At 34.9% G+C, this 72,089-nt stretch overlaps 5 protein-coding genes across 5 annotated transcripts; 1 reads left to right on the top strand and 4 right to left on the bottom strand.

Annotated features, from left to right (window-relative positions):
• Positions 1–10,361: 10,361 nt before the first annotated feature.
• LOC141704565 (dnaJ protein homolog) lies at positions 10,362–11,143 on the bottom strand. The gene is made up of 4 exons (XM_074507792.1): positions 10,994–11,143; positions 10,789–10,876; positions 10,577–10,718; positions 10,362–10,491 (listed from the first exon to the last, which is right to left on the bottom strand). Exons 1-4 carry the CDS (start codon positions 11,141–11,143, stop codon positions 10,362–10,364), a joined length of 510 nt encoding a protein of 169 aa, XP_074363893.1.
• Positions 11,144–30,854: 19,711 nt separating this feature from the next.
• LOC141704564 (F-box protein At5g07610-like) lies at positions 30,855–31,727 on the bottom strand. The gene has a single exon (XM_074507791.1). The coding sequence runs from the start codon at positions 31,725–31,727 to the stop codon at positions 30,855–30,857; it is 873 nt and encodes a 290-aa protein (XP_074363892.1).
• A 518-nt stretch (positions 31,728–32,245) lies between these two features.
• LOC141704563 (uncharacterized) lies at positions 32,246–33,514 on the top strand. The gene has a single exon (XM_074507790.1). The coding sequence runs from the start codon at positions 32,246–32,248 to the stop codon at positions 33,512–33,514; it is 1,269 nt and encodes a 422-aa protein (XP_074363891.1).
• Positions 33,515–43,709: 10,195 nt separating this feature from the next.
• LOC141704562 (uncharacterized) lies at positions 43,710–44,288 on the bottom strand. Its single transcript, XM_074507789.1, has one exon. The coding sequence runs from the start codon at positions 44,286–44,288 to the stop codon at positions 43,710–43,712; it is 579 nt and encodes a 192-aa protein (XP_074363890.1).
• A 17,512-nt stretch (positions 44,289–61,800) lies between these two features.
• On the bottom strand, positions 61,801–62,673 carry LOC141704561 (F-box protein At5g07610-like). The gene has a single exon (XM_074507788.1). The coding sequence runs from the start codon at positions 62,671–62,673 to the stop codon at positions 61,801–61,803; it is 873 nt and encodes a 290-aa protein (XP_074363889.1).
• Between the last annotated feature and the right edge of the window lie 9,416 nt (positions 62,674–72,089).

The following is a 72,089-nucleotide window of genomic DNA, read 5'->3' as shown; positions in this document are numbered from 1 at the left end:
ATACTTTTAAACTATGTTGGGTTCACTGGGATACCTCCTTCATCTTTTGTAATCTGTACTTTAGGATCCATTGGGTTCGAAGGGTTGCAATCAGCTATGCCTACTTTCTCCAACACTTTACGAGCATATCCAGCTAGTTTAAGTTCAATATAATTCGCCTCTTGCTTCACCTCAATTCCCAAATAATACGATAACTTTCCCATGTCACTCATATCAAACTTGCTGTTCATTTGTTCCTTAAAATTATTGAAAATCTCCATAATAATTCTTGTAACCAATAGATCATTTACTGGTGTATTTGTTGACTGATGATCACATCTAATAGATCATTTACATACACACCCACTTAACTAGATCATTTACCAGAGATTCTCCTCCCATGCGTTTAGTGTAAACAGCAGGTTCGTACAGGCATTTCACGAAACCAAGGCTTTCAAGACAACCACTTAACTTGGAATACCAGGCTCGAGGAGCCTATTTTAAACCGTACAATGCCTTAAGTAGTCTGTATACCATATTCTCATGCCCCTCTTTCACAAAGCCCTCTGGTTGCATCACTTACACCTCCTCTTTTATGTCACAATTCGAAAATGCCATTTTTACGTCTAAATGATGGACTTCCCATGATTTTTTTGATGCTAACGCCAACAGTAGGCTCATAGTCTCAAGTCTGGTGATAGGGGCATAAACTTCATCGAAGTCTACTCCCTGTTCTTGAACCACTACTAGAAAAACCGGCTAAATTCAACCGATTAAATTCAACCGGCCGTAAATTCAACCGGATCCAGTTGAATACGCAGTCAAGATGATATGAGCTTTGACCCAAACTTAATTTCAACCGGACAAATTCAACCGACACTAAATTCAACCGAATAAAATCAACCGATGTCAAATTCAACTGTATCCGGTTGATTTTGGACAAGCAATTATTTCAGAAAGCGGGAAACTTCCCACCGAAAAGATAAAATCAACCGTTTAAATTCAACCGAAATAAATTCAACAGTTTCTAGTTGAATTTGTATAAAGCTCTTTAAGTTTAAGCGGGAAACTTCCCTCCAAAAAATAGTTTCAGTCGATTAAATTTAACTGAAATAAATTCAACCGTTTCTGGTTGAATTTGTATAAGACTCTTTTCATTTAAGCGGGAAATTTCCCACCAAATTGTAAATTCAACCAATACTAAATCCGGTTGAATTTATATTTGCGAGAGTCTTATCTGTACTTTATTTTTGGGTTATAAAAACAACAGAATGTGGTTGTTTTTAATAAAAATGCTGATTTTATAAGAAATGACAAATAACTATATATTGATTTCTAAAAGTAATGTATGATAAAAAAGACATCTAAATGTACAGTTTAAAATTATATGAGCCAATACTAACAATAAAACTAGTAACCTTTATAATTATGAATTTGTATTCAACTACTCAGTCAACTCCTTTAATAAAAAAATTGCAAGTATTTAATAATTTTTATAAATTCATAAAAAATTAGTATGGAGTTAATTATGCATGTGTCCCCTAAATAGTAACAAAGACTTGATTTTATAAAAAAATAAATTTTTTTAAGGTCCGTGTTACTATTTAAATATAAAAAATTATTCTATTTATTTTTAAAGTCATCAAGAAACCAAGAAATATACTTTAAAGTTTATTCTAACTAATAATAGCAAAAGGTATAGTAATTAGCTGCTCAATGAATCAGTGACACATTTATTTACAAGCCACCTAACCCTTATTTTCAACCATTTTTGGTTGAATTTATTTCATAAATTTGTAAACCCTACTGTCAGTATCCTTTCTTTTTCGTTGTCTCCATTTTTCTTTTGCCTCTTTACAATTTTCTCTCATATCTTTGCCTCCCTCAAACTTCAATTTTGCCAATTTTCATGTCAAGTAAGTTTTGTTTCATAATTATTTTAGATCTTGTTGTGATAATTGTATCAATTTTGTTAGTTATGCCAATATTACATGCTTTTTTGTATAAATTGATGTTGACTATCTTACTTAGATTGAAAAAATTATTGTTATTATTACTTGTTATTAAATATGTTAAAATAATTGAGAAATAATGAGCTATAAATTGATACTATCAATTATATTAATTATTGAGAAATATATAAGTTATTATTTATATAAATAAATAATAATTTATATATATAATAATTAGCTTCTTGGTTTTACTACAATTACTAAATTAAATTACATGCAATATTTTTAGATGTCATCCGATCGAAGATGGATGAATGAGAGGTTCGATGCAAGAAATAATATAAAGGAGGAATACAAACTTGGTGTACAATGGTGGACACAATCTGCAAGAACTTCGGGGGTATTGCTCTTAATATTTTCATCACGACATAAGCTTCAGCTACTGCCTCTCCAAGTACACGAATGTTTGTCACCATGCCTGTGATCTTCAAACAGAAATCATCGAGAGAGTCTGAGTCCTTCATGCTTAGTGACTCGAATTCAGCCTTGAGCGTTTGTATCTTTGCATTCTTCACATGTTCCGCACCCTGACACATTACTTTAATTGCCTCCCAAACTTCTTTTGCAGTTTCTTTCTCAGCCAGTGAAAGGAAAATATCTTCTGGAATACTTTGATAAATGGTTGCCATAGCGATTTTGTCCATCTTGTCATCGATTGGTGCCTTCGAATCTTTAGGTACCACTACATCCCAGACGCCATGGGTCTGCATATATACCTTCATTTTCAGAGCCCATGCTGTATAATTACCTCTCATCAATATGGGGTAATTCAAACTAACCGCACTGTCTTTGTTTTTCCCTGGTTCCATTGTCGAAACTACTTTTGGCATGTACTTGGGCATCAACTGTTTGAACCAAGTGCTTTGATACTAGATTGTTGGTTATACTTGTTGTGTTTGTTATGAAAACTGAGAGAAAACAAAAGATGTGCTATCAAATAGCGTAGTTTTTATTAGAACTGCAGAAGAGATATTTAAATTGAGTACACAGAGAAAGAAAGCTACAAACTAGGGAAAATAACTAAACTCCTAACAAGTCTCCACTACTGAACATTATTCTTCTAATCTCCTAAAAGCAAGCAACTATCCTAAAAGCAAGCAACTACTTCACAGGTGTAGACTGAGTCTAAACACATGAAAACAAAATATAGCAAAACAAAATAAATATAAGTTTAGATTAAAAGAACCAACAAAGATGAGAAAGAGAGATACTATGATATGTTTCAGATAGTACATGTATAGAAGTAGAAATATAAAATGTGTTATTAGAAATACAAATTTTTAGCTTGTCATCAAAGGCAAAAATTGCTGCTATTAAATAAACCTAGCAAGGTACAATTACTAAACGAAGTAAACTATCATCGCAGCACAATAACTGAATCACTTATAATTATCTATCATCGGTAGTAACTAACAATAAAAAAAATAGTTAAGAAAACTAGATATCTAGATGGCTTGGTCACTGTTTGTGAAAACATGATACACTTCATGATATATGTCGATTCCCATATGCTCTCCCACTTAAAAGTATATAAACCACAATAGAATGCAGAAACCGAAAGTACTGCAAGATGTATAGCAAATTAAACATATAAATAATAAAATTGTGAAGAAATTAACTTTTAGAACTAATTAAACAATTTTCTAATGGGGAGCTTATGCTTACAATGGATATAGGGTTGCAACAAATGGATATGCAGGAACGAAAGGAAGCGGCGAAACAATATCATTTGTCCTACGTTGTGGCTTGAATCTGAGTACATCTAGCAGTACATCAACTTTCTTACTATTCAAGTTATAAGAAACCACTTTTCTATCAATCTTTATAACAAGAACTAACCCTTCTTCCTCTTCTCCTCTTAGAATACTTAATATTGAACCGGCTGAGTGATATATCTGATTCCTCCCATTCCTAACATCATGTGGGAATGAAGGTATCAGACGATTAATATGTACCCAGTGCTCAATAACCCACTTCAGAGTAACCTGGTCCAACTCGTACATATTTAAAATTTCTACTATATCATCTCGGACACAAGCAAGGTACAAGTGTCCATTGGATTCTCCTAAAATTCCGGAAGTGTGAACGATAAGCCTTTGGAGGCACATAAATTTTCGTCAAATTCTCAGCTGCAATATCAAAACGGTAGCAAGATAGCAACACAGATTCATGGTTTATCACAATCCAATAAATAGCACCATGGAAATACTCTTCCTTTCCATATCTCAGCTTAAATCCTTCCATAGTTACATTTGTATATGTCCATTGACCAGTTTCTGAACTAAATACCATAAATTTTGACGTAATCAATTGGCTAGAATATGGTGCTTTAGCACATATAACTTTGTAATGAGGCGATACCAAAGTGTCAAATGAGCACATAGAATATGGTTCTTTAACTTCTATGGTTTATACCCAGATTCTCTTTTCTTTTCTTTCACTCAAATTTATTATAGATTTTGTCTGAAACAATACACTTGGGCTCATTGGATTAATTTATTTCATTTTGGACCCCAAAAATATTCATAAAATAAATATTAGTTAGGTTAGATAAATACAACTCTTATTACCAAATTATGTTTACAGAAATGAATATAATGTATACAAGAACATAATTAATCTGGTAGAGTTTTGGGGAAATATAATGTTAAATTTAAAATTTATCAGAGGATACTCATGCTCTGACAAATAATATATAACAAATTGATGTAAAAAAGATATAATAAACAACTAATTCATGTCTCAAAAACAAGACTTTAGTTGTAAATAATTCACATTGAGAAAAAAAAGACATTTTTGTTGGTGTTCCCGCTAAAAAATTATTTATAATCAAAGAGAAGTAAACAAAAATAAATAGTGCAAATTGATGTAAATTATTAATTTGGATTGCAATGTGCCTATTTGCCTTAGGTGAGTTCCAACTCCAAAAAAGCCTAAAAGAACAAACAAATGTTGTCAATAACGACCGACTAAAACAAATAATGACTAAAAGTGATAATTTATGAGTAAAACAATCATACACTAATAGCATTCATATGAAAAACGACCGCCTCCTTTAGAAAAAATTGGTATTGATTGGTCGTTATTAGACTTAACCCGAAAAAGTTTCTGGACCAGTAACGACTAATTGGATGGTTAATTATATCGTATCGATCATAATGGCATGATAAAATAACCAGATTTCGGTGGTAATAATCGGCCGGAGTTTACGTGCTTAACTGAGGTGTAAGGCCACGTACATGTGGGACCTATAACCACATGCCACGAGCCGGGCTCCGACATGTATCAGCCGGGCCCCGACATGTATCATCAACACGTACAGTATGATGGGTCAGTAACGTAAATTTCTAGTAAAAAAGTAAATAACTACCCGTGATAATCTGACCGAGCTTATTCCAGTCGTTATTTGTGAATATCGACCAGTTTTGACCTTATAACGACCGAAAAGGCGGTCGATAAAGGCACTATTTCTTGTTGTTTCTTGTTATGATATGCATGAGAAGTCCAAAATCCCAAAACAGTAGAAGTGATATTGTAACACAACCGCACTTAACTGAAATACGAGAAGTTATAAAAATAATTAAAAATAAAGCAATATCTTGACACACTGAAAAATAGCCTAATTGTATTTCTCTCACTACAACATAAAGGCTGGAAAAATCAATCACCGGAAAAGAAAAGAAAGTTTAAAATTTACGAGAGCAGTAAAAATGTTACGACAACTTCTTGCTAGCACTTCAAGATATGAAAGACTTGAAATTGTTTAATGACCTATTATATTTCCCGACGACTTAGTTATACTTTCTCACCATGGATTGAGAAATCGGAATACCCAGGATGTTCTCTCATGGTTCATATGTTCCTTTTATTACTGCTCAATATGTGTCGTACTGGTGATAAGTCTTTTCCTTGTTAATTAACTCAAAACCTCAAAATTAATGAGTCAAATAACTTGTATCCAAATGAATCAATTATATATTAGCTTTAGTTAATTCAGTTGGATTCCCAGTAGATCCTTAAGGAACTTTACTTTAGGAACTCTTACACCAGCAACTGAAATTGCTTCAAGAAAATTTCCATCCTCAGGATGTAAGGACCATTCTATAAAATTTTCTTGTATAGCTGATTTGAGGCTTTTTTGAACAAGGTCATTTTTTTGTTTCATTAATTCCGAATAGTCTTGCCAAATGCCTAATCCTGATTCTTCTTATCTTTCGGGTAGTCAGGGTCATGATATAAGGAGGTAAAATGAATTGTTTTAAAAAATTTAAACTTTTTAGAAATTTTTTCAAAAATTCATTTTTTTTGCTTTTAAACACTGAATCTTTATGTCAATCAGCAAGATCTGATACTAATTATCAATCTCAAAGTATCATGAAAGGAGGAGTTGAATATACTACTCACAAATATTTTGATTTTTTTCGCAGATTTTATATATGAAATGAAATCGATCGGAGGCAAATGAAACAGTTTGAGAAATATATCAATTTATAAACGACCATTCCTTATTTGGTATGTTGACTCTTATTGTGTTGGTCTGTTTCATAAACGACCACATTACTGATCTGGATCATTATACATTCTCAAGAATTCCAGTTTACAAGTCTACAATAACATTGATGCATTAAAAAGATAATCACTAAAATGCTTCATATTGATAGTTGAATCTTTATTGACACTTATGAAATCATAAAATTATTTTTTCATCGCTAGGACTTGACTTATGCATGAAATTCTTTGGTGACTCTTTTTCAGACTTCAAGATTGAATTTTATTTCTTTATTATTTGAATTTATTAACTATTCTATTTTTCTAGATTCATGTGCTTAAGTTTAATATTACTATCAGTCTTGTTCATGTGTTGAGATTTAGTTAGCTCTACTACATTTATGTTATATTATATTTAATTTTTCTCTATTTGATTGTTAAAGTTTGACATGCAAATTGTTAGAGAATAACTCACCCGATAATCAAAAAATTAAACGCACAAAAATTGCAAGTAAAATATGGATCATATATACATTGTCAAATTTCAATCTAAACAAATACAATAGTTAAATTTTTCCTCTAGTATGAACAAGTTTTCATTTTATTCTAGTGCACTGCCTCTTGCTTTTCTCTTGAGCCACTTTTCTTTTCTTTCAGCTTCGGCCTTTTATGCAAGTGTAGCCTTTACTTTCTCCTTTTTGGTTCTGAGCAAATCCAAAGGCATTTCGTGAAATTGGTTTTAAGCCAATCCAAAACTTTATTATCTAAGGCATTATCTGAATTTGGTACTTCCATTATCTTAATAATGGTTTTCAAATATAGTAGAATGATATTTTTCAATACCATTGAACTCCGAAAGAAAGAAATTTACAGTGGTGAACATTGTAATCCATTTTGGATTATAAATATAACTTTTGTTATCCACTGTGACGACGCTTAGTGTGTTGGTATATTTCATAAACGACCAATACAAATCTTAATCATCATACATTCTCCAAAATTCCAATTTAAAAGTCTACAATAATATTGATGCTTCAAAAGATTATCACTAAAATGCTCTCATACTGATAGTTTAATCTTTTAACAATTATGAAATCATGAAATACTTCATTCATCACTAATACGTGACATATGCTTGAAATTCATTTTGTGACTATTCTTCGGGTTTCAAAATTGAATTTCATTTATTAAATAAATGCATTTATCATGTATTTCATTTTTTCTGGATTCATGTGCTTAAGTTAAATTTTAATATTTGACTTTTTCAGTTGTTGAGATTTAGTTATCTCTATTTCAATTTATGTTATATTATATTTATCCCTCGCAAAAAAATTTAGTGTCACACCGTCGAAGTAAAAACCTCAACATAAAATATCATTTTACTCGAAGTAAGCATATCAATATAAAATATCATTTTATTCGAGAACAGGTGAATGAGAAATTTGAGGAGTTGGCGCACTGCTAGACGAAAGAAAAATAAATTAATATATTTACGAAGTCGTTGAAGCCATGTGTGTTTCAGAAAATGAATGAGAAGCTCAGAATTCGAAGTCGGGTTTGGGGGCGAGTGTCAGAATTCAAACTCTCTTGGGTTAACATCAAATTTGGCAGCCACGAAGTATTTCCCAAAGTGTGAATATAAGAAGCAATAATGTATGCACGTACATAGGAAAAAAAAGAAACAAGTGCACTTGTATATAGTAAGTAAAATATATGCGGTCTATAATTGAACTTTTTCGCAAACTGACAAATGGAAATATGATGTGCTCAACCTATAGACCATACCTTAAAAATCGTGTTCATTTGCTACTATCACTACAACATATTTGCAATCATACAACAGTTTTGCACCGTTGTGTGACATGTATAGTTTCCGTTGTCTATCCAATACTCGTGTGATAGAATACCAGACAACGGTTGTTTTAACCCTTGTAATAAGAGAAATTAGACAACCGTTTTTAATAGTGGTTACAGTCAAGAAGACACAACGGGTACTCTATATTTACCATTGTTGGAACTTTTTTAAAACAACTGTTTCTTTATTAAACTATTGTCTATCTAACTTAACAACAATGGTTTTGTAGAAAAACCATTATTGTTACCTTATACGATATTGTCATAAACAACCGTTTATAAGCTTCTTTTATGAATGTTTTTTTAAAAGACAATGGAGTAAAAGATTTAAAACATTACAAAAAATATTAAAAGACAACAGTTTTTTAAAAAAAATATGTGCAGTGAGACATACAACGGTTTTCATCATTTCTTAAGTGGCTTTCACACAACTATTTACAAATTTAATTTCATTGTTTGAAATAAACCAATTTTAAAATTAAATTGTATTATGACAATCCAATTGTTATTTCACAATTGAAATTAAATTTACAATACAAAAATTCTCTACAAGAATTAGAAGTATAACTTAAAGATTCTCTATACATTTTAATTGGCTCAGCTATTGAAAACATCAAGTCCCATTGGATTAGTGGCTTGCAACTCAAACTGGATGCCATCGAGTTCCCTCTTGAATCTGTCAGAGCTTGCGTAAATCATTTTGCTCCGTACCTTTTACAGTATCAGGACACCTTTGCAACCATATACACATGAGAAATAAATGAACTTAATGAAATGGAATGCAAATAAAGCAAAATTAAGACCTTGTATTTTGTACTTACCATGAAATGAATAAAATTCTGCTCTTGTGCTAATTCTCTAAGGTCACAAAATCATAGTCATAAACCGCATAACCGGCACTCATCTTCAGGAAGGCTAGCTGCAAAATCTTTGTAACTCTCTGCTACCTCACCAAACATTACATATAATCTTCATAATTACTTCCATGTGAAACAATTTCTGCATTTCAAATAATACATACTTCCTAAAAGAAACTCAATGTATAATAAGCAACCACAGGAAAAACTATTTCACAAACACACATGAAATAATCACTTACAGCTGGTTTAGCTCTTCTGCTAGTCCGTGGAAACAGACAAGTTCCAGCACCTCCCCCCAGAATAACTTAAGCTACTGTTTTTGGGTCTACCTCAGGATGAACAGGTACAGGTGGCTCAAATTCCTGAAACAGAATCTCAATCATAAAGAATTAAGACTGTTCTTAAACTTAAATTTCAATCAACCATCATCAGAAAGTTGCAGTATTGGGCAAACAGTAAATATTATCACTATTCTAAACCGACATTGCTCTCCAAGCTAAAAATAATAATATAAAGGTTGCAATGTTCAACACAACCTAAAACTCAAGATCTTCTTGGCAGTAGTTTGATCAGCAGTCATGAGACCAAAATGGATGGGTGGAAAATGTGCCCACTGATGAAGTGAAATTGGTAAAAAAGAGAGATTTCTTTTTTCATATTAGCCTAATCATTGTATCAAGAAGTCCGAACCCTGATGTTCATTTATAACAAGGGGATACTTACATTTAGCCGCAGCACTAAATGCTTCTCTGTGGCTGATATCTGGATTTGCTGCTTTGATTCGTTGAATTTCATCCCTGCATATTCACACCCACATATATCATCACAGATATATATTTATGTATGCATTTATACTGACAATGTTGGTCTGATCGATACTCACTTATTAAACCGATTCTAGGCAGAGGGGACTCGATGTCTCTTCTCCAGAGCTGATACATATATAACATTAACAAAATCACATTTTTAAATTAATCAGGGGGCGTGTAAACAGGGGGCGTGTAAACAGCCAACACCATACCGCTTCATCAGCTTCACCAGCATAAGTAATCTTCTGTCCATTCTTCATACCCTTATCCACAATAACATTCATAACTTTTTTCTCTTGAACTACCTTCTCTCCCTTGCATTGGGAACAACGATCCTTGTCCCTTATCTTCTCTCCTGATCATTTGCATTCATCGCAAGGATGCTGCATTTGCTGATACATAGAAGGTCCAAGCTGTCTCATGGATACCTTCCTACCAGACCCATGGCAACCTGAACACTTCATGGATGCCCCGGATTTTGATCCCTTACTGGCATAGAAAATACACATATATCAGATGCAGACAAATAAAAATAATACATGAAAGCAAGAGAATACAGAATTAACACACTCACCATTTGCATTTGCTGCAAATCACATTGTGGGAAAGTGAAAGCTTCTTTGAGGTACCACTATACATATCTTCCAGAGAGATCTTAAGGGGATGCACAACATCCTCTCCTCTCTTTTGTCTCTGCACCCTACCGTTACCATGACCTGATAAACAACAAGGCGATTAATACTAAATCTTCAACGGAAAAATGTAACAGCAACAAAGCACTTATACAATCGGAAAACAAAACAGAAATAACAGAACATGAACATATAATTAATCTTCCATTCCAACCAAGCATATAATTGCACAAACACCCACACTGCGCATAAAAGAAGCATACATGTTTTCTGAAATGAACCTCTCTCTATATATAACACACACACACACACACACACAATACCCACTCTCTCACACAAACTCTCTCGAAACAGATTACCTTATCAGAATCGCCGCCTTTATCAGGATGATTCTTGATAGCAGCCTTGCGATAAGCCTTCTTCAACTCATCTTGTGTGACATTCTTGAAAACGCCCAAAACTTCATAATACTTGGTGTTGTTACTCTTCTTTGGGGCTCTTCCAAACATCTTAAAAACCCCGCTGATTGATTTTGATCCACCTCAAAAGTTTTGTTAAAACCCAGGGGTAGCAGTAGACTAATAGGCGGCAACCTTTCGTCTGTAAATTAAGCACAACAAATATAGAACCTAACCTTGAACTGAATCTTAATAGTTGAACTGAATTCAGAGGCAATTTTGTAAAAGAGAAACAAGATTGGGTGAGTGAGATGGTTAGGGTTTGAAAACTCAAAAACCTAAACCAGGTAGAAGGTGGAGAGAGGAGAGAGAAGAGTCGTGGGAGAGAGATGGAAGAGTAGGGAGAGAGAGAACCGATCAGATCTAAGAAAGGGGAAGGGTAGAGGTAAGGGGGGAAATGAAAATTAGAAGGGAGAGGGAAATGAAAATTAAAGGGGGGAAATAAAAAATTTTGTGAAAAATGAAAAAATCATAAATTATTTTTCTTAATTATATATTATAATTAAATACCTATTTTTTTACTCTATATTAACAGAATAATTTTTATTTTAAATAATTTCACATAATTTTATATATAAAATCATTTGAAACAAATTTGAAAATTTTAAATTATTTTTCTACATAATTTTAAATTATGATCCTAAAAATATTTTTTAAGAAATTAATTATTTAATCAAGAAAGAGTCTTGATAAATCTTAACATCCGTACGGTTGGATCGTCGAAAAAAACATTTTAAAAATTAATCTTGTAAATCGGGAACGAGTCTCGTTGTCGGGAGAGGTACTTTTCCCGGATTTTTCTAATCCTGACATGCAAGATGAAGTTCATATTTTTTAATAATTTTTTCATATGACTAAAATTGATATATCTTAACATCCGTACGGTTGGATCGTCGAAAAAATCATTTTAAAAATTAATCTTGTAAATCGGGAACGAGTCTCGTTGTCGGGATGGGTACTTTTACCGGATTTTTCTAATCCTGACATGCAAGATGAAGTTCATATTTTTTAATAATTTTTTCATATGACTAAAATTGATATATCTTAACATCCGTACGGTTGGATCGTGGAAAAAATCATTTTAAAAATTAATCTTGTAAATCGGGAACGAGTCTCGTTGTCGGGAGGGGTACTTTAACCGGATTTTTCTAATCCTGACATGCAAGATGAAGTTCATATTTTTTAATAATTTTTTCATATGACTAAAATTGATATATCTTAACATCCATACGGTTGGATCGTCGAAAAAATCATTTTAAAAATTAATCTTGTAAATCGGGAACGAGTCTCGTTGTCGGGATGGGTACTTTTACCGGATTTTTCTAATCCTGACATGCAAGATGCAGTTCATATTTTTTAATAATTTTTTCATATGACTAAAATTGATATATCTTAACATCCGTACGGTTGGATCGTTGAAAAAATCATTTTAAAAATTAATCTTGTAAATCGGGAACGAGTCTCGTTGTTGGGAGGGGTACTTTTACCGGATTTTTCTAATCCTGACATGCAAGATGAAGTTCATATTTTTTAATAATTTTTTCATATGACTAAAATTGATATATCTTAACATCCGTACGGTTGGATGGTTGAAAAAATCATTTTAAAAATTAATCTTGTAAATCGGGAACGAGTCTCGTTGTTGGGAGGGGTACTTTTACCGGATTTTTCTAATCCTGACATGCAAGATGAAGTTCATATTTTTTAATAATTTTTTCATATGACTAAAATTGATATATCTTAACATCCGTACGGTTGGATCGTCGAAAAAATCATTTTAAAAATTAATTTTTGTAAATCGGGAACGAGTCTCGTTGTCGGGAGGGGTACTTTTACCTGATTTTTCTAATCCTGACATGCAAGATGAAGTTCATATTTTTTAATAATTTTTTCATATGACTAAAATTGATATATCTTAACATCCGTACGGTTGGATCGTCGAAAAAATTATTTTAAAAATTAATCTTGTAAATCGGGAACGAGTCTCGTTGTTGGGAGCGGTACTTTTACCGGATTTTTCTAATCCTGACATGCAAGATGAAGTTCATATTTTTTAATAATTTTTTCATATGACTAAAATTGATATATCTTAACATCCGTACGGTTGGATCGTCGAAAAAATCATTTTAAAAATTAATCTTGTAAATCGGGAACGAGTCTCGTTGTCGGGAGGGGTACTTTTACCGGATTTTTCTAATCCTGACATGCAAGATGAAGTTCATATTTTTTAATAATTTTTTCATATGACTAAAATTGATATATCTTAACATCCGTACGGTTCGATCGTCGAAAAAATCATTTTAAAAATTAATCTTGTAAATCGGGAACGAGTCTCGTTGTTGGGATGGGTACTTTTACCGGATTTTTCTAATCCTGACATGCAAGATGAAGTTCATATTTTTTAATAATTTTTTCATATGACTAAAATGGATATATCTTAACATCTGTACGGTTGGATCGTCGAAAAAATCATTTTAAAAATTAATCTTGTAAATCGGGAACGAGTCTTGTTGTCGGGACAGGTACTTTTACCGGATTTTTCTAATCCTGACATGCAAGATGAAGTTCATATTTTTTAATAATTTTTTCATATGACTAAAATTGATATATCTTAACATCCGTACGGTTGGATCGTCGAAAAAAACATTTTAAAAATTAATCTTGTAAATCGGGAACGAGTCTCGTTGTCGGGAGAGGTACTTTTCCCGGATTTTTCTAATCCTGACATGCAAGATGAAGTTCATATTTTTTAATAATTTTTTCATATGACTAAAATTGATATATCTTAACATCCGTACGGTTGGATCGTCGAAAAAATCATTTTAGAAATTAATCTTGTAAACCGGAAATCTCATTTATAGAATAATACTTTTACAATGGTTTCCTTGAAACACCATTGTGTAAAGATAAAATAAGACAACGCTTTTTTTATTATAAAACCGTTGTGTGAGCATATCAGCTTTTTTCAATCTAACGGCTAATATCTAATCTCATTTCAATCAAGGGCTATCATTCAGACACTTCAGCAATCCGAGTAAAATGTTTACAACCAATCATGGGGTGCCACCTCATCAGGTGGTGCCCATCATCATATAAAATAACTATTTCAGACAACTGTTTTGTTCCGTTGTATGAAGTTTTCTAAGACAACCCTTGTAAAAACTGTTGTGTGAATTACACAACGTAATATCTAAAAGCTTGTATAAGACCAACTAAGACAACACTTTTGTTTTAACATAAAACCGTTGTATAAGAATTCGGCTATTTTTCGATCTAACGGCCAATATCAAATCTCATATCAATGAAGGGCTCTCATTTCGCCACGTCAGCAATCCTTGTGAATGATTTACCACCTATCACGTGCTGCCACCTCAATACGTGGTACCCATTGAAATTCCTCAGACAATGGTTTCATTCCGTTGTTTGATGGTTTAGAGGACAACCTTTCTAAAAAACCGTTGTCTCAATTACACAATGTAATGTCAAAACCGTTGTCTTATATCCCTATATGTTAACATAGTAACAACGGTTTATAATCGTTATGTTAAAGATCTACAACAACACTATATTTAAAAAACTGTTGTCTGACTCGATGAGAGGATACAACTTGTACAACAGTTAAAAAAAGATGAATATCCGTTGTTTGTTCTGGAGCTCACACAACTATTTTTTCTGTAAAATCAATTCACCGTTGTATGATTTTTTAGGACGACGGTTTTTTTTTTAACCGTTGTTTGTCAAGTGTTGTCTGATTGCAAATTTCTTGTAGTGTATTTAAAAATCAAGTCGAATTCATACATAACAATTTGTAAGCGTATCGCCCCATTAACGATCACGGTCATATGAAACCAATAAAATTGAATAAATACAAACATTATAAATACGGGAAGCAACAAAAAATTAGTGCAACAAAAACAGGCATTTACAACGAAAAACTTACGATAAAAAATTTGGGCGCGCCATCTTACGACGAAAAACATGAAATCGTCGTAAGCAATTACGACATGAAATTGGTGTTGGTTTGTGCTACAATTGTATGTAGATTATATGTTATCAGACAGATTAATGAATTGATTCAGAAGCCAAAAATGGCCTGGAAAAAAAAGCATATCATTAATTTAAATATTTTTGGGTTATTCATTGTTGAAATTCTGGGTTATTTACAAGGGTTGTTCATAACATATTTCGTCGTAATGTAGTAATTTTTCATATTTCTAATTTCATTTTTATATTAAATTTGACAAGCAACAGGATCACATATACTAAAATACGACATTTTTGTGTTAGAAGTTAACAACATATGATGATTGTTTCGGTCATAATTTTATAGGAGAACCCCCAAACTGAACTGAATTCTGTATCATCTGAATTGTGTTAGACTTGATTTCAAAAGTGTTAGCCGCAATGGCTGGTTTGACAATACTAGACTGAATATGATTGATCTTTGGTTGAGAATAGTCCATCAAAGCCTTTGGATTCGCTCCTGGTTCACCCATTGCAACAAGAGCTTTTTCTTCTTTCTCAGCTAAGATTTCTTCTTCAACTTTCTCCTCTACAAGAACTTCTTCGAAAACTTCCTTAGCTACTACAACTTCTTCCACAACTTTATCCAATGTTCTCTAACGAGACCGAGAACGTGTATGCATACACGCTCGCTAGAGTACCTGAAATAGGACAAGGAAATAAGTAAGTAACAATATCCGAGTCACTGAACTTTAACGAACACTGTTGATAAACACATAAACTAAAAATTAACATCGAGTCCCCGGCAGCGGCGCCAAAAACTTGTTAGGACTAAAACACGCGCTACTATTCACGTAAGTATACGTGATCGCAAGTAATATATAATTATTTCTAGTTTGTTCCCACAGAGACTGGTTTAGGTTAATTTTAATCAATGTGCTTATGCAACAATGTTATGGTTATTATTCAATGCTAAGATGATCAATAAATTGAGGTTGTTTATAACTACGATTAACTAAGATATTATACTAAATAATATTAACTAAGAGAATTGAAAATGATTGATTACTATATGACACAAACATGGGATTCTAATTTCATTACTACTTCATTCAATAGTCTTTTTGTTCTTAACCTTAGCATGCAATGGTGATAACACTAATCAGAAACACAAAACTGATAGACGCCAACTTTCGTTGTACAAATACCATACCACCAGACATCCACAAAAGAGATAGAAGCTGAATAGACACCAATTATATTGAGACCCTATATGTCTATAGAATTTGATAACATAACGGTTGAATGTGCAAGTTATCTATCATGATTACATAGGGCAAGTAAGATGGTTAAAATTACCTACGAATCATGCATAATAGTTACATGAACCTATGCTAGCATGGCAAGTTCTAAACCCCTAAATTTTACTATCGCTTCATTAGAGATTAACACGCTATCTTATAATTTCGCGATGCGCATAAGACGAATAAGCACAACCAATACTAGGATATCATATAATCACCACATACTAAGGTATCGAAACAAATTAACTAAATAAATCCATAAGTAAATCCGCTAGAACCCCATAATAACGATTAGCCCATAATCGGACTCATCATCAACGTGGGTTCCGATGAAAGCATGGTATAATAAACGTAGTCTTTATATTAAATAAATAATAAACCAAGTATGTTACAAAAGAGTATAGGTTCACAAATAAGAAAACTAGCATCCAAAGTTACAACTTAAAACAAAGAATCACAAGAATAAACTAGATCCTCTTCGCCTTGGTTGAATTGTGCTATACGGGCTTCTTACGTCTTCTCCTTAAACTCTGGTACGTCTTGTTATGAAAAACCAACATAAGTTATGTTTATATAGTAGCCCATGTAGAGTAGAAGTCTAACAATTAGAATCACAAGAGAATCAGGATTCTTTCATCCCGACCTGGCGCGGCTGTACGCTTCAACAACACGAACGCGCTAGCGCGCGGGCACGCCGTCCTTCTAGATAAAATTCTGACTTTTGCTTTTCTTGCTGGCCTGAGTTGACAATCCACACAATTTTATTCAAGACACCATCCTAACACCAATTTAGCATCAAAACAATGCTAAATCTCCTGATTCTTTTATTTATGCCTGAAATGCAAAAACGCTACAAAACACATCAAATACACAAATAACTTGAGTACAAAACGTCAATTCAATCCTTTATAAAGCATTCTAAGTGGACATAAATGCCACTTAACACACCCCTAAACTTGAACCGATGTTTGTCCTCAAGAATAAATGGACTCAAAGAACAAGAAATAAAAATGCATGAATGCAAACTATATGAATGCAACGATCCCCATAGAATAACTTAACCATTTTTATGAAAATATTCATCAACTCGCGTGTCCCATGCTCGCGGAGCTTGCTTCAAACCATATAAGGCTTTCTTCAGTCTGTAGACTTTGTTTGCCCGGCCTTTCTGAACATATCCGGGAGGCTGCTCAATATAGACTTCTTCTTCAAGATAACCATTCAGAATTGCTAACTTGACATCCATCTGAAATATCTTCCTCTGATTCTGGGCTGCAATTGCTGTCAGAAGTCGTATGGTATCAATTCTTGCAACTGGAGCGAATACCTCATCATAGTCAATGCCATATCTCTGCTTGTAGCCTTTAGCTACCATCCTCGCCTTATATTTCTCCACTTCTCCATCATGATTCTTTTTGGTTTTATAGACCCACTTGACACCAATTGCTTTGTGTCCTTCTGGAGGTTCTGTGAGCTCCCATGTATCATTTTTTTTATTGCACCAATTTCCTTATCCATGGCTTTGTTTCATTTGCTTTCTTCAGGTGCTTCTTCAAATGTAACTGGATCACATGCAGCCATTAAGCAAAATATCAAAATATCAAAATTTTAAATTAGACTTGTTTCAGCATAAACATCATCCAAGTTTCGTATCTTTCTTGGCGCTCCCCCTGAACTGCTACTTCCTCCCATTGATGGTGTTGATACGGGAGTTTGGTGGGTCGGACTTTGTGGAGGAGTTGGATCATTATCTCCATCATCTTCAATGTTAGAGTCGTCACTGTCGTTATCATCATCATTAAAGAATAAACCAGAAACTTTTCTTTCTTCCTCGCTCCATCTCCAGTAATCTGATTCATTGAACTCAACATCTCGAGAAATGATTAAATTCTTCGTAAGGGGATTATAGAGTCTGTACGCCTTGCTCCTTTTGTCATATCCGGTAAAGATACACTTTTCGCCTTTGTCATCTAGCTTCTTCCTTTTCTGATCAGGAACACGGGCATAAGCAATACACCCAAAAATTCTATGATGTCCAACTGATGGTTTGTTCCCACTCCATGCTTCATTTGGAGTTTTGTTTCTGACACTTTTTATTGGACAGCGATTTAACAAATAAACTGCACATAGAACAACTTCCGCCCAGAAAGTTCTTGGCAAGTGCTTTGCTTTCACCATACTCCTTGCCATGTAAAGAATTGTGCAGTTCTTCCAATCTGCAATGCCATTTTGTTGAGGAGTATATGTCGTTGTCAATTGATGATTTACACCATGTGCTCGATAGAAACTCCTGAACAAATTTAAAGTATACTCGCCTCCTCTATCTGATCTGAGTGCCTTCAAATAATGTCCACTTTGTTTTTACGCCGGTGCTTTGAACTTCTTGAATTTATCAAGAGCCTTCGATTTTTCTTTGATGATATACACCCAACTTTTCCTTCTAAAATCATCAATAAATATTAGGTAATACCTATTACCTCCAAGTGATGGGATATCAAATGGACCAACTATATCTGTGTGAACTATCTCCAATGGCCTCTAGGCTCTCCATGATTTTCCAACGGGAAAACTTTGTCTGTGTTGTTTCCCCTTGACACATGCTTCACACAAAATTTCAGATTCATTGATTTCTGGCAAACCGTCCACCATCTTTGTCTTTGACAATAAATTTAAGCCAGAAAATCCAAGATGACCATATCTCAAGTGCCACAGCCATGAGTCATTTTTAATGACCGACTTTAAGCACTTATGCACCTTCATCTGCATATCGAGTGTGAACAGGCGATTATGTGACATCTTCACATTAGCAATCAATTCTCGAACCTGGTTTCTGATGGTAAGAGAATTATCCTGCATCTGTATATTATATCTTTTCTCCAAAAGTTGACCAAGACTGATGATATTATTTTTCAATGCAGGTATAAAATAAACGTCATTTATATACTTTTTCTCACCATTCTTTGTCACAATCGTAATTGTATGTTTCTATTTGACCAGAATCTTTGAAGAATCACCAAAAGTAACTACTCCGCAGATGGTCTCATCTATCTCCGTAAATAAATCTATGTGACCAGACATGTGATTGCTCGCACCGGAATCAAGATACCAAATATTCTTCCTGCCTTCCTCGTCTCCTTTGTAAGTGAGAAATATAGCAGAGCCAACATCTTTGTCTTCTTTTGCTACAGCAAAATGACTCATTTCTTCCCCTTTTGGTGCTCTACACTCATAACCGAAGTGAACAAATTTATTACAATTATAACATTAAAATTTAGATTTATCACCCCTTTGAAATCCGCCTCTTCCACGACCTCTGAAATTTTGACCACGGCCAGATGGTTGATAACCTTCAGTATTCTGGCCTCTATTGAAGGACTGCCTTCCACGTCCTTTTCCACCTCTGTAGCCACCTCTAAAGCTACCTTTGCCACATACATAACTGCTACTTCCAGAATTGTCACCAATGGATACCCTACTTTCCAACGCCTTTTCCAAATGGTTTGCATCATCATATTAGTTCATTCACTGCTCGTGGGCTTGAAGGGAACCTACGAGCTCGTCAATCGAAATTGTTGACAAATCTTTTGACTCTTCGATAGAAGTAACAACGTAATCAAATTTTCTGGTCAGTGAACGGAGTATTTTTTCCATGACCGAACATCGTCGAGACTTTCACCACTTATTTTCATCTCATTTGTTGACTTTCAAGCGCGTAACAAATTCACCAATATTTTCAGAATTCTTCATCTTTAAATTTTTGAACTCCCCGCGTAGCATCTGGAGCCGCACCTTTTTAACTTTTTCAACTCCTTGGAATGATTTTTGCAAAATCTCCCACGCTTCTTTTTCCGTTTTTGCTTCAAAATTTTTTTTAAAGGTTGATTCATCAACACCTTGAATAATTGTGTATAACGCCTTTTTATCTTTTTTCTGGATCTCTTTTAACACCGTCTTCTCGGAATTTGGAAGTGCTGCTTCAGCGGCTGCATCAGCGGGCTTGTTGAACCCATTTCCAACACTTTCCCAATTATCGTAAAAACTGAGTAACACCTTTATTTGGATACTCCAATTCTCGTAATTTATGGACGTCAATTTTGGAATGTTGGGTTGCACCATATTCACCATTTTTCTCGAACGAAACCTTAGCTCGGATACCACTTGTTCGAAACGTGTATGGACTTATTGCAAAACACAGACTATTCACTCAAATAAGAACAAAGCTACAACTTTTATTTTTGATACATCAGGATTACTGCATGTGTTTTATCTATTTTCACTAAAGAGAGAGAGCGCTTCCACTTCTTTTTTTACTTCTGCAATATATATATGTAGTCTACTTTTACACATATTTCTGCCACCAGTATATAGTAGATATATTTGCTAACTTAGCCTATAGTTATTACAGACACTGATGCACATATACACAAGACCTGCCTGGTTTTGTTGAGCTGTGGATTTGATTTCCTTCAGCCCACCTTAATTCATGGATTCAACATATGACCAGCTGCTTTCCTTATTTTCAAGATGATATTATCAAACTTCTAACTATTGTGTTAACTCCTTATTTTGTTTCATATGGCTGCCTACCTTTATTTACACATATTTATACATCCTATCAACATGCAACCTTATCTACTGACCATGTATGCATGAAGATAAGTAGCCCACTATATTTTCAGGATGGGTGTTCATGTATACACAAGCTGTTATTATTTATGATAGACTCTCTAGAATTTGGAAAATCTAACAATGAGAGTACATACAATGGTTTGATGTAAAAGATCGCTCAGAATGGATGTTTTGTTTGATAAAGAGACACTTTTCTTTAGTATAATGAGGGATAATTAGGAAGACCCCAATATTAGATGCAAATAGATAATTCATTGAATAAAGTATGATAAAATGTACTAGACAGTTGAACAAATAACTACAGCTGTAATGACTAGACAAATAAATGTAAAACATAACAGAACGGAAACATGCGCATAAAATAAATGGATGCATAATTCAGAAAAATAAAGAAGAGTGCGAGAAAAAGAGAAGAACTAGAGAGCGATTTTGATGTGGAATGGAGAAAATAGGCAGTAGAGTTCTTAAATGCATAATATGATAAACTAAAGAGAATTTTCATAAAACATTAAATTCTAAAATAAACTGTACAATTCGAAATCTGTAGGATACAGAATTAGTAAAATTTTACAGTTGCAGAAATTTAGGAGGATTATGATATATTACAAACATTGATTGGACATAAACTTTATCATTCTTTATGGACCCTGAGATTATGAGTGTGTGAATGTTAATGATGTTCTAATACTACCGGTGATATTTGATGCAAATTTTAGGACATAGTCGGGGAACTTTAGGTCATATTTGTAAGGTGTCATCATAAGATTAATAGGTTATAGGGCGGTGATGATTTTATCAAAATTGTAAAATTTAAAATTATGTATAATACTAGTAATATTAATTATACTCTCCTGCCCTTTAAACTAAGTGCAATCTTTAGGTTCCAACGAGATTGGTGAAATTATTAGAGCAATGCAAATTATGACATTTAAGAAGCAGATGCATACGAAAGCACGACCACCAGTAGGAATATGAGCTTGTGACTACCAAGAACAGAATTAGTCCACTTTATCTTCTCTTGCAGCAGAAGCCTAAGCTGGTGCTTGTGTTAGAAACCATAGTTGAACCATGTCACTTCCCTTGATTTTAGCCATAGGCGGAGTATATGTATCCATGTTTCTTGGGGATTTTAGATCCGATCTGTAGCCGAGATAAGTTAGATATATTGGTTGGATTCCTTCCATATTCTAGATAATACTACATATATTTGTGATTTTAGATCCAATCAGTAGCAGATACACGCTACATATATATAAGTGTAGATATAGTAATATAGACTCACAATAAGCAAACGTGCTTGACTAATATATCTAAATGGATAATAATTGAAGAGCTAACTAAAATGATTACATGCTGAACGTTTAAAACAAGAGAAACTAACAACTATAAACCAGGAACTAAATACCTGATTTATCTCCATTACTCTCCTAGATAGACTCAACTACTAAGACCTATTCTAACTGCATACAACCACGTATACACAGCTGATTTATTATTAAAACAGAATTAATCATATTTAGATTAGATTAATATTCCAACAAAGTCCCCCTTAATCTAAAATTGATTAAGGTCCTTCACTCCCAGCAGCTGGCGCATCCTTTCAAACTTAACAATTGACATGGGCTTTGTAAGAATATCTGCTCACCGTGCCTCTGTGTTCACATGTCTGATAACTATGGAACCTTTCTCTACACATTCTCGGATGAAGTGGTAGCGCACATCTATGTGTTTACTACGTCCGTGGAACACTAGATTTTTAGCAAGGTCTATAGCAGACCTATTATCAATGTAAAGCACAACTGGTCCAACTTTGATGTTCATAATCTGACTTAACAAACTGTGTAACCAAATCCCTTGACAGGCCGCAGCCGTGGCTGCCATAAACTCAGCTTCACACGATGACAATGCCACACATCGTTGTTTTTGAGATACCCATGTGATCAATGATTCATCAAGATAAAAAGCCATTCCTCCTGTTGATTTCCTGTCCATAATGTCGCCTGCAAGATCACTATCAGAGAAGCGAGAAAGCATATAGTCACCATGACCTCGAGCATACACCAGTCCATAGTTTAACGTCCCTTTCACGTACCTCATAATTCTTTTTACAGCGTTCAGATGCAACACAGTAGGTCTCTCCATGAATCTACTCACCAAGCCTACTGCATACGCAATGTCAGGGCGCGTATGCACCAAGTACCTCAAACCACCCATCATACTCTTAAAATCCGTAGAATTTACAGCTTCACCTTTCTCATCCTTGTGTAGTTGAATCTTTGGTTCCATCGGGTACTTGGCTGAGTTGCACTCTGTTAAGCCAGCCTTCTCCAACACTTTTCTAGCGTACGCCGTCTGTTTTAACTCGATATGCCCTGCTCCTTGTTTTACTTCAATTCCAAGATAATAACTCAGTTGTCCAAGATCTGACATCTCGAATTCTTTACTCATCTGTGCCTTGAACTGAACAATATTGGTTACATTCGTGCCCGTGATGATCAAGTCGTCTACATATACACCTATAATCAAAGTTTCATCATCCTCCTTTTTAGTATACACAGCATGTTCCAATGGGCATTTGATAAACCCAAGTTTTTCCAGACACTTATTCAGTTGATTGTACCAAGCTCGAGGAGCTTGTCGAAGCCCGTACAGTGCTTTAAACAACCTGTAGACCTTTTGCTCTTCCCCTTGCTTCTCATAACCTTCTGGTTGCTGGACATATACCTCCTCATATAGTTGACCATTTAAGAACGCTGATTTAACGTCCAAATGATGAACTTCCCAAGAATTTTGGGCTGCCAATGCTAGAAGTAATCGTACTATTTCCGTCCTTGTTACTGGGGCAAAAGCTTGTTCGAAATCAATACCACATTTCTGTACATATCCCTTGGCGACGAGTCTTGCCTTATGCTTCAAAATCTTCCCATCGGTGTCTTTTTTTACTTTGTAAACCCACTTCAAAGCAATCGACTTGTGACCAGGTGGCAAGTTTGTCAATTCCTAGGTTCTGTTTCTCTCTATAGCTTCAATTTCACAGTCCATGGCCTGTCTCCAGCAACTTTCTTTTACTGCTTCTGCGAAATGTACTGGTTCATCAATCCCAGCTAACAACAACTCGTCAGCTAAGTCATCGTTCAGTTCCTGCTGCTCAGTTTCGTTGTATATGTCCTGAAGTAGCCTGTAACGATGAGGTGACTCACTACCATCATAGGCATCTTCATTTAGAGTTTCAGTGGTGCTGTAACGAGACTGAGGAGTCTGTGAGGTATGTGACTGAGGTGACTCTGCTTCACCTGATTCAGAAGAATGATTATTTGACCAGTTTTCATCTCCCATATTTTCCACTCGAGGAGTGCCTTGATCACACGATATTTCTTCGTCCTGAGTTTCTTCACCGAATACCCCTGCCACAGTGAACGATGTCGACACCTGTGTATCATCTTTAGTTGCATTGTTCCAATTCCATCCCTTTGCTTCATCGAACACGACGTCCCGACTAATGTGCACACGCCCAGTGTCGGGATTGAACAAACGGTAAGCCTTTGTACCTGCTTCTCGTCCAAGATGAACAACACGAACACTTCTGTCATCCAATTTAGTTGTATGCACACTTGGTACTTTCATATAAGCAATGCAGCCAAAGACCTTGAGATATTCCACCTGTGGCTTTTTCTTTGACCATGACTCATAAGGCGTTGCACCTTCAACTGCTCGAGTTGGCACTCGGTTTAACAAATAAACGGCGTGCCTTATTGCTTCTCCCCACATATACATAGGCATGTTTCTTTCTTTCAGTAGACTCCTCCCCATGGCAACCACAGTTCTGTTGCGTCGCTCCACAACTCCGTTCTGTTGTGGAGTGTATGGAGCTGTAAAGTGGCGAGCAATACCCATATCGTTACAAAAACTTGCAAAGGCCTTCGAGCAGAATTCTCCTCCTCTATCAGTGCGAAGAACTTTAATAGTCTGGTTTGATTCTTTTTCCACTAATACTTTAAATGTCTTAAAATATGTCAGTGCTTCATCCTTTGTCCTGAGCATATAAACCCACATTGCACGACTAAAATCGTCAACAAACAATAGAAAATACTTGTTACCAGCTGGTGTTGATGGAGAGATAGAGCCACAGATGTCTCCATGGATGAGTTCCAGCCGTTCCTTGGCACTAAAGACAGACTGTGTGGGAAACGGGCGTCTCGCCTATTTAGACATCAAGCATCCCTTACACACTTCCTTTGGGTGTGTAAAAATGGGCAAACCATGTACCATTCGATTCTTGGACATCAGATTCATAGAGTTAAAATTCACATGACCAAGCCGTGCATGCCAAAACAAGGTCAAATCATCTGCTTTTGTTAACAAACACATTCCACTAGTATCCTTTGTTAAAACCTTGTATAATCTATTTGATGCACGCTTCACTTTCATTATCATGGTATTTTTCTCATTATAAATCCACAAAAATTCTCCCTTAATAATCACTTTACTACTACCTTCAGACAATTGGCCCAATGAAATTATATTATTGCATAGACTTGGAATAAAGTATACCTCTTTGAGAGTACATTCCTTGCCATCCTGAGTTGTAAGATTGATTGATCCTTTCCCATGTATTTCAACTGTGGATCCATCTCCAAACTTGACTCTACCTCTCACTCCTTCATCCAGTTTAGTGAACTTGTGACGGTAACCGGTCATGTGGTTACTAGCCCCATTATCGAGATACCACACACTTGTGTCCCTTCGTCCTTCGAATCCAGCTTTGTTCAATTTTGGACTTACTCCTCCTTCATGGAGCAAAATCATCTCATCCTTGACACCATGACATTCTGCCAGCAAAAGAGTGGGTTCATCATCATTTACATAGGCCAAATTTGCCTCATGAGTTTGCTCCTTTTCTCTCCTGGGTTTACGACACTCCGCAGCATAGTGTCCGTAAGCACTGCAATTAAAACAGCGTATGTTGTTTCTGTCACGACCACCTCTAGAGAAGTCTCTTCCCTTTGTTACATCTCTTCCCCGTGAGCTACCTCTGTTCGCTCGCTTCACCCACTCATCCCGAGTGAGTAATAGTTGGCCTTCCTTATTCTCCCTTTTCACCCATTCTTCTTCGGTGAGAAGTAGTTGTTGATCACTGCTCTCATTTTTCCCACGTACTCTTTCTTCATGGGCCTTAAGAGAGCCCACTGTCTCCTCAACAGACATTTGCTCCAGGTTCCCGAACTGCTCAATAGCTGAAGCTATCTGTAAGAATCTGGTGGGTACAGCTCGCAGAATTTTCTTGACCACGTATTCTTCTTCAATCTCCTCTCCCAACGTACGTATATTGGCTACTAAGCCGTTCAGCCTCATGCAGAAATCGTTAAGTTGCTCAGTGTCCTTCATAGTGAGGGCTTCAAACTCTGATTTAAGAGTCTGAACCTTCGCCTTTTTTACCTTATCTGCACCCAGATGTACTGTCTTGATGGCATCCCACGCCTCTTTTGAGGTTTTCTTGTCTGCAATTGACAACAACAGGTCCTCAGCAATTCCCTGGTAGATTATGGCCATTGCACGTTTATCTACCTTATCCTCGACAACTGTTGTATCTTCTTTAGGTTCTATAGCATCCCACACGCCATGGGCTTGCATGAAAACCTTCATTTTTAGTGACCATGCTGTGTAGTTCGTTTTGTTGAGCATCGAAAAACTTAAACCAAATGAGCCCTCCTTTCCCTTGTTAGTTTCCATGAGTGTACATACAGATTGTATGTATCAAGCTCTGATACCAGATATAAGTGTAGATATAGTAATATAGACTCACAATAAGCAAACGTGCTTGACTAATATTTCTGAATGGATAATAATTGAAGAGCTAACTAAAATGATTACATGCTGAACGTTTAAAACAAGAGAAACTAACAACTATAAACCAGGAACTAAATACCTGATTTATCTCCATTACTCTCCCAGATAGACTCAACTACTAAGACCTATTCTAACTGCATACAACCACGTATACACAGCTGATTTATTATTAAAACAGAATTAATCATATTTAGATTAAATTAATATTCCAACAATATATTTGTGGGATCCCTTCCATAGTCTTGATAATGCTACATATATTTTACACTCAAAATGTATGATATAGTGGAACGACATTCTTTCGGTCCATAGGCAAAAATAACATTATTAAAATAGATAAATAATTACCCCCTAACCGTAGCTGTAGGGAACATGTCACAACTTGACACCATATAAAAGAGTAGGGAGATATTAAAAATCATGACATTAATTAATTCATGATGTATCCCACGAATGGGGTAATAAGAAAATATCAAAAGATCATAAAAAAGCATGAGCAGATTCCAAGTATTTTGGGGTGTTACCTTATTTGTGGATCGATGAAAATGGAAAGCCACCTAAAGCAACTTATTCCATTACTAGAAAACAACGTAAACTTTTATTTGAATGGATTAGTTCGCTAAAACTTCAGTATAGTTATTCATCAAATATATCACGGTGTTGCAATGTTGAGGAGTGTACATTTTATGGATTTAGATCGCATATTTTTCTTCAAAAATTATTGCCTCTTGCAATTCGTGAACTTTTATCGGCGCTTATTGTGGATGCAATCACGACAATTTCTAACTTTTTTCAAGATTTATGCTCATCCGTGGTTACAAAACTGATCTGAAAATAATGGAAATATCGGTTATCAAAGCTTTGTGTTTGTTGAAAATGATTTTTTCTCAAAGTTGGTTTGATTCGATGGAACACTTGTTTGTACATCTAGTCGAAGAAATTAGATTTAAAACCGACCGTTTTTTCTTAAAACCGTCCAATTTAGTCGGTCGATTTTATCCTTTTTTTAGTGTAGATCATTTAACAGTGAAGCCCACCAGATAATATCATGCTAAGATTGATAAGATTTAGTTATCTCTAATTCAATTTATGTTATATTATATTTATCACTCATAAAAAATTCAGTGTCACACCGTCGAAGTAACAACCTCAACATAAAATATCATTTTACTTGAAGCAAGCATATCAATATAAAATATCATTTTATTCGAGAATAGGTGAATGAGAAATTTGAGGAGTTGGCGCACTGCTAGATGAAAAAAAATTAAATTAATATATTTACGAAGTCGTTGAAGCCATGTGTGTTTCAGAAAATGAATGAGAAGCTCAGAATTCGAAGTCGGGTTTGGGGGTGAGTGTCAGAATTCAAACTCTCTTGGGTTAACATCAAATTTGGCAGCCACGAAGTATTTCCCAAAGTGTGAGTATAAGAAGCAATAATGCATGCACGTACATAAGAAAAAAAAAAGAAAGAAAAGTGGATCGTGGTGCATTTACTTGCGACGAAATGCAAATTTGTGATAAAAATTTGAACTTACTATTCGAACAAAAGCAAAAGTGACGGAAATTTTTCATCGTAATTGGTTCAATTCGACAATTTTAATAAAAAAAAGACCATCATTTATGCCCTGATTTTTTGTAATGAACATTAATATATGATAATCTCACGGGAGTACTAAGTAGATCAAGATAAAAATTAAATTAAAAAACTAATTTGTGTCTAGGTACCCACACGGAAATAATACATAAAATGTAAAAAATTTAAAACCGTCTAGACACGGTGTCTTCTCAAATTTTCAGCAAGTTGCTCTATTATGTAAATTAAAATGCAGATCATACAATATCCCTATTACATCCATTGCTTACATTCTTTAAAAACTTAGTCGAAACAAAGTCGAGAGCGCTGATGTCAACTTAATCGCCCAAATTATTCCATGTGAAATGCATAAAAACATTTTATAGTCAATATAACTTTCATTTTTCAGAAAAAAATATACATGAATTAGAAAACAAGAAACTATGATTTGTTTCATTTAGTATATATCTCCGGGGCACAATCTACTATATTATGCTAGATTGCAGCTGACACAACTAAAGTTGTAAGAGGGAAGAAAATTTGAATGAATAAGAACAACACCTAATTCCATATTGGCACAGCAGAGAAGAACTACTAGTAGTCTCCTTCAAGATGTATGATCCCCTCTCACTCTAGTACTACATATTTATGAAAAACAGAACATTTTGAGGTTAAGTGTGGCTGTGAAATGGACAACAAATTCCTTACCCGCACAGAGAAACATTTGGCATAAACATCAACACAGGTAAAGGTAATAGCAGATACATAACATAAACATGTCAGTTCCCATATGCTTTCCCAACATAAGCAATATAAAATAAATAGAAAATAATTAGAAAATTTGTTATTAATGAGGGGCTTATGCTTACATTGGATGTAAGGTTGCAACAAAAGGATATGCAGGAATAAATGGAGGTTCACCAATATGCGCCTCAACTTTCTTACTTGGAGATTATAAAGAACAACTTTGCCAGAGATGTTTACAACAAGAGTTACAATTTGGGCACGCCATCTTACTACAAAAAACATGAAATCATCGTAAGTATTTATGACATGAAATTTGTGTTGGTTTGCGCTACAGTTGTATGTAGATTATGTGTGATTAGACAGATTAATGAATTGATTCAGGAGCCAAAAATGGCTAGACACCTGGAAAAAAGCATATCGCTGATTTTAATATTTTTGGGTTATTCATAATTGTGGGTTATTTACGATTGTTGTTCATAACATATTCCGTCATAATGTAGTAATTTTCTATATTTTTAATTTTATTTTATATTAAATTTGACAACCAACAGGATCCCATATACTAAAATACGACGTTTTTGTGTCTGAACTTAACAACATACGATGATTGTTTCACTCGTAAGTTTATTTGTTATTAAATTGCTAAAGTGGATCTCAGTGCTTTTACTTATGACGAAATGCAATTTGTGATGAAAATTTGAACTTACTACTTGAGCAAAAGCAAAAGCAACGGAAAATTTTCATCGTAATTGGTTCAATTTGACCGTTTCAATAAAAAGGACTATCATAGATGCCCCGATTTGTTGTAATGAACATTAATAAATAATAATCTCACTCGGTACTAAGTATATTAAGATATAAATTACATTAAAAAATTATATAATGTGTCTAGGTACACACACGGAAATAATACATAAAATGTAGAAAATCTAAAACGGGCTAGACACGGTGTCTTCTCAAATTTTCAGCAAGTAGTTCTATTATGTAAATTAAAATGTAGATCATACAATATTCCCTGTGAAACGCAGAAAAACATTTTGTAGTCAATAATATTATTTTCATTTTTCAGAAAAAAAATATACATGAATTTGAAAATAAGAAACTCTGATTTGTTTCAGAAAGCAGATAAATTTATGCAACATATTTTACTACACATTTAACAAGGCAGGATTTTTTTTATTTTTAGAAATAAGCATTCCTAGCTTACCATTAAAAGCAAAATAGTTAGTATTAATATTAAATACACCTACCTAACTGCATATTCCACTGAGGATGGAACAAATTTAACAAAACAGGTTTTCATTTATAGGATCACAATAAGTTAGTCACTTATAGTTATGGTAGTCATCATTTAGTATATATCTCTAGGGCACAATCTACTATATTATGCTTGATTGCAGCTGACACAACCAAAGTTGTAAGAGGGAAGAAAATTTAAATGAAGAACAACAAATAATTCCATATTCGCACAGCAGAGAAGAACTACTAGGAGTCTCCTTCAAGATGTATAAGCCCCCCCTCACTCTATATAGCATTTTGAGGTTGACTGTGGCTGAGAAATGAACAACAAATTCCTTACTCGCACAGAGAAACATTTGGCTTAAACATGTCCGTTCCCATATGCTTTCCCAACATAAGCTATAGTAAATTAAATAGAAAATAATTAGAAAATTTGTTATTAATGAGGGGCTTGTGCTTACATTGGATGTAAGGTTGCAACGAAAGGATATGCAGGAATAAATGGAGGTTCACCAAGATAAAGAATTGCCCCACCGTTAATACTGTTCCGTCTGAGCTCAGAAAGGAGCACCTCAACTTTCTTACTTTGGAGATTATACAGAACAACTTTGCCAGAGACATTTACAAGAAGAGCTGTGTCTTCTTCCCCTTCTCCTCTCAGAACGCTTAATATTGATTGGATGGAGTGACGTTTCTGCAGATTTCTCCCATTCCCAAAATCACGTGGTAATGAAGAAATGAGATGATTAATATGTACCCGGTGCTTTATAACCCACTTCATAGTAACCTCATCCAACTCATACACATTTAAATTTTTGTGTGCCCAATCTACGACACAAACAATGTACAAGTGCCCATTAGATTCAACAAAATGCCTGAAGCCTGAACCAGAAGCCGTTGGAGGAAAAGAGATTTTGGTCAAATTCTTAGCTTCAATATCGAAACGATAACAAGATTGCGTGTTTCTCACAATCCAATAAATAGCACCCTGGCAATACAGTCCCTTTCCGTATTGCAGCTCATGTCCATCCATAGTAACATTAGTATCTTTCCATCTACCAGTTTCTGAACTAAATATCATGAATTTAGATGTAACTACTCTCGCTATCGACGCTGTAGCACAGATAACTTTGTAATGGGGTGATACCAGAGGCTCAAAAGCCAAAACAAAAGTAACAATCCATTCATAAAATCTAGAATCTAATTTGGGTGAAGGTACTGATTTGATTTCATTGGTAACTAAATTTCGAACATAATACGCTTTCCTATCCCTTTCTAAGGAGTTGAATCTAAATAGATTCAACCCATTACAAGACTGTATCATCCTCATGACAGTTTCTCTAGAGAGCAAATCCCTCCACTAGTTAATTGGAATACTTTCAGTTAGTACAGCAGGATCTAAACAAAGAGGGATCTTACCTTCAGAATTAGAGCGAGATATGGAATAAACTGTATCTTCCATTAAGTCAGCAGGGTTGTGTTGGTTTTATTTTTAATCTAAACTAGCTGTTATGCCACATAAGGTCCACATGAATAAGTCATTGTCTGAGAGGAGAGTTTGTAGGAGTCGTTTGAATAAGTGGAGAGGTGGAGTTTTATCAGGAGATAGTTGCTATTTGTTAGCCTTATCTGTAGTGGTAGTTTTACTGTCTTTTAGTTTAAATAATGTAAAGTAGTTATCTGCAATTTTTTATCAGCAAGAAATACAAAACGAGTTTATACTCAGTTTTGGTGTTTTTCATTCCTTTTATATCTATTCTACAACTGGTGTGTACTGTTGTTTAGCTTTCATTTGGTATCAGAGCGGGTGTTCGGTGAATGCCAAAGTACATGCCAAGGACTACGATAATGGAGGAAAACAAAGGCAAGGATGGATCAGTAACGTTAAGTTATCCAATGCTGAGCAAAAGCAATTACACGGCGTGGTCGATAAAGATGAAAGCCTTTATGGAGGCTCATGGGATTTGGGAGGCGATCGAGCCTGTGGACCCAAAGGCCGCGGTTAAAGAAAGAGCAGACAAGGTGGCATTAGCAGCCATCTACCAAGCCATCCCTGAGGACGTGCTCTTGTCCGTAGCTGAGAAGAAGACAGTTAAAGGTGCTTGGGAGGCCATAAAGACAATGTCTCTTGGGGCAGATCGAGTCAAGAGGGCCAAGGTTCAAACACTGAGGGCAGAGTTTGAAATGATGAGCATGAAAGATGCGGAGACAATCGATGAGTTTAGTATGAAATTGAGTGCACTGGTCACAAACATCAGGGCACTAGGAGAAACCGTGGAGGAGAGTTACATAGTGAAGAAATTACTGAGAGCTGTTCCTTCAAGATTTGTGCAGATAACCTCAGCCATTGGACAATTTGGACAGATTGAAGAAATGTCTGTGGAAGAGGCAGTAGGCTCATTAAAGGCACATGAAGAAAGACTTGGTGGACAAACTGAGAAACCTGTGGGTCAATTGATGTTAACTGAAGAGGAGTGGGAGAAACGAGAAGCCACTGAAGGTCGTCTTCTATTGTCTAGGGAAGAATGGCTTAAGAGGTCAAATAAAAGTCGAGGTACATCTAGCTATCAAGGACAGCATGATAAGAGTAAGGTGAGGTGCTTTAACTGTCAGTTGTATGGGCATTATGCGGCGGAGTGTCGTAAACCACGAAAGGAAAAGGAAAAGAAGCAAGAGGCGAACCTTGCCCAAATACAAGATGACGAACCAGCGTTGCTCCTAACAGAATTTGAGAAGGTTAAAAATGACACGTTGTTACTTAATGAGAAAGGGCTGGTTCCAAAGTTGCAGAAGGATCAGGTCAAGAAAGTCGAAAGTAATTTGTGGTACCTAGACAATGGAGCAAGTAACCACATGACAGGGTTACGCTCCAAGTTTAACGAACTGGATGAAAGGGTGACAGGGCAAGTGAAGTTCGGAGATGGCTCCCTGGTAGAAATAAAAGGCAAAGGCTCGGTGATGTTCAAATGTAAAAATGGTGATGAACGAATCTTCCACGAGGTATACTATATCCCCAGTCTCTGTAGTAATATTATAAGCCTTGGGCAACTGTCTGAATGTGGAAATAAAGTCATAATGAATGGTGTTTTTTTGTGGGTCTATGATGATAAAGGATGACTTCTTATGAAAGTAAAAAGATCATGTAATAGACTTTATAAAATTATTTTGGAGTCTTGTGAGGCATCGTGTCTTATGCTAAGTATAGAGAACACAACACGGCTTTGGCACTCACGCCTTGGTCATGTAAATTACCAAGCCATGATATTGATGTTTGAGAAGGGGATGGTGCATGGTCTACCCTCATTGATCCAACCAAAGGAAGTTCGTGAACAAGCTCGAGCTCGGCTCGTTAAGAGCTCGTTCGGCTCGGCTCGTTAACGAACTCGAGCTCGAGCTCGAACAGAAAAATATGTTCGTTAAGCAAATCGAGCTCGAGCCGAGTTTTGGGTTGTTAGGCTCGAGCTCGGCTCGAGCTCGGCTCGGCTCGAACTCGTTCGTTAAAATTCAAAAAAATTCTAATATATCCTAAATATTTTTATATAGGTATGATTTTTTTTTAAATCCGACTTCACTGTATTTTTTTTTATCTTCCAACGATCATTTTGCATACCATATCTGATATATTTTGACGTGATTTGGAAATTTTATATTTTAGTTTCTAATTTTAAAATGTAGCTTCATAATTATATTTTAGTTAAGATTTTTTTTAAAATATTTTTCATCGATCCAACCGTATGGATATCATAAAATATATATTTTAATGATATAACCAATGTTTCACATCAAAAACAATTTTATTTGATTTTCTATTTTATGGTCAAGCATTAGTTTGACTATTAACGCTAACTAGTGTTTAATCCGGATTTGTTGTTTCGATTATTTTAAAAATACTTTATATCGATCCAACCGTATGGATTTCATAAAATATTTATTTTACTGATATAACCAAAGTTTTAGATCAAAATAATTTTATTTGGTTTGCTATTTTAATAGTCAAACATTAGTTTGACTAGTCTTGGTAACTAATGTTTAGTCTTGTATTGGTGTCTCGATTTATTTAAAATTATTTCTAATTGATCCAACCGTATGGATATCAAAATAAATATATTTTAATGATATAACCAAATTTTCAGATCAAAATAATTTTATTTGGTTTGTTATATTAACAGTCAAGTATTAGTTTGACTATTACCGTTAACTAGTGGTTAGTCCTGATTTGTTGTTTTGATTATTTTAAAAATATTTTATATTGATCCAACCGTATGGATGTCATAATACATACATTTTATTGATATAACCAAAGTTACAGATCAAAATAATTTTATTTGGTTTGCTATTTTAACAGTCAAACATTAGTTTGACTAGTACTAGTAACTAGTGTTTAGTCCTGTATTAGTATCTCGACTTGTTTAAAATTATTTTTAATTGATCCAACCGTATGGATGTCAAAATAAATATATTTTAATGATATAACCAAATTTTCAGACCAAAATAATTTTATTTGGTTTGTTATTTTAACAGTCAAGTAGTAGTTTGACTATTACCACTAACTAGTATTTAGTCATTAATTGGTGTTTCGATTTTTTTAAAAATATTTTTCCTCGATCCAATCGTATGGATGTCAAGATATATATATTTTAGTGATATAACCAAATTTTCAAAAAAAAAAATTTATTTGATAAGTTATTTTGACAGTCAAACATCGGTTGACCAGAATTTTTTCTGGCTCGGCTCGGCTCGTTTATGTTCGCGAACAAGCTCGTGTTCGGCTCGTTAGTTAACGAGCTCGAGCTCGAACACGATTTTTGTTCGATAAGAAAGCTCGGCTCCGCTCGGTTCGTCAGAAAAAAAATTAAAGCTCGGCTCTGTTCGATCAAAACTCGACTCGGCTCGGTTCGTGAACAGCCCTAGGTTTACTTACTCACCAGGAAGGATGAAGCACTTGGGGCATTCAAGAAGTTTAAGTTGCTGGTTGAACGTGACTCGGAAAAGAAAGTAAAAATGTTGCAAACTGATAGGGGTGGAGAATTTTGTTCAAAGGAGTTCACAGAGTACTGTGATAACATGGGTATCTCAAGACAATTCACTGCTCCTTACACCCCACAGCAAAATAGGGTGGTCGAGCGAAGAAATCGTACTGTAGTGGCCATGACAAGAAGTTTATTGAAAGAAAGAAATCTCCCGTCATAATTTTGGGGGGAAGCAGTGCGCCATTCGGTGTACATTCTAAATCGATTGCCCATGCGTGCATTAACAGAGGTGACACCATATGAAGCATGGTTGGGTAGAAAACCGGACGTTAGCCATTTACGAGTCTTTGGCTATGTGGCATATATGAAGATGCATGGTGTACACACATCAAAACTTGATGATCGAAGTAAGAAAACGATCTATCTTGGAAGAGAACCGGGGACTAAGGCTTGCAGACTATATGATCCAGTTTTTGAAAAAATCTTGGTGAGTAGAGATGTTGTCTTTGAGGAGCAAAAGGCCTGGGAGTGGGACTCACAACCGTTAACTGATTATATTTCAACAGGAATCGCTGATTTGCCAAAGTCAGTTCCTCTCACAGTTGTCGGGCATGATTTCACTCACACAGAAATTCAAGAGCCTGAGGTAGAGCCAGTTACGCCCAGGTACAGCAGTGAAAGCTCGAGGAACATTAGTGAAAGCCCGAGTGAACAAATGTTAGAAGCAACAACCGAAGGAGATACGCCTGCAATTTTAAGCAGTGCTGCAAGCTCAGGTAACAACGGTGACAATGAACCAAAGAGGTTCAAATCTCTAACTGAAATTTATGACGAAACTCAGCAGATCGAATTGGAGAATGAACTGATGTTGTTGGGAGTTGACGAGCCAACTAGCTACAGTTAAGGTATGTCTGAGAAAGCCTGGAAGGTTGCTATGAAGAATGAGATTGATGCTATTGAAAAAAATAACACTGGGAAGCTAGTAGAGTTACCACCCGGACACAAACCTATTGGACTGAAATGGGTGTATAAGCTGAAAAGTGACGCAACTGGTAAGATAGTCAAGCATAAGGCTAGGCTCGTTGCGAAGGATTATGTTCAGAGACAAGGTATAGATTTTGAGGAAGTATTTGCTCCTGTTACACGTTTAGAAACGGTGAGATTATTATTGGCCTTGGCAACCAAAAATAAGTGGGAGGTTCATCACTTAGACGTAAAATCGGCTTTTCTAAATGGTGAGTTGAAGGAAGTGGTGTATGTATCACAACCGGAGGGGTTCGTTAAAGAAAACAGAGAGCATATGGTGTATCGATTAATCAAGGCTTTACACGGTTTGCGTCAAGCACCACAAGCGTGGTATGCTAAGTTAAGCAAGTATCTTGAGCGATTGGGATTTCGTAAATGCCCTTATGAGCACGCGGTGTACACTAAACGGGAAGGAGATAAAGTTTTCATCATCGGTGTTTATGTAGACGATATATTGGCTACGGGGATAAGCTTGTCAGCCATACTTAAGTTTAAGAAGCAGATGGGGGAAGAGTTCGAAATGACTGATCTTGGAAAGCTGACTCATTATTTGGGGATCGAGGTAGTGCAGAAGCAGGGGTACACGGAACTGAAACAAACAACATATGCTAAAAAATTACTCGAGAAGGCAGGGTTGAGCAAATGTAATCCATCAAACTATCAAATGGAACCCAAACTGCAGCTTGATAAAGATGTTAATGGTAAAGTTGTCGACTCCACGATGTTCAAGAGTTGGTAGGAGGTCTCAGATACCTAGTACATACTAGGCCAGACATTGCCTTCTCAGTTGGGATGTTTAGTAGGTTCATGGAACGACCGACAATGCTACATTTAAATGCTGTTAAACGCATCTTGCGTTACGTGAAAGGAACACTAGAATACGGCCTGGTTTACAGAAAGGGAGCTGGAAATTACATATTATCTGGATATTCTGACAGTGATATGGCTGGGAGTGTTGAAGGCCGAAGAAGCACAAGAGGCATGGCATTCTACCTTAACGAGAGCTTGATAACGTGGGTTTCACAGAAGCAGCGCTGCGTAGCTCTTTCCTCATATGAGGCTGAGTTTATGGCAGCTACAGCTGCAGCATGTCAAGGGGTTTGGCTACGGAATCTGCTCACCCAAATCACAGATATGAAGCATGGTCTTGTGGTGATCTTCATTGATAATCGTTCTGCAATTGATTTGGCCAAAAACCCGGTGTTTCACGGAAGAAGCAAGCACATTGACATTCGCTATCACTTCATTCGTGAATGAGTAGAACGTGGAGAAGTTATTATCAAGCATACACGGACAGAAGAACAGCATGCGGACACCTTGACAAAGGCTATGTCAACTGTGAAGTTTGAGAAAATGCGTGCATTGTTGGGACTTCAGAATCTGCAGAAGTGAGTTTAGATTAGGGGGAATTTGTTGGTTTTATTTTTAATCTAAACTAGCTTTTATGCCATATAAGGTCCACATGAATAAGTCATTGTCTGAGAGGAGAGTTTGTAGGAGTCGTTTGAATAAGTGGAGAGGTGGAGTTTTATCAGGAGATAGTTGCTATTTGTTAGCCTTATCTGTAGTGGTAGTTTTACTGTCTTTTAGTTTAAATAATGTAAAGTAGTTATCTGCAATTTTTTATCAGCAAGAAATACAAAACGAGTTTATACTCAGTTCTGTTGTTTTTCACTCCTTTTATCTATTCTACAACCGGTGTGTACTGTTGTTTAGCTTTCAGGTTGTACTGGTGTTTTGACCTCATAATGACTGATTTGGCGGTTGGTAAAGTGGCTGTTTCTTATAGTGAATAATGAAAGTGGAGAGATGTCAAAATTTATAAGCATACAAAGAACATAAGAATCTTACATATGCTTATACTTGTATACAAATATAAATAATAAAATCATATTTTTGGGCCCTTATTCCGACAAGGCTAGTGCGATCGCATTCCTTATGGTTATACCATATAATAATTTCATTTCTATCAAAATTTCAAGCTATTGGTTTTTAAGAACTCTTATGAACACAACTTGTTGCATTTGAAAGATGAGGATTTTTTTCATTGTCATGTTTATGCTATTACTTTTGGTCAAAAATTATCAGTATGAGATAGAATCCTTGCTTCGGCCTGCTACACCCCTCCTCAATATACATTCATTGTATTGGGATCCCCCGCAGCTCTTAAGGTGAAATTTTAGTTGTGATGGATGATTTTATCATATTTGAGCTTCCTAAACGCCTGTCACCTAGCCACGGGAAGCAATTTTAGCCATCTGGTTTTCCTCATATTCCTTAATAACATACGCCATTTATTGGTAAATATTTGTTTTAATAGGGATATTCGTATGTTGGCTAGTTCTGTCACCTTATCTTTTCCTTTTATTCCTAGATCATTTGACAGTAAAGCCGGCCAGATAACATTATGCTACTATTGATAAGTTTTCGTTGGATTGGTAATCCCACTTAAATGTTTTGTGAGAAGTGATATGATATTTTAGATTTTTAGGCTACTTGCGACCAACATTGTTTCTCAAGAAAAAAACATCAATACATGCCATTCAAAATTAGTTTCATTTACTAAAAAAAACTTATAGATGATTGAGTAAAAATATATATATATTTCCTAGATTCCCAAACATGAGGATGGCATATGGTGTCATTCAAAATTAGGTAATTAGTTTATAATAAAGGGAACAACAAAGAAACTATACATACTTAAATTAAGTAAACAATTACAAATGGCAATGTCACTAGTTACTAAATTATATTATGTGGATATATAAATGCAACTAACAAAAATCATATGCAATAGATATTTTTTGTGCACTATTTTAAATATATATTTTTTTATTTTTTTTAAAGAAATTTTTTCTAGTAGTATTTATTTATAGTTTGGAAAGAATTGTTTTCTCTTTGCTAATGATTTATTCACGGCAACAAATATCTTTTACCTAAATTTAATATATATTAATATAATTAAATTGAGCTTATGTAAAAATCTCAAATATGTACATAAGCACGGCTCCCAAAAAACTATGCAATTAAGAGTAATGATGTCAAAAAATATGTAATAAAAATTCATACCAAGAATATGGCAGAAGATATAAAAGTTTAAAATCTCATTCGGGGATAAAACCTATACAGGCACACAACTCGATAAAACCTATAAAGGCACACAACCCAAAAAATACAGGAACATAAAAATTCTAAAACCCAGTAATGGTGCACAAAGGTCTATTTTCAAATTTTCTGCAAGATGAAGTTCTACTACTTTGTAAATTATCAAATAGCTCAACGTTTACCAAACAACGAAACTGGATAATGGTACGAGACCCCTTGGGCCATTTATCTTAACTAACCACATATCATTCGTATTACTTTCAAGTGCAAGTGATGGCAACTTATTCCCTTATTTCATTGGGATCTCCCATTGCTCTTATTCCCTCTCAAAAACAGAAACCATTTTATAGTCAGTAAAGATTGTTGGTTATACTTTTTGTTTGTTATAAAAATTGAGAAAAAACAAAAGATGTGCTATCAAATAGCGTAGTTTTTATTAGAACTGCAGATGAGATATTTAAAGTATACAGAGAAAGCAAGCTACAAACTAGGGAAAAAACTGAACTCCTAACAAGTCTCCACTACTGAACATTGTTCTTCTAATCTCCTAAAAGCAAGCAACTATCCTAAAAGCAAGCAACTACTTCACACCTGTAGACTGAGTCTAAACGCATGAAAACAAAATATAGAAAAACAAAATAAATACAAGTTTAGATTAAAAGAATCAACAAAATTCTCCCGTAATCTAAACTTGTTCAGCCAGCTCTTTGACACCAAGAAGTCAGCGCATTTTTTCGAACTTGATCACTGGAAATGCTTTAGTTAAGATATCAGCTCGTTGCTTGTCTGTACTAACGTGTTTGACAATGATTTCACCTTTCTCAACACATTCACGGATAAAATGATAACGAATGTCTATATGCTTACTACGTCCGTGAAACACCGGACTTTTCGCCAAGTCAATTACAGATTTGTTGTCAATATATAATACCACTGGACCCGTGCTCTCTCCAGTAATCTGAGTAAGAAGTTTTCGTAACCAAATAGCTTGGCAAGCTACAGCAGTGGCAGCCATAAACTCGGCCTCGTAAGAAGATAATGCAACACATCTTTGTTTTTGAGAAACCCAGTTATCAGACTTGCATTCAAGTAAAAAACCATTCCCCTGTACTTTTCTGATCTTCAATTTGGCTTGCTAAGTCACTATCTGAATATCCAGTCACCACATTATTCCCACTGTTCTTCGTGTAAACTAGACCAAAATTTATAGTACCCCTGATGTAACGCAAAATCCTTTTAGCAGCATTAAGAAGTTGTGATGTAGGCTTCTCCATGAACCTGCTTATTATTCCCACAGAGAACGTGATATATGGTCTTGTATGAACCAGGTATCTTAACCCCCCAACTAAGCTCTTGAATTGAGTTGTGTCTATAGGCTGACCACCCTTGTCTCTGCCAATGCTTTCCTTGGGGTTCATAGGATATTTGACTGGATTGCAATCGCCTAGTCCGGCTTTCTCCAGTCTTTTTCTAGCATACGCCGTTTGTCTAATCTCAATGCACCCAACACTCTGCTTTACCTCCATTCCCAAGTAGTATGAGAGCTTTCCAAGATCACTTATCTCAAATCTTCTATTCATTTGGTCCTTAAACTAGTTCATAACAGTAACACTTGTACCTGTTAAGAGTAAATCATCGACGTAAACTCCAATAATAAGAATTTCTCCTTCAGCTTTGTTGGTGTAGATAGCATGCTTATGAGGACATCTTTCAAACCCCAGTTCTTCAAGGCATTTATTTAACTTCTCGTACCAGGCTCGGGGTGCCTGCCTTAAGTCATATAAAGCTTTTATAAGCATGTACACCAAGTTTTCCTTTCCTTTCTGAAAAAACCCATCAGGCTGAGACACATAAACTTCTTCCTAAATATCGCCGTTTAGAAAAGCCGTTTTGACAGCAAGATGGTTAACTTCCCAGCTATATTTGGCAACGAGAGCAAGGAGTAACCTTATAGTTTTAAAACGTGTGACAGGTGCGAAGATTTCTTCGAAGTCCACACCTTATTTTTGGACGTACCCTTTGGCAACAATTCTTTCCTGATACTTCTGAATTTTCCCGTTTGCATCTCTCTTTAATTTATAAATCCATTTCAAACTGATCTGCCCAGGTGGAAGTTCTGTAAGCTTCCAGGTTTCGTTATTCTCAACTACATCAATTTCCCTTTGCATTGCATCCCTCCAGTTACGATCCTTTACAGTTTGTCCATAATTCATGGGTTCATCAACACCCATAAGCAGTAACTCATCATCTTCGAGTTCAACCACCTCAGTATTAGCATAGATGTCACTGAGACTTCTGTAGTTTCTAGGCTCACTACTCGTTTCAGAATCTGTAACTGAAACGGAAGAACTCGATGTATGCATAGGCTCAGTATTCATCGAATTAGAGTTTGTGTCACTATCAATCTCTGTATCATAAGAGACATTAGAGTCCTGTTCTGATGCATTCCCTCCTTCATCATAACTACGTGCTCCAAAAATAGTAAATATCTTCATTTGTTCTTTTGCAACTTCCTCATTTTCATCCCAGTTCCAGTACTTTCTTTCTTCGAAAAAAACATCTCTACTGATATGAACTGATTTGTTGATGGGATCATATAGCCTATAAGCCTTTGTTCGAGGCTTCTTCCCAAGATGAATGACTGGCTTGCTTCAATCTTCAAGTTTTTTTATGGAACAACTTGGCAATCTCATGTATGCTAGGCAGCCAAAGACACGTATATGACTAATAGTTGGTTTTTTCTCAAACCAAGCTTCGAATGGAGTCATTCCAGAAACAACACGTGTGGGTAGATGATTTAATATGTAAATCGTATGTCGGACAGCTTCACCCCAAAAAGTACTTGGCAGGTGCATTTGTTTCAACATACTTCGAGCCATCTCGATCATGGTTCTATTTCTCCATTCCACAACACCATTTTGTTGTGGCGAGTAAGGCGCTGTGAAATGCCTCTTAATGCTAACTTCGTTGCAGAAGTCTGTGAATTTTTTCGAGCAAAACTCGCCACCACGATCCATCCTGAAAGTTCTAATTCATTTTTCTGGCCCATCCTCGATTTGAGCTCTGAAGTTCTTAAATGCTTGAATTGCTTCATCCTTGCTTTTCAAGAGATAAGCCCACATGACCCTGCTATAATCATCAACCAAAAGGAATATGTATTTGTTACCTGCTGTCGTGGGTGGTGACAAAGGACCACATAAATCTTTATGAACCAATTCTAGAGATTTCTTTGCAGCAAAAATAGATTTAGATGGAAAGCTTTTCCTGATCTGCTTTGTCATAATGCAATCCGTGCATACATCTTTCGGGTGAGATAACTTTGGCAAATCATGCGCCATTTTATTTGAATCCATTAGCATCATCTCCCTAAAGTTGACATGACCCAATCGAGAATGCTACAACAAAGAATCTTCATGCGTCTTAGACAGCAGACACCATGGTTCACAGGTTTCAGGAATAATTTTATACTACCTATTCATAGACCTCTTGACTTTTATAAGAAGATTTCTGCAATTATCACGTACCCACATATAGTCACCACTAATTATGATTTTATTGCCTTCTTTCGACAAATGGCCAATGCTAATTATATTGTTGCAGAGTGAGGGAATATAATATACCTCTTTCAAGACTCGTTCTTCTCCCGTTTTGCACTTGATTCCTATAGAGCCTCCCCCTTTTATGTGGACCAATGATCCGTCTCCAAACTTCACTTGCCCTATTATTCGTTCATCCAAATCCCTGAATTTTTTTCGTTCCCCAGTCATGTGGTTGCTGGCCCCGTTATCCAAATACCATAGGTTTGATTCTATTCTTTTTCCTTCTCCATCTTGAACTAGTTTAAGTGTCACCTTCTATTTGTTCAATAATATCATATTCTCTCCTTTGCCTTCGCATTCTATTAAAAGCAATGCTGGTTCATCTGGAATTTCAACAATGTTAGCCTCCTCCTTACTTTCTTTATCACATCCAGGTTTCCTACAATCTGCAGCAAAATGTCCGAGAATGTTGCAATTGAAACACCTTACGCGGCTCCTATCACGTGTGCCTCGATTATATTCTCGTCCTCAAAACCATTGTTCCGTTCCAACTCTATTTGATCGCCCGATCCACTCATCTCTAGTGAGAAACAACTTGCTCTCCTCCTTCTCCTTCTTCAACCATTCCTCTTCAGTGAGAAGCAACTGACTCCTACTACTGTCGCCCTGTCCTCAAAGCCTTTCCTCATGTGCTTTCATGGAACTGACAGCCTCCTCTATTGTCATTGTATCCAGATTTCCAAACTGTTCAATGGTGGACACAATCTGCAAGAACTTCGGGGGTATTGCTCTTAATATTTTCATCACGACATAAGCTTCAGCTACTGCCTCTCCAAGTGCACGAATGTTTGTCACCATGCCTGTGATCTTCAAACAGAAATCATCGAGAGAGTCTGAGTCCTTCATGCTTAGTGACTCGAATTCAGCCTTGAGCGTTTGTATCTTTGCATTCTTCACATGTTCCGCACCCTGACACATTACTTTAATTGCCTCCCAAACTTCTTTTGCAGTTTCTTTCTCAGGCAGTGAAAGGAAAATGTCTTCTGGAATACTTTGATAAATGGTTGCCATAGCGATTTTGTCCATCTTGTCATCGATTGGTGCCTTCGAATCTTTAGGTACCACTACATCCCAGACGCCATGGGTCTGCTTATATACCTTCATTTTCAGAGCCCATGTTGTATAATTACCTCTCATCAACATGGGGTAATTCAAACTAACCGCACTGTCTTTGTTTTTCCCTGGTTCCATTGTCGAAACTGCTTTTGGCATGTACTTGGGCATCAACTGTTTGAACTAAGTGCTTTGATACTAGATTGTTGGTTATACTTGTTGTGTTTGTTATGAAAACTGAGAGAAAACAAAAGATGTGCTATCAAATAGCGTAGTTTTTATTAGAACTGCAGAAGCGATATTTAAATTGAGTACACAAAGAAAGAAAGCTACAAACTAGGGAAAATAACTAAACTCCTAACAAGTCTCCACTACTGAACATTATTCTTCTAATCTCCTAAAAGCAAGCAACTATCCTAAAAGCAAGCAACTACTTCACACCTGTAGACTGAGTCTAAACACATGAAAACAAAATATAGCAAAACAAAATAAATATAAGTTTAGATTAAAAGAACCAACAAAGATGAGAAAGAGAGATACTATGATATGTTTCAGATAGTACATGTATAGAAGTAGAAATATAAAATGTGTTATTAGAAATACAAATTTTTAGCTTGTCATCAAAGGCAAAAATTGCTGCTATTAAATAAACCTAGCAAGGTACAATTACTAAACGAAGTAAACTATCATCGCATCACAATAACTGAATCACTTATAATTATCTATCATCGGTAGTAACTAACAATAAAAAAAATAGTTAAGAAAACTAGATATCTAGATGGCTTGGTCACTGTTTGTGAAAACATGATACACTTCATGATACATGTCAATTCCCATATGCTCTCCCACTTAAAAGTATATAAGCCACAATAGAATGCAGAACTCGAAAGTACTGTAAGATGTATAGTAAATTAAACATATAAATAATAAAATTATGAAGAAATTAACTTTTAGAACTAATTAAACAATTTTCTAATGGGGAGCTTGTGCTTATAATGGATATAGGGTTGCAACAAATGGATATGCGGGAACGAAAGGAAACGGAGAAACTATATCATTTTTCCTACGTTGTGGCTTGAATCTGAGCGCATCTAGCAGTACATCTACTTTCTTACTCTTCAAGTTATAAGCAACCACTTTTCTATCAATCTTTATAACAAGAACTGACCCTTCTTCCTCTTCTCCTCTTAGAATACTTAATATTGAACTAGCTGAGTGATATATCTGATTCCTCCCATTCCTAACATCATGTGGGAATGAACGTATCAGACAATTAATATGTACCCAGTGCTTAATAACCCACTTTAGAGTAACCTGGTCCAACTCGTACATATTTAAAATTTCTACTGTATCATCTCGGACACAAGCAAGGTACAAGTGTCCATTGGATTCTCCAAAATTCTGGAAGTGTGAACGATAAGCCTTTGCAGGCACATAAATTTTCGTCAAATTCTCAGCTGCAATATCAAAACGGTAGCAAGATAGCAACACAGATTCATGGTTTATCACAATCCAATAAATAGCACCATGGAAATACTCTTCCTTTCCATATCTCAGCTTAAATCCTTCCATAGTTACATTTGTATATGTCCATTGACCAGTTTCTGAACTAAATACCATAAATTTTGACGTAATCAATTGGCTAGAATATGGTGCTTTAGCACATATACTAGAATATGGTTCTTTAACTTCTATGGTTTATACCCAGATTCTCTTTTCTTTTCTTTCACTCAAATTTATTATAGATTTTGTCTGAAACAATACACTTGGGCTCATTGGATTAATTTATTTCATTTTGGACCCCAAAAATATTCATAAAATAAATATTAGTTAGGTTAGATAAATACAACTCTTATTACCAAATTATGTTTACAGAAATGAATATAATGTATACAAGAACATAATTAATCTGGTAGAGTTTTGGGGAAATATAATGTTAAATTTAAAATTTATCAGAGGATACTCATGCTCTGACAAATAATATATAACAAATTGATGTAAAAAAGATATAATAAACAACTAATTCATGTCTCAAAAACAAGACTTTAGTTGTAAATAATTCACATTGAGAAAAAAAAGACATTTTTGTTGGTGTTCCCGCTAAAAAATTATTTATAATCAAAGAGAAGTAAACAAAAATAAATAGTGCAAATTGATGTAAATTATTAATTTGGATTGCAATGTGCGTATTTGCCTTAGGTGAGTTCCAACTCCAAAAAAGCCTAAAAGAACAAACAAATGTTGTCAATAACGACCCACTAAAACAAATAATGACTAAAAGTGATAATTTATGAGTAAAACAATCATACACTAATAGCATTCATATGAAAAACGACCGCCTCCTTTAGAAAAAATTGGTATTGATTGGTCGTTATTAGACTTAACCCGAAAAAGTTTCTGGACCAGTAACGACTAATTGGATGGTTAATTATATCGTATCGATCATAATGGCATGATAAAATAACCAGATTTCGGTGGTAATAATCGGCCGGAGTTTACGTGCTTAACTGAGGTGTAAGGCCACGTACATGTGGGACCTATAACCACATGCCACGAGCCGGGCTCCGACATGTATCAGCCGGGCCCCGACATGTATCATCAACACGTACAGTATGATGGGTCAGTAACGTAAATTTCTAGTAAAAAAGTAAATAACTACCTGTGATAATCTGACCGAGCTTATTCCAGTCGTTATTTGTGAATATCGACCAGTTTTGACCTTATAACGACCGAAAAGGCGGTCGATAAAGGCACTATTTCTTGTTGTTTCTTGTTATGATATGCATGAGAAGTCCAAAATCCCAAAACACTAGAAGTGATACTGTAACACAACCGCACTTAACTGAAATACGAGAAGTTATAAAAATAATTAAAAATAAAGCAATATCTTGACACACTGAAAAATAGCCTAATTGTATTTCTCTCACTACAACATAAAGGCTGGAAAAATCAATCACCGGAAAAGAAAAGAAAGTTTAAAATTTACGAGAGCAGTAAAAATGTTACGACAACTTCTTGCTAGCACTTCAAGATATGAAAGACTTGAAATTGTTTAATGACCTATTATATTTCCCGACGACTTAGTTATACTTTCTCACCATGGATTGAGAAATCGGAATACCCAGGATGTTCTCTCATGGTTCATATGTTCCTTTTATTACTGCTCAATATGTTTCGTACTGGTGATAAGTCATTTCCTTGTTAATTAACTCAAAACCTCAAAATTAATGAGTCAAATAACTTGTATCCAAATGAATCAATTATATATTAGCTTTGGTTAATTCAGTTGGATCCCCCGTAGATCCTTAAGGAACTTTACTTTAGGAACTCTTACACCAGCAACTGAAATTGCTTCAAGAAAATTTCCATCCTCAGGATGTAAGGACCATTCTATAAAATTTTCTTGTATAGCTGATTTGAGGCTTTTTTGAACAAGGTCATTTTTTTGTTTCATTAATTCCGAATAGTCTTGCCAAATGCCTAATCCTGATTCTTCTTATCTTTCGGGTAGTCAGGGTCATGATATAAGGAGGTAAAATGAATTGTTTTAAAAAATTTAAACTTTTTAGAAATTTTTTCAAAAATTCATTTTTTTTGCTTTTAAACACTGAATCTTTATGTCAATCAGCAAGATCTGATACTAATTATCAATCTCAAAGTATCATGAAAGGAGGAGTTGAATATACTACTCACAAATATTTTGATTTTTTTCGCAGATTTTATATATGAAATGAAAACGATCGGAGGCAAATGAAACAGTTTGAGAAATATATCAATTTATAAACGACCATTCCCTATTTGGTATGTTGACTCTTATTGTGTTGGTCTGTTTCATAAACGACCACATTACTGATCTGGATCATTATACATTCTCAAGAATTCCAGTTTACAAGTCTACAATAACATTGATGCATTAAAAAGATAATCACTAAAATGCTTCACATTGATAGTTGAATCTTTATTGACACTTATGAAATCATAAAATTATTTTTTCATCGCTAGGACTTGACTTATGCATGAAATTCTTTGGTGACTCTTTTTCAGACTTCAAGATTGAATTTTATTTCTTTATTATTTGAATTTATTAACTATTCTATTTTTCTGGATTCATGTGCTTAAGTTTAATATTACTATCAGTCTTGTTCATGTGTTGAGATTTAGTTAGCTCTACTACATTTACGTTATATTATATTTAATTTTTCTCTATTTGATTGTTAAAGTTTGACATGCAAATTGTTAGAGAATAACTCACCCGATAATCAAAAAATTAAACGCACAAAAATTGCAAGTAAAATATGGATCATATATACATTGTCAAATTTCAATCTAAACAAATACAATAGTTAAATTTTTCCTCTAGTATGAACAAGTTTTCATTTTATTCTAGTGCACAACCTCTTGCTTTTCTCTTGAGCCACTTTTCTTTTCTTTCAGCTTCGGCCTTTTATGCAAGTGTAGCCTTTACTTTCTCCTTTTTGGTTCTCAGCAAATCCAAAGGCATTTCGTGAAATTGGTTTTAATCCAATCAAAAACTTTATTATCTAAGGCATTATCTGAATTTGGTACTTCCATTATCTTAATAATGGTTTTCAAATATAGTAGAATGATATTTTTCAATACCATTGAACTCCGAAAGAAAGAAATTTACAGTGGTGAACATTGTAATCCATTTTGGATTATAAATATAACTTTCGTTATCCACTGTGACGACGCTTAGTGTGTTGGTATATTTCATAAACGACCAATACAAATCTTAATCATCATACATTCTCCAAAATTCCAATTTAAAAGTCTACAATAATATTGATGCTTCAAAAGATTATCACTAAAATGCTCTCATACTGATAGTTTAATCTTTTAACAATTATGAAATCATGAAATACTTCATTCATCACTAATACTTGACATATGCTTGAAATTCATTTTGTGACTATTCTTCGGGTTTCAAAATTGAATTTCATTTATTAAATAAATGCATTTATCATGTATTTCATTTTTTCTGGATTCATGTGCTTAAGTTAAATTTTAATATTTGACTTTTTCAGTTGTTGAGATTTAGTTATCTCTATTTCAATTTATGTTATATTATATTTATCCCTCGCAAAAAAATTTAGTGTCACACCGTCGAAGTAACAACCTCAACATAAAATATCATTTTACTCGAAGTAAGCATATCAATATAAAATATCATTTTATTCGAGAACAGGTGAATGAGAAATTTGAGGAGTTGGCGCACTGCTAGACGAAAGAAAAATAAATTAATATATTTACGAAGTCGTTGAAGCCATGTGTGTTTCAGAAAATGAATGAGAAGCTCGGAATTCGAAGTCGGGTTTGGGGGCGAGTGTCAGAATTCAAAATCTCTTGGGTTAACATCAAATTTGGCAGCCACGAAGTATTTCCCAAAGTGTGAATATAAGAAGCAATAATGTATGCACGTACATAGGAAAAAAAAGAAACAAGTGCACTTGTATATAGTAAGTAAAATATACGCAGTCTATAATTGAACTTTTTCGCAAACTGACAAATGGAAATATGATGTGCTCAACTTATAGACCATACCTTAAAAATCGTGTTCATTTGCTACTATTTAAAAATCAAGTCGAATTCATACATAACAATTTGTAAGCGTATCGCCCCATTAACGATCACGATCATATGAAACCAATAAAATTGAATAAATACAAACATTATAAATACGGGAAGCAACAAAAAATTAGTGCAACAAAAACAGGCATTTACAACGAAAAACTTACGATAAAAAATTTGGGCGCGCCATCTTACGACGAAAAACATGAAATCGTCGTAAGCAATTACGACATGAAATTGGTGTTGGTTTGTGCTACAATTGTATGTAGATTATATGTTATCAGACAGATTAATGAATTGATTAAGAAGCCAAAAATGGCCTGGAAAAAAAAGCATATCATTAATTTAAATATTTTTGGGTTATTCATTGTTGAAATTCTGGGTTATTTACAAGGGTTGTTCATAACATATTTCGTCGTAATGTAGTAATTTTTCATATTTCTAATTTCATTTTTATATTAAATTTGACAAGCAACAGGATCACATATACTAAAATACGACATTTTTGTGTTGGAAGTTAACAACATATGATGATTGTTTCGGTCATAATTTTATAGGAGAACCCCCAAACTGAACTGAATTCTGTATCATCTGAATTGTGTTAGACTTGATTTCAAAAGTGTTAGCCGCAATGGCTGGTTTGACAATACTAGACTGAATATGATTGATCTTTGGTTGAGAATAGTCCATCAAAGCCTTTGGATTCGCTCCTGGTTCACCCATTACAACAAGAGCTTTTTCTTCTTTCTCAGCTAAGATTTCTTCTTCAACTTTCTCCTCTACAAGAACTTCTTCGAAAACTTCCTTAGCTACTACAACTTCTTCCACAACTTTATCCAATGTTCTCTAACGAGACCGAGAACGTGTATGCATACACGCTCGCTAGAGTACCTGAAATAGGATAAGGAAATAAGTAAGTAACAATATCTGAGTCACTGAACTTTAACGAACACTGTTGATAAACACATAAACTAAAAATTAACATCGAGTCCCCGGCAGCGGCGCCAAAAACTTGTTAGGATTAAAACACGCGCTACTATTCATGTAAGTATAAGTGATCGCAAGTAATATATAATTATTTCTAGTTTGTTCCCACAGAGACTGGTTTAGGTTAATTTTAATCAATGTGCTTATGCAACAATGTTATGGTTATTATTCAATGCTAAGATGATCAATAAATTGAGGTTGTTTATAACTACGATTAACTAAGATATTATACTAAAGAATATTAACTAAGAGAATTGAAAAGGATTGATTACTATATGACACAAACATGGGATTCTAATTTCATTACTACTTCATTCAATAGTCTTTTTGTTCTTAACCTTAGCATGCAATGGTGATAACACTAATCAGAAACACAAAACTGATAGACGCCAACTTTCGTTGTACAAATACCATACCACCAGACATCCACAAAAGAGATAGAAGCTGAATAGACACCAATTATATTGAGACCCTATATGTCTATAGAATTTGATAACATAACGGTTGAATGTGCAAGTTATCTATCATGATTATATAGGGCAAGTAAGATGGTTAAAATTACCTACGAATCATGCATAATAGTTTCATGAACCTATGCTAGCATGGCAAGTTCTAATCCCCTAAATTTTACTATCGCTTCATTAGAGATTAACACGCTATCTTATAATTTCGCGATGTGCATAAGACGAATAAGCACAACCAATACTAGGATATCATATAATCACCACATACTAAGGTATCAAAACAAATTAACTAAATAAATCCATAAGTAAATCCGCTAGAACCCCATAATAACGATTAGCCCATAATCGGACTCATCATCAACGTGGGTTCCGATGAAAGCATGGTATAATAAATGTAGTCTTTATATTAAATAAATAATAAACCAAGTATGTTACAAAAGAGTATAGGTTCACAAATAAGAAAACTAGCATCCAAAGTTACAACTTAAAACAAAGAATTACAAGAATAAACTAGATCATCTTCGCCTTGGTTGAATTGTGCTATACGGGCTTCTTACGTCTTCTCCTTAAACTCTGGTACGTCTTGTTATGAAAAACCAACATAAGTTATGTTTATATAGTAGCCCATGTAGAGTAGAAGTCCAACAATTAGAATCACAAGAGAATCAGGATTCTTTCATCCCGACCTGGCGCGGCTGTATGCTTCAACAACACGGGCGCGCTAGCGCGCGGGCACGCCGTCCTTCTAGATAAAATTCTGACTTTTGCTTTTCTTGCTGGCCTGAGTTGACAATCCATACAATTTTATTCAAGACACCATCCTAACACCAATTTAGCATCAAAACAATGCTAAATCTCCTGATTCTTTTATTTATGCCTGAAATGCAAAAACGCTACAAAACACATCAAATACACAAATAACTTGAGTACAAAACGTCAATTCAATCCTTTATAAAGCATTCTAAGTGGACATAAATGCCACTTAACACACCCCTAAACTTGAACCGATGTTTGTACTCAAGAATAAATGGACTCAAAGAACAAGAAATAAAAATGCATGAATGCAAACTATATGAATGCAACGATCCCCATAGAATAACTTAACCAACCGATAAGCAACATCTCAAAAAATGCAGTTATTCGCACAAAGATCAATCAAATCCCATAATTCAACTCACAAACCAGAAACGTACATGTGTGCAAATGCTTACAGATATACTATCGCAACTAGATCAATAATCATAACTCAATACTCATCAAGCCAATCACAAGGCTATAAATAGAATAAAAAGCTAAACTCAAAATGACTGATAACACTTCAATTCTTATGTCGGAGTTTATATATCGATTCATGCTTTTATTCACAACACATAAACAACACAAATCTGCTTATTTGATCGTGTAATGAGTGAGGTCCCCAAAAGACTTATACAATAATACTCATGTAGCGAGTATTAGGTTAGTCGATCCCAGACTATGAAAGCCTTAGGTCACTAGGCACAAAGTCCCCTAAGAACTTAATAATAAGAATCATAAGAGAATCAGGATTCTTTTATCCCGACCTGGCGCGGCCGCGCGCTTCAACAGGGCGAGCGCGCTGAGTTTCTGCTCTTTGGGCGCGGGCGCGTGCTACTTTAGCGCCGGCGCGCCGTCCTTCTGGATAAAATTCTGACTCTTGCTTTTCTTGCATGCCTGAGTTGACGATCCACACACTTTTATTCAAGACACCATCCTAACACCAATTTAGCATCAAAATAATGCTAAATCTCCTAATTCTTTTATTTATGCCTGAAATGCAAAAACGTAATAAAACACATCAAATACATAAATAACTTGAATACAAAACATCAATTCAAGCCTTTATAGAGCATTCCAAGTGGACATAAATGCCATTTAACAATATAGAGAGCATGCTCGTATGGACTCTTCATAAAACCATTTTTATGAAAATATTCATCAACTCGCGTGTCCCATGCTCGCGGAGCTTGCTTCAAACCATATAAGGCTTTCTTCAGTCTGTAGACTTTGTTTGCCCGGCCTTTCTGAACATATCCGGGAGGCTGCTCAATATAGACTTCTTCTTCAAGATAACCATTCAGAATTGCTAACTTGACATCCATCTGAAATATCTTCCTCTGATTCTGGGCTGCAATTGCTGTCAGAAGTCGTATGGTATCAATTCTTGCAACTGGAGCGAATACCTCATCATAGTCAATGCCATATCTCTGCTTGTAGCCTTTAGCTACCATCCTCGCCTTATATTTCTCCACTTCTCCATCATGATTCTTTTTGGTTTTATAGACCCACTTGACACCAATTGCTTTGTGTCCTTCTGGAGGTTCTGTGAGCTCCCATGTATCATTTTTTTTATTGCACCAATTTCCTTATCCATGGCTTTGTTTCATTTACTTTCTTCAGGTGGTTCTTCAAATGTAACTGGATCACATGCAGCCATTAAGCAAAATATCAAAATATCAAAATTTTAAATTAGACTTATTTCAGCATAAACATCATCCAAGTTTCGTATCTTTCTTGGCGCTCCCCCTGAACTGCTACTTCCTCCCATTGATGGTGTTGATACGGGAGTTTGGTGGGTCGGACTTTGTGGAGGAGTTGGATCATCATCTCCATCATCTTCAATGTTAGAGTCGTCACTGTCGTTATCATCATCATTAAAGAATAAACCGGAAACTTTTCTTTCTTCCTCGCTCCATCTCCAGTAATCTGATTCATTGAACTCAACATCTCGAGAAATGATTAAATTCTTCGTAAGGGGATTATAGAGTCTGTACGCCTTGCTCCTTTTGTCATATCCGGTAAAGATACACTTTTCGCCTTTGTCATCTAGCTTCTTCCTTTTCTGATCAGGAACACGGGCATAAGCAATACACCCAAAAATTCTATGATGTCCAACTGATGGTTTGTTCCCACTCCATGCTTCATTTGGAGTTTTGTTTCTGACACTTTTTATTGGACAGCGATTTAACAAATAAACTGCACATAGAACAACTTCCACCCAGAAAGTTCTTGGTAAGTGCTTTGCTTTTACCATACTCCTTGCCATGTAAAGAATTGTGCAGTTCTTCCAATCTGCAATGCCATTTTGTTGAGGAGTATATGTCGTTGTCAATTGATGATTTACACCATGTGCTCGATAGAAACTCCTGAACAAATTTAAAGTATACTCGCCTCCTCTATCTGATCTGAGTGCCTTCAAATAATGTCCACTTTGTTTTTACACCGATGCTTTGAACTTCTTGAATTTATCAAGAGCCTCTGATTTTTCTTTGATGATATACACCCAACTTTTCCTTCTAAAATCATCAATAAATATTAGGTAATACCTATTACCTCCAAGTGATGGGATATCAAATGGACCAACTATATCTGTGTGAACTATCTCCAATGGCCTCTAGGCTCTCCATGATTTTCCAACGGGAAAACTTTGTCTGTGTTGTTTCCCCTTGACACATGCTTCACACAAAATTTCTCATTCATTGATTTCTGGCAAACCGTCCACCATCTTTGTCTTTGACAATAAATTTAAGCCAGAAAATCCAAGATGACCATATCTCAAGTGCCACAGCCATGAGTCATTTTTAATGACCGACTTTAAGCACTTATGCACCTTCATCTGCATATCGAGTGTGAACAGGCGATTATGTGACATCTTCACATTAGCAATCAATTCTCGAACCTGGTTTCTGATGGTAAGAGAATTATCTTGCATCTGTATATTATATCTTTTCTCCAAAAGTTGACCAAGACTGATGATATTATTTTTCAATGCAGGTATAAAATAAACGTCATTTATATACTTTTTCTCACCATTCTTTGTCACAATCGTAATTGTATGTTTCTATTTGACCAGAATCTTTGAAGAATCACCAAAAGTAACTACTCCGCAGATGGTCTCATCTATCTCCGTAAATAAATCTATGTGACCAGACATGTGATTGCTCGCACCGGAATCAAGATACCAAATATTCTTCCTGCCTTCCTCGTCTCCTTTGTAAGTGAGAAATATAGCAGAGCCAACATCTTTGTCTTCTTTTGCTACAGCAAAATGACTCATTTCTTCCCCTTTTGGTGCTCTACACTCATAACCGAAGTGAACAAATTTATTACAATTATAACATTAAAATTTAGATTTATCACCCCTTTGAAATCCGCCTCTTCCACGACCTCTGAAATTTTGACCACGGCCAGATAGTTGATAACCTTCAGTATTCTGGCCTCTATTGAAGGACTGCCTTCCACGTCCTTGTCCACCTCTGTAGCCACCTCTAAAGCTACCTTTGCCACGTACATAACTGCTACTTCCAGAATTGTCACCAATGGATACCCTACTTTCCAACGCCTTTTCCAAATGGTTTGCATCATCATATTAGTTCATTCACTGCTCGTGGGCTTGAAGGGAACCTACGAGCTCGTCAATCGAAATTGTTGACAAATCTTTTGACTCTTCGATAGAAGTAACAACGTAATCAAATTTTCTGGTCAGTGAACGGAGTATTTTTTCCATGACCGAACATCGTCGAGACTTTCACCACTTGTTTTCATCTCATTTGTTGACTTTCAAGCACGTAACAAATTCACCAATATTTTCAGAATTCTTCATCTTTAAATTTTTGAACTCCCCGCGTAGCATCTGGAGCCGCACCTTTTTAACTTTTTCAACTCCTTGGAATGATTTTTGCAAAATCTCACACGCTTCTTTTGCCGTTTTTGCTTTAAAATTTTTTTAAAAGGTTGATTCATCAACACCTTGAATAATTGTATATAACGCCTTTTTATCTTTTTTCTGGATCTCTTTTAACACCGTCTTCTCGGAATTTGGAAGTGCTGCTTCAGCGGCTACATCAGGGGGGGTCATAAACCCATTTCCAACACTTTCCCAATTATCGTAAAAACTGAGTAACACCTTTATTTGGATACTCCAATTCTCGTAATTTATGGACGTCAATTTTGGAATGTTGGGTTGCACCATATTCACCATTTTTCTCGAACGAAACCTTAGCTCGGATACCACTTGTTCGAAACGTGTATGGACTTATTGCAAAACACAGACTATTCACTCAAATAAGAACAAAGCTACAACTTTTATTTTTGATACATCAGGATTACTGCATGTGTTTTATCTATTTTCACTAAAGAGAGAGAGCGCTTCCACTTCTTTTTTTACTTCTGCAATATATATATGTAGTCTACTTTTACACATATTTCTGCCACCAGTATATAGTAGATATATTTGCTAACTTAGCCTATAGTTATTACAGGCACTGATGCACATATACACAAGACCTGCCTGATTTTGTTGAGCTGCGGATTTGATTTCCTTCAGCCCACCTTAATTCATGGATTCAACATATGACCAGCTGCTTTCCTTATTTTCAAGATGATATTATCAAACTTCTAACTATTGTGTTAACTCCTTATTTTGTTTCATATGGCTGCCTACCTTTATTTACACATATTTATACATCCTGTCAACATGCAACCTTATCTACTGACCATGCATGATGCATGAAGATAAGTAGCCCACTATATTTTCAGGATGGGTGTTCATGTATACACAAGCTGTTATTATTTATGATAGACTCTCTAGAATTTGGAAAATCTAACAATGAGAGTACATACAATGGTTTGATGTAAAAGATCGCTCAGAATGGATGTTTTGTTTGATAAAGAGACACTTTTCTTTAGTATAATGAGGGATAATTAGGAAGACCCCAATATTAGATGCAAATAGATAATTCATTGAATAAAGTATGATAAAATGTACTAGACAGTTGAACAAATAACTACAGCTGTAATGACTAGACAAATAAATGTAAAACATAACAGAACGGAAACATGTGCATAAAATAAATGGATACATAATTCAGAAAAATAAAGAAGAGTGCGAGAAAAAGAGAAGAACTAGAGAGCGATTTTAATGTGGAATGGAGAAAATAGGCAGTAGAGTTCTTAAATGCATAATATGATAAACTAAAGAGAATTTTCATAAAACATTAAATTCTAAAATAAACTGTACAATTCGAAATCTGTAGGATACAGAATTAGTAAAATTTTACAGTTGCAGAAATCTAGGAGGATTATGATATATTACAAACATTAATTGGACATAAACTTTATCATTCTTTATGGACCCTGAGATTATGAGTGTGTGAATGTTAATGATGTTCTAATACTACCGGTGATATTTGATGCAAATTTTAGGACATAGTCGGGGAACTTTAGGTCATATTTGTAAGGTGTCATCATAAGATTAATAGGTTATAGGGCGGTGATGATTTTATCAAAATTATAAAATTTAAAATTATGTATAATACTAGTAACATTAATTATACTCTCCTGCCCTTTAAACTAAGTGCAATATTTAGGTTCCAACGAGATTGGTGAAATTATTAGAGCAATGCAAATTATGACTTTAAGAAGCAGATGCATACGAAAGCACGACCACCAGTAGGAATATGAGCTTGTGACTACCAAGAACAGAATTAGTCCACTTTATCTTCTCTTGCAGCAGAAGCCTAAGCTGGTGCTTGTGTTAGAAACCATAGTTGAACCATGTCACTTCCCTTGATTTTAGCCATAGGCGGAGTATATGTATCCATGTTTCTTGGGGATTTTAGATCCGATCTGTAGCCGAGATAAGTTAGATATATTGGTTGGATTCCTTCCATATTCTAGATAATACTACATATATTTGTGATTTTAGATCCAATAAGTAGCAGATACACGCTACATATATTTGTGGGATCCCTTCCATAGTCTTGATAATGCTACATATATTTTACACTCAAAATGTATGATATAGTGGAACAACATTCTTTCGGTCCATAGGCAAAAATAACATTATTAAAATAGATAAATAATTACCCCCTAACCGTAGCTGTAGGGAACATGTCACAACTTGACACCATATAAAAGAGTAGGGAGATATTAAAAATCATGACATTAATTAATTCGTGATGTATCCCACGAATGGGGTAATAAGAAAATATCAAAAGATCATAAAAAAGCAAGAGCAGATTCCAAGTATTTTGGGGTGTTACCTTATTTGTGGATCGATGAAAATGGAAAGCCACATAAAGCACCTTATTCCATTACTAGAAAACAACGTAAACTTTTATTTGAATGGATTAGTTCGCTAAAACTTCAGTATAGTTATTCATCAAATATATCACGGTGTTGCAATGTTGAGGAGTGTACATTTTATGGATTTAGATCGCATATTTTTCTTCAAAAATTATTGCCTCTTGCAATTCGTGAACTTTTATCGGCGCTTATTGTGAATTCAATCACGGCAATTTCTAACTTTTTTCAAGATTTATGCTCATCCGTGGTTACAAAACTGATCTGAAAATAATGGAAATATCGGTTATCAAAGCTTTGTGTTTGTTGAAAATGATTTTTTCTCAAAGTTGGTTTGATTCGATGGAACACTTGTTTGTACATCTAGTCGAAGAAATTAGATTTAAAACCGACCGTTTTTTCTTAAAACCATCCAATTTAGTCGGTCGATTTTATCCTTTTTTTAGTGTAGATCATTTAACAGTGAAGCCCACCAGTTAATATCATGCTAAGATTGATAAGATTTAGTTATCTCTAATTCAATTTATGTTATATTATATTTATCACTCATAAAAAATTCAGTGTCACACCGTCGAAGTAACAACCTCAACATAAAATATCATTTTACTTGAAGCAAGCATATCAATATAAAATATCATTTTATTCGAGAATAGGTGAATGAGAAATTTGAGGAGTTGGCGCATTGCTAGATGAAAGAAAATTAAATTAATATATTTACGAAGCCGTTGAAGCCATGTGTGTTTCAGAAAATGAATGAGAAGCTCAGAATTCGAAGTCGGGTTTGGGGGTGAGTGTCAGAATTCAAACTCTCTTGGGTTAACATCAAATTTGGCAGCCACGAAGTATTTCCCAAAGTGTGAGTATAAGAAGCAATAATGCATGCACGTACATAAGAAAAAAAAAAGAAAGAAAAGTGGATCGTGGTGCATTTACTTGCGACGAAATGCAAATTTGTGATAAAAATTTGAACTTACTATTCGAACAAAAGCAAAAGTGACGGAAATTTTTCATCGTAATTGGTTCAATTCGACAATTTTAATAAAAAAAAAGACCATCATTTATGCCCTGATTTTTTGTAATGAACATTAATATATGATAATCTCACGGGAGTACTAAGTAGATCAAGATAAAAATTAAATTAAAAAACTAATTTGTGTCTAGGTACCCACACGGAAATAATACATAAAATGTAAAAAATTTAAAACCGTCTAGACACGGTGTCTTCTCAAATTTTCAGCAAGTTGCTCTATTATGTAAATTAAAATGCAGATCATACAATATCCCTATTACATCCATTGCTTACATTCTTTAAAAACTTAGTGGAAACAAAGTCGAGAGCGTTGATGTCAACTTAATCGCCCAAATTATTCCATGTGAAATGCATAAAAACATTTTATAGTCAATATAACTTTCATTTTTCAGAAAAAAATATACATGAATTAGAAAACAAGAAACTATGATTTGTTTCATTTAGTATATATCTCCGGGGCACAATCTACTATATTATGCTAGATTGCAGCTGACACAACTAAAGTTGTAAGAGGGAAGAAAATTTGAATGAATAAGAACAACACCTAATTCCATATTGGCACAGCAGAGAAGAACTACTAGTAGTCTCCTTCAAGATGTATGATCCCCTCTCACTCTAGTACTACATATTTATGAAAAACAGAACATTTTGAGGTTAAGTGTGGCTGTGAAATGGACAACAAATTCCTTACCCGCACAGAGAAACATTTGGCGTAAACATCAACACAGGTAAAGGTAATAGCAGATACATAACATAAACATGTCAGTTCCCATATGCTTTCCCAACATAAGCAATATAAAATAAATAGAAAATAATTAGAAAATTTGTTATTAATGAGGGGCTTATGCTTACATTGGATGTAAGGTTGCAACGAAAGGATATGCAGGAATAAATGGAGGTTCACCAATATGCGCCTCAACTTTCTTACTTGGAGATTATAAAGAACAACTTTGCCAGAGATGTTTACAACAAGAGCTACAATTTGGGCACGCCATCTTACTACAAAAAACATGAAATCATCGTAAGTATTTATGACATGAAATTTGTGTTGGTTTGCGCTACAGTTGTATGTAGATTATGTGTGATTAGACAGATTAATGAATTGATTCAGGAGCCAAAAATGGCTAGACACCTGGAAAAAAGCATATCGCTGATTTTAATATTTTTGGGTTATTCATAATTGTGGGTTATTTACGATGGTTGTTCATAACATATTCCGTCATAATGTAGTAATTTTCTATATTTTTAATTTTATTTTATATTAAATTTGACAACCAACAGGATCCCATATAGTAAAATACGACGTTTTTGTGTCTGAACTTAACAACATACGATGATTGTTTCACTCGTAAGTTTATTTGTTATTAAATTGCTAAAGTGGATCTCAGTGCTTTTACTTATGACGAAATGCAATTTGTGATGAAAATTTGAACTTACTACTTGAGCAAAAGCAAAAGCAACGGAAAATTTTCATCGTAATTGGTTCAATTTGACTGTTTCAATAAAAAGGACTATCATAGATGTCCCGATTTGTTGTAATGAACATTAATAAATAATAATCTCACTGGGTACTAAGTATATTAAGATATAAATTACATTAAAAAATTATATAATGTGTCTAGGTACACACACGGAAATAATACATAAAATGTAGAAAATCTAAAACCGGCTAGATACGGTGTCTTCTCAAATTTTCAGCAAGTAGTTCTATTATGTAAATTAAAATGTAGATCATACAATATTCCCTGTTACATTTCATTGCTTACATTCCTTAAAAATTAAACATAGTAGAAACAAAGTCTAGAGTGCTGATGTCAACTTATTCCCCAAATTATTCCCTGTGAAACGCAGAAAAATATTTTGTAGTCAATAATATTATTTTCATTTTTCAGAAAAAAATATACATGAATTTGAAAACAAGAAACTCTGATTTGTTTGAGAAAGCACATAAATTTGTGCAACATATTTTACTACACATTTAACAAGGCAGGATTTTTTTTATTTTTAGAAATAAGCATTCCTAGCTTACCATTAAAAGCAAAATAGTTAGTATTAATATTAAATACACCTACCTAACTGCATATTCCACTGAGGATGGAACAAATTTAACAAAACACGTTTTCATTTATAGGATCACAATAAGTTAGTCACTTATAGTTATGGTAGTCATCATTTAGTATATATCTCTAGGGCACAATCTACTATATTATGCTTGATTGCAGCTGACACAACCAAAGTTGTAAGAGGGAAGAAAATTTAAATGAAGAACAACAAATAATTCCATATTCGCACAGCAGAGAAGAACTACTAGGAGTCTCCTTCAAGATGTATAAGCCCCCTCTCAGAACAACAAATTCCTTACTCGCACAGAGAAACATTTGGCTTAAACATGTCGGTTCCCATATGCTTTCCCAACATAAGCTATAGTAAATTAAATAGAAAATAATTAGAAAATTTGTTATTAATGAGGGGCTTGTGCTTACATTGGATGTAAGGTTGCAACGAAAGGATATGCAGGAATAAATGGAGGTTCACCAAGATAAAGAATTGCCCCACCGTTAATACTGTTCCATCTGAGCTCAGAAAGGAGCACCTCAACTTTCTTACTTTGGAGATTATACAGAACAACTTTGCCAGAGATATTTACAAGAAGAGCTGTGTCTTCTTCCCCTTCTCCTCTCAGAACGCTTAATATTGATTGGATGGAGTGACGTTTCTGCAGATTTCTCCCATTCCCAAAATCACGTGGTAATGAAGAAATGAGATGATTAATATGTACCCGGTGCTTTATAACCCACTTCATAGTAACCTCATCCAACTCATACACATTTAAATTTTTTTGTGCCCAATCTACGACACAAACAATGTACAAGTGCCCATTAGATTCAACAAAATGCCTGAAGCCTGAACCAGAAGCCTTTGGAGGAAAAGAGATTTTGGTCAAATTCTTAGCTTCAATATCGAAACGATAACAAGATTGCGTGTTTCTCACAATCCAATAAATAGCACCCTGGCAATACAGTCCCTTTCGGTATTGCAGCTCATGTCCATCCATAGTAACATTAGTATCTTTCCATCTACCAGTTTCTGAACTAAATATCATGAATTTAGATGTAACTACTCTCGCTATCGACGCTGTAGCACAGATAACTTTGTAATGGGGTGATACCAGAGGGTCAAAAGCCAAAACAAAAGTAACAATCCATTCATAAAATCTAGAATCTAATTTGGGTGAAGGTACTGATTTGATTTCATTGGTAACTAAATTTCGAACATAATACGCTATCCTATCCCTTTCTAAGGAGTTGAATCTAAATAGATTCAACCCATTACAAGACTGTATCATCCTCATGACAGTTTCTCTAGAGAGCAAATCCCTCCACTAGTTAATTGGAATACTTTCAGTTAGTACAGCAGGATCTAAACAAAGAGGGATCTTACCTTCAGAATTAGAGCGAGATATGGAATAAACTGTATCTTCCATTAAGTCAGCAGGGTTGTGTTGGTTTTATTTTTAATCTAAACTAGCTGTTATGCCACATAAGGTCCACATGAATAAGTCATTCTCTGAGAGGAGAGTTTGTAGGAGTCGTTTGAATAAGTGGAGAGGTGGAGTTTTATCAGGAGATAGTTGCTATTTGTTAGCCTTATCTGTAGTGGTAGTTTTACTGTCTTTTAGTTTAAATAATGTAAAGTAGTTATCTGCAATTTTTTATCAGCAAGAAATACAAAACGAGTTTATACTCAGTTTTGATGTTTTTCATTCCTTTTATCTATTCTACAACTGGTGTGTACTGGACGTTAGTCATTTACGAGTCTTTGGCTGTATGGCATATATGAAGATGCATGGTGTACACACATCAAAACTTGATGATCGAAGTAAGAAAACGATCTATCTTGGAAGAGAACCGGGGACTAAGGCTTGCAAACTATATGATCCAGTTTTTGAAAAAATCTTGGTGAGTAGAGATGTTGTCTTTGAGGAGCAAAAGGCCTGGGAGTGGGACTCACAACCGTTAACTGATTATATTTCAACAGGAATCGCTGATTTGCCAAAGTCAGTTTCTCTCACAGTTGCCGGGCATGATTTCACTCACACAGAAATTCAAGAGCCTGAGGTAGAGCCAGTTACGCCCAGGTACAGCAGTGAAAGCTCGAGGAACAGTAATGAAAGCCCGAGTGAACAAATGTTAGAAGCAACAACCGAAGGAGATACGCCTGTAATTTCAAGCAATGCTGCAAGTTCAGGTAACAACGGTGATAGTGAACCAAAGAGGTACAGATCTCTAACTGAAATTTATGACGAAACTCAGCAGATCGAATTGGAGAATGAACTGATGTTGTTGGGAGTTGACGAGCCAACTAGCTACAGTCAAGCTGTGTCTGAGAAAGCCTGGAAGGTTGCTATGAACAATGAGATTGATGCTATTGAAAATAGTAACACTTGGAAGCTAGTAGAGTTACCACCCGGACACAAACCTATTGGACTGAAATGGGTGTATAAGCTGAAAAGAGACGCAACTGGTAAGATAGTCAAGCATAAGGCTAGGCTGGTTGCGAAAGGTTATGTTCAGATACAAGGTATAGATTTCGAGGAAGTATTTGCTCCTATTACACGTTTAGAAACGGTGAGATTATTATTGGCCTTGGCAACCAAAAATAAGTGGGAGGTTCATCACATAGACGTAAAATCGGCTTTTCTAAATGGTGAGTTGAAGGAAGTGGTGTATGTATCACAACCGGAGGGGTTCGTTAAAGAAAACAGAGAGCATATGGTGTATCGATTAATCAAGGCTTTACACGGTTTGCGTCAAGCACCACGAGCGTGGTATGCTAAGTTAAGCAAGTATCTTTAGCGATTGGGATTTCGTAAATGCCCTTATGAGCACGCGATGTACACTAAACGGGAAGGAGATAAAGTTTTGATCATCGGTGTTTATGTAGACGATATATTGGCTACGGGGACAAGCTTGTCAGCCATACTTAAGTTTAAGAAGCAGATGGGGGAAGAGTTCGAAATGAGTGATCTTGGAAAGCTGACTCATTATTTGGGGATCGAGGTAGTGCAGAAGCAGGGGTACACGGAACTGAAACAAACAACATATGCTAAAAAATTACTCGAGAAGGCAGGGTTGAGCAAATGTAATCCATCAAACTATCCAATGGAAACCAAACTGCAGCTTGATAAAGATGCTGATGGTAAAGTTGTCGACTCCACGATGTTCAAGAGTTGGGTAGGAGGCCTCAGATACCTAGTACATACTAGGCCAGACATTGCCTTCTCAGTTGTGATGGTTAGTAGGTTCATGGAACGACCGACAATGCTACATTTAAATGCTGTTAAACGCATCTTGCTTTACGTGAAAGGAACACTAGAATACGGCCTAGTTTACAGAGAGGGAGCTGGAAATTACATATTATCTGGATATTCTGACAGTGATATGGCATGGCATTCTACCTTAATGAGAGCTTGATAACGTGGGTTTCACAGAAGCAGCAATGCGTAGCTCTTTCCTCATGTGAGGCTGAGTTTATGGCAGCTACAGCTGAAGCATGTCAAGGGGTTTGGCTACGAAATCTGCTCACCCAAATCACATATATGAAGCATGGTCCAGTGGTGATCTTCATTGATAATCGTTCTGCAATTAATTTGGCCAAAAATCCGGTGTTTCACGGAAGAAGCAAGCACATTTACATTCGCTATAACTTCATTCGTGAATGCGTAGAACGTGGAGAAGTTATTATCAAGCATATACGGACACCTTGACAAAGGCTATGTCAACTGTGAAGTTTGAGAAAATGCGTGCTTTGTTGGGACTTCAGAATCTGCAGAAGTGAGTTTAGATTAGGGGGAATTTGTTGGTTTTATTTTTAATAAATAAAACTTATTCATGTGAAGGTCCACATGAATAAGTCATTGTCTGAGAAGAGAGTTTGTAGGAGTCGTTTGAATAAGTGGAGAGGTGGAGTTTTATCAGGAGATAGTTGCTATTTGTTAGCCTTATCTGTAGTGGTAGTTTTACTGTCTTTTAGTTTAAATAATGTAAAGTAGTTATCTGCAATTTTTTATCAACAAGAAATACAAAACGAGTTTATACTCAGTTCTGGTATTTTTCACTCCTTTTATCTATTCTACAACTGGTGTGTAATGTTGTTTAGCTTTCAGGTTGTACAAGTGGAGTCCCAAAGGAATGCGTGAGCTAGGGTTTTCAAGAGTGTGGCGGCGCCGGAACTGGGAATCGGAAATTAGGGCACACCATTGTTTAGAGACTGATTTGAATCGGACCACTGATCTGACTGGAACACAAACTAAAATCAGACCGAGAAAGAAATCGTTGCCCCCTATTAATTCTGCTGATGCTGAACACAGTTTTTTAGATTTAAGGTTGCTTTCTTTTATATACCCTAAGTTTTTTTTCTTTGTGTCTTTACTTAAATTATGTCAAAAGTATTACAACTCATTTAGAGTTTTTTCAAAAAAACATTTTGATAAAAAATAGTATTTAAATAAAATTATTTCATTTGGACATGAAATTTTTTTAATTTGTTGATAAATAAACATTAATTTTATAATTTATTCATGAAACGAATATTTATCTGGTCATAAAATAGGGCTCCATTATAATGTGCAAATATAAAAATATTGTATTACTTTTTGTCAATACTTATATTTTTTTAGTTTTTTATCAATTACTTTTATTTTGATTACAAATTGTTTTATTACTAAGTTTTTTGTATTTTTTTACAAAAAATAAGAAATATTGTATCATGGTTAAAATGACTTATATAAAGTTTTAATATAAAAAATAGAAAAGGACACAATGTCCTACTAAATAATATTAAAATATAAATATTTTATAAGAAAAATTTGTCTAGAAAAAAATATACACAAAACCAATGAACATTATTGATGGATCAAAATAGGAATGTAATTAAACTCTAAGTTATTTTTTATAAGATAAATTTTTATCCAAAAATTGAAGACAAAAAGTGAAGGAAAGTGAGTGATTGTGATATTTTATTGTAAAATATAATTGAAGAGCGACCGATAGGTTCTTCAATTATGAAATGCATAACGATCTGTATATAACTAATTCATCTGGCACAGAATTTGCCGAAACTATTTCACGTCATCTTCAAGCTAGCATCCAATCATGTTTCCACAAGGGTTAGAAGTAAAGGTTTCTCTGCAAGAGGGATTAATGGACTAGTAAATCCAGGAGCGGAGAAAGGGAAAATTGATATGACTATATAGGAAAAAGAAAATTAGTGGTCAGGTGAGTTGCTCACACTTATTTTTCTATTGATGTGCAATATAATGCTAATAGAGTACAAGTTGATGAAGCCAACATTGGAAAATATGTCGTTACTGATGGCTAAAAATTGCATTTGGGGTGCAAAACTTTGATACTGAATCATAGTGGAAATGCGGGTACCAGGCTCGAGATGGATATCGAGGTTGACAAAGACTTGAACTGAACTGATTCCAGGAAGGATGTAATAACCCCAATTTTTGGAATTTTTGAAAACCTTATGAATAGTGATTTTGCTGATTATGCTGAATAAGAAAACTTTTCATACCACACTATGAAGGGGTTCTTTTATTGATCTTCTGAGATCTTATTAGTACTCTATATAGTATATAAGTGTATGTAAAGATCGTCATAATCCAAATTTGAACACTTTGATTTTTCCCGGAAATCTACCAGATACAGAAAGAATTGAGTATAAGGTAACAGAATAAAAAGGATTTAAATTCAAGGATTATACGGGAGGATCATAAAAGGAATATAATGTATTGAGAAAGGTTAAGGAAATCTAAGTAATAAGATCCCGGGTATGATCCCTCAAATGATAAACGAAAATGAAAGTTAAGCGAACCGCATAACATATCAGCGGTCATTAGCCAAGTAATTAGGAGCTAATCAAAGAGGTTACTGAGGATGATGTCATCAAACCAATAAGAAGAGGACAAGCATGGGAAGATGACATAGGATTGATGACCTAAGCATGACAAAAAGGGAAGGAAGGGTGGTTGATTTCAAGCCACACAATTTTACATGGTTAAAAGATAATTAAACAAAACAAAAGCAAAACAACCAACCAAACAAATCACAAATCATAAAAACACATTTTCTCCACCTTTCCAAGCAAGAGCTCTCGGCCTCTTCCTTAAGAAATGGGAAGTCCAAGCTCCTCCACTTGCTAATTTACAAGGTAATTATCCTAGCTTCTCCTAGTTAAGTTACATACTTCCTAGGAATCTTAGCTTCAAAATCCTTTCCTAGCATTTCCTATAAATCATTCAAGAAGATGGTGAATAGTAATTTCTTGAAATTAATTTTTGTGTTCTTGATTTCTTTGAAAGATCAAGCTTGTAGGAGGTTAGATTAAGGCTTCCATGGGCATTCCAAGGATCTTTCATGGATTAAAAGCTTCAAGGAAGGTATAACTCTTCATGATCTTAGTCTTAAGTTTTTTTGTTTGGATTTCCTAATGTTTAGATGATGGGTTAGTATAATGGGTGTGTAATCATGTTTAGAGCTTTGTTTAGTAAGTGGTTTTGTTAATTTTGGAGTTAGGAGTGATACTTGTTGGATTTAAAGTTCTTGGCCACATTTTTGACTTGGTTTAGATGAATAAGTTGAGATATTGAGTTATGGTTGAATGATATTGTATTGTGGATGAATGATGGTGGAATGGTGATGATTGTGGGTTGTTTGTGAATTGAATTGGAGTTATACGAAATTGGTAATCGCGTAAACATAACCGTCGTAATGTCCAATTACCCTAGACTATTTTTGTTCTTAACATTAGGACCCGTTAACTCACTGTTAGTTTTTGACCATTGCCATGATTAGATAGTTCATGTTACGAGCTTCGTTTTGATATGTGTTTCGTTTAAATCCGATGTACAGTTTAGGAGAAACGACCGTTTTAAGTAACGGCGTTTCGTGACTGAACCATTACCCCTTGCCTTACTTTGAAACCTTATTTAAGGCCCTTAAATGACTGATTGGAGTATGAAACATTTATGTAAAGTGGATTAGGCAGTTGGTGAGGTGCTCGCGAAAGAATCGCCTTAAAACTCTTAATGGTTAATTTATTAAAAATGGTGGAGCCGAGGGTACTCGAATGACTTATGTGATTCGTTAAGCGTATAAGTTACCATAAGTGAACGTTAGGGTTCAATTGGTTAAAGTCTAGTTTCTTAAGTGACCGGGGTTTAATTCCGACTTATGTTATTGTTCACAGGTTACCGGACCCACTCTAAGCTTAAGTCTACCCCGGAACACTCAGGCAAGTTTTCTACCCGTTATACTATTCTTGTGATGTAAACATATGTATATGCATTATCTTGTGATAGATGCATGATGGTTAATTAGCAAATCTTGCGATATATTGGAGCATGTGATATGGTATATATGCATGTATGTTTCGTAATCTTGATATATATCTGTTGATTCAATTGCTTATAATAGCATAATACCTATGCTAGAGATGAGCAGTAATTGCGTATACCCTTAGTATAGGGGACCCAAAGGTGAACATTTTCTAAAACCGGGAGTCGATGTTCCCGTGTATATTATATATATATATATATATATATATATATATATATACTTATATATATATTGATATAGTTTTCAAAACTATTAATCGAATAAGGTTTATTCGATAACTTTATTTTATTTAATGAATATTATTCTGAATATTCATTCGAGGACTTATGACTCCGCTTACTTTATTTAATGAATATTATTTTAAATATTCATTCGAGGACTTAAGACTCCGTTTATTTTATTTAATGAATATTATTTTGAATATTCATTTGAGGACTTATGACTCCGCTTATTTATTAAATGATATTCTTTATTTTATTAAAGAATAATGTTTTGATAATCAAACTTATTTCCGATTATTCAAATAAAGATCGTACTTTCGTATAAGTATATCTTTGGTTATTTATTATTCATTTCAAGTATAAGTTTTAAAACTTTTACTTCAATTATTTTTATAAGGATTATCCTTATGGGAATATTATTTAAATAATAATATTCAGATATTTTCTAATATATCGGGACTGATTTATTTCATTAAATCGGCTTTACTCCAAACATTCTTAAAAATGTTTTCGAGTCTTCAAAATGATTTTAAAAGTTAGAGCGGATCCCAAAACTCGTTTTCAGATTTAAGATCTTCCTTTCGAAGGAGACTTGAATATTCGCTCAAAAATCTTGGGGATTCGGCTCTGTGGTGTATTTTATATTCGCAACGAGGTTGCTGTTTTGAGAAAACAATTTGATTACTTGCCCAACGTTCGGGAAGTAAGTCCATCTAATTGAGTTGGCATAAGCGACAAGCCGGGGTACGGTCTATGAAGGTGTAAGAGGCTGGGTGACAGTCCATCCACGCGTGAGTGGCCGGGTAACGGTCTAGCGCGAGGTCCTTATGCGGCCAGGGTGATGACCGGCGAGGAATTCATCCATCTACAGTAGAAAAGGTTACTTATTGGTATCTTTGCCTGATCAGTAAGATATCAAGTTTATGCCAAGGTTTTTTCCTTTCCAAATTCATTGGATATTGCAACTCTGGTTATAATTTTCATAACAAAGGTTTTCAAGGAGTGTATGAAATGTTTATATATAGGTGTATATATATATATATATCGGGACTTAATGAAGTATCTCGTAACTTCATTATTTATAATGATATTCAAAGATTGAATCTATTCAAATTTTGTCTTGTAGTCTCATCTATGTGATGAACTTTTGAAACTAATTATAACTTGAACGGTGGTAGTTCAAGTAGTATTTGGAAAAGATATAAGTATATTAGGGTATCTTGTAACTTCATCTTTTCAATTTATATCTGGCTAATGATTATCTGATGCATGACAAAGATTTTCAGAAAAACGTTGAGACAAGGTTAGATATATGAGATCACCTTGCAACGATATTTTTATACAGTTATACACTGGAACTCTGTGTGTATTATGCATGGAAGAGGACTTCCAAGATTTTGAAAAATATATATGTATATATACTGAATATTTGTGACTTCATCGCATTAAGATATCAAACTTGGTTCATTTCTTTTTACCAAGACTTTCATGAGTACTATGAGAATGCTCATATGTTGTTAATTATTATACATATCATTTCGGTGGGCTTGTTGCTCATCCTTGCTTTCTTCTTTCATCACAAAACAACAGATAGACAAGATGAACATGACCAAGCTCCTAATTCGTGAGCGGATAGGAAACGTTCCATAGTTTCCTGGAGGCGTTGATGCCGTTATAGCTGAGGTAGGAACTACCAATAGGCTAGGCTTTCAACTTTTGTTGTACCGGACTTATGTATATTTATGAATTGTAATAATGGCAAGGATATGTAAAATATTTATAAACCCTTTTTATGGTGAAATGGTTTATAATTGTGGAATAAAATGACTTGCGTTTTTTTTTGGTATTCATCTTTGAGACTATAACTTGTGGTGTGTGTGTGTGTATATTGTGGGGTCACAGTACGCAGTAGTTGGTTGACTGTTAAGATTAAGTATTGATAAGGTAAATGAAACTCGTGACAACCCGAATCCCCCACCCCGGATTTGGGGGTGTTACAAAGGGAACGGAGACCGGTGTCATGCTTTTCGGGGTTAAAATTGCTTAAGGGGGTATCTAAGATTTTAAATATTTTATTTAAATTAAGAGTATAAATCATAAATAACATGTAATCTATGTATGTTCTGAAAAAACAACAATGGAAATAACTGAAAAAACACACCTAAAATAGGCGACGGATGAGGTTAGCAATGCTAAGAAGAATAGCTAACACTAAAAAGGGCGCTAAAAGATGGCAGTGTCAAGGGATAGAGACACCCCCCAAGTGTCGACGTGTCAAGGAGATCGGGGGAGTGGCAACAGTCTTCCAGGTATTTTGTGATAGTATTGTAATGGTAATTGAGTTTTGAAAATTGTAAACTTATTCGTGGGTAACATCATAAGTTCATGTATAAAATACTGTATGCATGTCATTTATAAAACACTATATACACACTATATACACACCATGAAAGAATATTTAAAATGGCGCAATTTGGTTATAAATATGTCTATTCGTATATTCTTGCTCAACGTAAACTCAAGTATATATACAAACCATAATAGAATGCAAAACAAGAAAACTAAGCTTAACAATAATTGTAAATAAAACATAAAAATAATATTATTGGTGAATCTTATCTATTTCAATCTATTTTAAGTGAGATGCGAAGAACATTAAGACCTCAAATTTTTTAAAACTTTTCTCTCACATTAACTGACAATCACTAAAAGAAACGGGGCTTATTGAAATGGTTTATTCCGATTGATGCAAAAAATGATAAAAAACTGATCGCACAAAAACATCATTCGGGATTGACAACACAATTACAACCGAAGGACAAAGACGGTCGACCACAGTCATTTTCCTTAATAACATACGCCATTTATTGGTAAATTTTTGTTTTATTAGGGATATTCGTATATTGGCTAGTTCTGTCACCTTATCTTTTCCTTTTATTCCTAGATCATTTGACATTAAAGCCGGCCAGATAACATTATGCTACTATTGGTAAGTTTTCATTGGATTGGTATTCCCACTTAAATGTTTTGTGAGAAGTGATATGATATTTTAGATTTTTAGGCTACTTGCGGCCAACATTGTTTCTCAAGAAAAAAACATCAATACATGCTATTCAAAATTAGTTTCATTGACTAAAAAAAAC

This window comes from Apium graveolens, unplaced genomic scaffold, assembly GCF_009905375.1.
Source record: "Apium graveolens cultivar Ventura unplaced genomic scaffold, ASM990537v1 ctg7982, whole genome shotgun sequence".
NCBI classification, from domain to species: Eukaryota; Viridiplantae; Streptophyta; class Magnoliopsida; order Apiales; family Apiaceae; genus Apium; species Apium graveolens.
The sequence above is the reverse complement of the archived record's forward strand: the minus strand, read 5'-3'. Positions and strand labels throughout refer to the sequence as shown.

Coding starts and splice junctions, on each gene's coding strand:
- LOC141704561 (XM_074507788.1), bottom strand. CDS start 62,673: ATGAGGATGATACAGTCTTGTAATGGGTTGAATCTATTTAGATTCAAC.
- LOC141704562 (XM_074507789.1), bottom strand. CDS start 44,288: ATGGAACCAGGGAAAAACAAAGACAGTGCGGTTAGTTTGAATTACCCC.
- LOC141704564 (XM_074507791.1), bottom strand. CDS start 31,727: ATGAGGATGATACAGTCTTGTAATGGGTTGAATCTATTTAGATTCAAC.
- LOC141704565 (XM_074507792.1), bottom strand. CDS start 11,143: ATGTTTGGAAGAGCCCCAAAGAAGAGTAACAACACCAAGTATTATGAA. Junction 10,877..10,993: donor AAGGCGGCGATTCTGATAAG/GTAATCTGTTTC, acceptor TTTTATGCGCAG/TGTGGGTGTTTGTGCAATTA. Junction 10,492..10,576: donor ATTTGCAGCAAATGCAAATG/GTGAGTGTGTTA, acceptor TTTCTATGCCAG/TAAGGGATCAAAATCCGGGG.
- LOC141704563 (XM_074507790.1), top strand. CDS start 32,246: ATGGAGGAAAACAAAGGCAAGGATGGATCAGTAACGTTAAGTTATCCA.